The following is a 72,089-nucleotide window of genomic DNA, read 5'->3' as shown; positions in this document are numbered from 1 at the left end:
ATCAAATGTGTAAGTAGTGGGGCAGAAACTAAGGGATGCTCCCAATTGTTATACTTTTTCACTTTTGTGAAATGTAATTGATATTTATTATAAATGATATTAGGGAGATATTAACTGGAAATTGGTGTTGATAGAAGAAATACATCAAATGTTCCAGTATCTCAGAGTACTTTGAATCCAGCCTACTACTCCAAGTTCAAATAAGAATAGTAAATTCAGAGACTGTGTTACATGTAATTATTGATATTACAATAGCATTGTTTTCTATTATTTTTCTATTCTATATTTATTCTGGTCTAGGCCTAGCTCAGTCCAATCCAATAATTCAGTTTTAGGATTAAAATACAATGAAGCCCAGGTGAACTATAAAATTCAATTAAAACATAATAATAATGATAATAATGATAATAATATCATAATAATGATAAGATTAAAAAGGAAAAAGTCCTTAATTTTTTTTTTTTTTTGTTAAGTGACTTGCCCAGGGTCACACAGCTAGGAAGTGTTAAGTGTCTGAGATCAGATTTGAACTTGGGTCCTCCTGAATTCAGGGCTGGTGCTCCATCTACTGCGCCACCTAGCTGCCCCTAACGTCCTTAATTAAAATCAAATAAAAGGCTACTTCCCTCTGCTTCTTCCTTTTTACCATAGTTCTGTGAAGCAGACCTTCCAGCAGGGCAATAAGACATCTTCCAGAGCATTAATTAATCTTAGTTAGAGCCTTTAACTATTCAGGGAGTGCAGAAGCCAAGCCAATAATTCAAGTTCTAGTTCCTTCAGCCAATCAACCTCTAGGACAGCCCCTCTTTAAAGAGAAATTAGCTCAACAGACATAAATCTGGTGCCATTTCTATCTTCAGGAAGCTTACATTCTAATTGGACATATAACACATGTAAGGAAGTGTTTGTCTTTAATTGTAGCAGAGGGCGATGTCTTAACTTGCAAGTAAATTGGATTCGAATGAGGCAAAGCTATGTAAAGTCATCAGCCACTTTTTCCTCCAGAGTCAATAGAGTGCAGTGAAAAAACATGGGTCAGAACGATGGTTCTGGCCTTAATGCAGTGGGAGACCTTGGCATTTTCAAGCTAAGGTCTTTTCCAGGTCCCAGCTTATCTGAGGCAACACCCAATCAGCAATTAAAGACTAGATAAGAATGGAGGCAAAAGATGACCTAGTTTGTTTTTATGAAAGAATCATTCTGGGAGGGGAAAACCCTCAGAGTTTATATAGGAACAGAAAAAAAAGAAAAGAAAAAAAGCTACTTTATACTCACTTAGAGCAATCAAAAGCAAACAATATGCAAGTGAGTTTTGGGCTTCCATCTATTATTGGCTAATCATTTAGAGCCAGAGTGATTTGTATTCACAGACAGGTAGTAGGGAAGAGATGGGGGGGGGGGGGGAACTTTTGTTCTTGGCAGTCTCAGGGATTGTGTAAAGGTTGACATGCTATTTTTAGCAATGGTAGTACTGACATAAATTTTGTCCCTAGAGCAAAAACAAGAGGAAAAGGTAAGGTGCACAGGGCAGATAGCACAGTGCTTGTGTCAGGTAAATCCTGGTGCTGAACTGGGGATGGTTAATCTGAGGAGAGAAGATTTGATGAGACTATGATAACTATCTTTATATATTTTCAGGATTGTAATACGGAAGCCAGAAAATACCAATCATGACAGGTATTATTCTAGATTCTGGGAATACAAATTCAAAAATAAAATAATCTGTGTCCTCGGGGTGTTTACATTCTATTAGAGAGATGGGTATGATATTCACAGATGAGCAAATACAAGACACACAGAGGGTCAAAACAGTGGATGACTGGAGATGGAGGGGGGAGATGATCAGGAAAGTTTTTTTGTTTGTTTATTTGTTTTTAAAGAAAGTGCCATATTAGCTGAACTTGAAGGGAACTGGAGGTTCTAAGAGGGAGGCAAAAAGAATTTCCAGTCATGAACAATAGCTTGGCAAAGTCAGGGATTTGTCAAAGAGGGCTGCCACAAACATTTTTGCACATGTGAGTCCCTTTTCCTACTTTAAGATCTCTTTGGTCTTAAAGAAGGGAAAGAGACCTGTTTGTGCAAGAACGTTTGTGGCAGCCCTCTTTGTAATGGCCAGAAACTGGAAATTGAGTGGATGCTCCTCAATTGGAGAATGGCTGAATAAATTATGGTATATGAATGTTATGGAATCTGTAAGAAATGACCAACAGGATGATTTCAGAAAGGCCTGGAGAGACTTAAATGAACTGATGCTGAGTGAAATAAATAAGCAGGACCAGGAGATCATTATATACTTCAACAACAATACTGTATGATGATCAATTCTGATGGATGTGGCCATGTTCAACAATGAGATGAACCAAATCAGTTCCAATAGAGTGGTAATGAATTGAATCAGCAACATCCAGCAAAAGAACTCTGGGAGATGACTACGAACCTCTACATAGAATTCCCAATCCCTCTGTTTTTGTCCACCTGCATTTTTGATTTCCTTCACAGGCTAATTGTACACTATTTCAAAATCCGATTCTTCTTGTGCAGCAAAATAACTGTTTGGACATGTATGCATATATTGTATTTAACATCTATTTTAACATATTTAACATGTATTGGTCAACCTGCCATCTGGGGAGGGGTTGGGGGAAGGAGGGGAAAAATTGGAACAAAAGATTTTGCAATTGTCAATGCTGAAAATTTACCCATGCATATACATCTTGTAAATAAAAAGCTATATTAAGAAAAAAAAATTCTTTGGGATATAAGACCAGTAGAAAGACTGCTTAGATCAAAGGGTATACGCATTTTGATAACCATTTAGGCATAGCTCCAAATTGCTCTTCAGAATGGTTGAATTGGTTCACAACTCCACCAACAATGTGTCATTGTTCCAGTTTTCCCACATCCCCTCCAAAATTCATCATTATTGTTTCCTGTCTCTTAGCCAATCTGACAGGTGTGTAGTGGTATCTCAGAGTTGTCTTAATTTGCATTTCTCTTATCAGTAGTGATTTAGAGTACCTTTTTATATAACTAGAAATGGTTTCAATTTTGAAAAATCCTTAAGGACTCTGCTGTTGCACTCCTAGATGACTGAAAGAATGATAGGATCCTTGACAGAAACAGGGAAATTAGAAGGAGTGAGAAAACACAGTAGAAATTGAAATGAATTTAGGAAGGAAAGAAGAAAGGAAGAAAGGAAGAAAGGAAAGGGAGGGGAGAAAAGAAGGAGAGAGAAAGAGAAGGAAGAAAAGAAAAAGAAGAGGCAGCTAGGTGGTACAGTGGATAGAGCACCAGTCCTGAAGTTAGGAGGGCCTGAGTTCAAATATAGTCTCAGACACTTAACACTTCCTGGCTGTGTGACCCTGGGCAAGTCACTTAACCCCAATTGTCTCAGAAAAAAAAAAAAAAGGAAAAAAAAAGAAAAAAAAAAAAAGAAGGTAGATAGGAAGAAAGAAAAGAAGTAAGGAAGGAGGAAGGGAAGAAAGAAAACACATAAGTACATATATATATGACACAAATACACAGAAGATGAATATCTGGGTATAAATAAAATATATGATGTCTAATGATTATTTAGGATTTAAAAACATAACTATATTACAATATATTTCACATACAATACATTACAGTTATTGTGTAATATATGGCTATCTAAAAGTGAAATGGCCTGCTTCAAGGGACAGTGAAAGTGAATTCCTTTCATCAAAACTCAGCTAGAATAGGATAGGTGAAGATTTTTAGCCAGTGTTGTAGAGGAGATTTCTGTTCAGATATTACTTCCAAAGTCTCTTCCAACTTTGTGATTCTGTGGACTTTTAGAAAACAGCCATTTAAAAGTTATTTACTTCTAGTAATATGTATATATCTGTGTTTCTACAGATAAATGTATACATATATGTGTTTTATAAATATATGTGTATATCTGTGTTATATATAGATATATTATATATAATTTATACATATGTATGTGTGTGTATATCTGACAGGCACATTATACACGCTTAAACATATATATCGATGTGTATGTACTATATAAAATAACATAGTATAAATATTACATTTACAATATATATCTCTGTGTGTGTGTATATATATATATATATATGTACATATATATATATATATATATATATATATATATATATATATATATATGTAAGCATGTATGTGTAAATCAGTGGTCCTCAAACTTTTTAAATAGGGGGCCAGTTCACTGTCCCTCAGACTGTTAGAGGGCCAGATTATAGTAAAAACAAAAACTCACACTCTGTCTCCGCCCCTCAGCCCATTTGCCATAACCCAGCCGGCCACATAAACGTCCTCAACAGCCGCATATGGCCCGAAGGCTGTAGTTTGAGAACCTCTGGTGTAAATCCTAGACAATCATTAGATATCATATATTTTATTCCTCTACACAGATATCCATTCTCTTTGTAAAGTGTGTGTTATTTATACATGTTTATATCTATATGCTATATTGATAAATAATATATATAGTGTAACTGTATATCTGTTAGGTATAACTCAGAAATATACATTTATCTGTTATATATTTATATAAAATAGTCATATACCCAAATATGTAACATATATACATATACACACATAAACATGTATATATATACTACATAGAAGACAAACATTGTGTGAAGAAATAAAACATATGACACCTAATGTAATATATAACATATTACATATATTTAATGTAATGTAATATAAAATATATTATGTTTTAAAGAAGAATCACATTTTTAAAAAATGTAATGTAATGGCTAGTTTGCAATCAGCCCTTCATTACATTTAAACCATAGCTTTGAAATTCTAAATCTGTCCATAAACACAGCTTTGTGGAAGTATTATTTTATGTTCTGATAAGATATTTCCATTCCCCCATGCTCCCCCTCCCCCTTGTTCTGAATGCTATAATCTTCCAATTCTGTGCTTTTCATAACTTTGTTTGGAAAGTCAATATTAACATACATGAAAAACATAAAGAGAAAAATGACAATAATAAAGTGTTATTCAAACTAATGTAGATGGTGTAATAGGTCAAGATGAGGGAGGGCTGCAATCAGAACAGCTAGGATGGCTTCATAGAGTAGGGTAAGAATAGTACAGATTAACTAGATGCTTATGGACTTTTTCCTCAGCTAATATTTCAGATATATACAAAGGATTTATATAGCAATGCCTTTTGGAGGTAGGTGGCATTGTTTGTTTCTTATTGATTAGTCCTTTTCTACAAAAACAAAGTTTCATGTGAATGAATTTTATTTTAAAAATATAAATGTAGCCAGTAGGGAGATTGTTTCTTCTGAACTAAGGAGTTATGTTCCCTAATGGAATACACACCCTGCTTCTTCCACCTACACTTTCTACCTTAGGCTTGGCTGGTCACAATCTTGGCTGATCTGAATAATCCTACTCAGTTGTCTCAATAAAATTCCTTGGAATTTAAGGAAAATAATTAGGGGAAAATTGGATTGCTTTGTCAAACCCTAAAAAAAAAAATACACAAAATTTGCACATAAAAATAAATATATGAATAAAAATAAAATAAAAATATACACAAAAGCATGCAAAAGTACACAATTCCTATATTTATAAGGGGAGGGAAGGACAAATGAGATTTAAGTTACTGTATTTGAATCTATTCAACAAGCTTTTATTGTTACTGTTGCTGTTCATCTTGGTTTTTGATGAGGACACATTTGGATTTAAGTGAAGCAGATTTGTGCAAGGTCATCATTCTTTCTCTCTTTTTTTTTCCTCAGAGTCATTAAAGTCCCATGGCAAGACAAAAGTTAGAAAAACCGGCAATGTCCTGTGATGCAGTGGGTGACCTTGACATCTTCTATGTCAGATGAAGCTGTAATTGCTTCAGCCTGCTTCAGTTGCCTTCACAACCACTGGAACAAATTGTTTTCATTCATCCATTCTGCTGGGGAAAATCTTCACATACTGAATTTAGATATCCTCCTAATTCACCAATGTTTGAGTTACCCTCAACCTGGCTAAGTCCATTTGTCAAGATGGCTTATTGAGTTGTGGTCACTGTCCATGCTACAGCTTTTTGGAGTCAGAGGGAAACAGAAAAGGGGGTAATATTAACAGCTATTTTCTGCCTGAAGCATGGTAGAGAAGGAAGGCCCTGTGGAAATGAGTTTAGAGAAGAATGAAAACAGATTCTAGAGATTCTAGGAGCAATCAGTCAGAGGGCCAAATTGTGGTGAACTTCATGCTTTATGGGTAAGTTTTTGTATCATCAGGGTTTGGTAGGAAAAGTGGAAGTGAAAAATAGATTGAAAGGAGGTTCCTAGAATTATAAAACTAAAGCTATGATACAGGAGGAAACATAGCTTCTGTCAGATTAGAACATCCTAGAAATCTCCCATTTTGAAGTGGGTGAAAATTGTTCCCATCACATAGGGATAGACTGAATCTTGATTTTATTGATGTAATGAGCTCCCAATGAGTAATTTTCTTTAGCAGTGCAGATCATTATTTTAAAAACAATAACAACAACAACTTAAGAGTTTTAGGAAGTTCCTTAGCGGGGTTGTGATTAGCCCACATCCAAAGGGCCAGTGTGTAGGACAAGTGGAACTTGAAGTTAGTTAGATCTACCTGATTTAGGCCAGTCAGCTTTCTAACAGCTCTGCTAAGCTGGCTTTTATAGCATAGAGTAATATTGTTCAAAGTTTATTCCTACAGAAGTTTTTTGTTTATTTGTTTTTGCTAGGCCTAATAACAATACTGTTGTCATGTGAAACTACAAGAGTCACAATGAAGAAGCATCTGACTCTTGGAGTATACCTGACCCTATTATAACATTTAAGGAACATTAAAAATAATGTCTTTTGGGAATCCTGCCTTAAAGTGACTGAGACCCTATATAGATCTTTGGTAGAGGACAAATGAGTGAAGAGGGTCTTTATTTTCCAAGAACTCATTCAAAGATTTGTTTTTCTTTTCCTGAAGCTAATAAAATTTTATTTTATAATGTGAATCATTTATTTGCAAGTGGGGCCTTGTTTTCAGTATGTGCTGGTAGTAAACAGATAGGGCTTGTACTTTTCCTATTTCCTGAGTTTTTTGGGTAGTGCTACAGAGAGTGATAAACTTCCAAAATATTGCCAGTTAGGTCCTTTGATCACAAGAGTCTCTGACATGAGGGTGAAATTTATATTATGCCTTAGTCTATGTAGATTTCTACTCATTCCGAAACAAAACAATTCTATTTTGTATCTAGAACTTGCCACAGAATACAGAGGGAATACAGTTTCCCATGGCAATACAAAAGGAAATTGTCAAGATCCAGCCACATAAGTCTTGGCAACCTGCTATTCATGAATTCATCCAAAGGACCACTTAAAAATATGACTATAAAAAACAGAGTTTGTATGTGTCTCTGTGTATATTTATGTAAACATTTATCAGCCTCTCCCATACACTCTATGAGAAGGAAAAAACAAATCCCACCCTTAAATCCTAAAAAAATAGTTTGCTAACTAGGCAGAGAAAAGATAAGTCAAGAAAACTAGGATAACTTTATAGGAAAATCAAATTTTGTTGTTTTCTACGTCTTAGATTTAATTTGATTATTAGTTGGGAGAGTTTGCATTTAGTAGTCCAGAATCTTGTCTTTATTACTTTCTTTACCAATCAAGAACCTTAAGTAGGCATGTTTTAGAAATTTTAACTGTTCCTTTTGGAAATAATGAGATTTTGGGGGCCTGAGAAACATGGTGAATTCTATTCATCTATTACTAATTTTTAATGTGTTCTTAAGACCCTCACTTATAAATATCATTAAAGTCTAGGATCATAAGTTGAGATTTGAAAGGGGCTTCAGAGTATTACAGATGTGTAAACTGAGTCTTAGAGATTTTAAAAGACTTATCCCACAACTTAAAGTGTCTGCACCAGTATCTGAACTCAGGTCTTCCTGATTCCAAATCCAGCACTCTTAACAATCTGGGAAAACAAGGGTAATACACACTATGATTTTACAAATTAAATCAATTTGCAGAGTTTCCTCAAAACACAAAGTAATTTGTTTAGTTTAGTTCTGCAATTATTTGTTTAGGAAGCACCAAGGAGATGTGGTCTTCTATTCAAGATCTGGGTCTAAATCCCATTTTTGACATATATGATCCTCATCAAATCACTTAACTTACAGGTATATTGAGCAACTCTCTAATATTGTATAATAAGTTGTAGAAATGGAGCTGACCTGACTGGAGCATCTTCCTTCCTGGGAATTCCATATTCCAATGATATATAGGTAATTTCCCAAAGGAATTAAGAATCTGCTGTATACACAGTTCTGTTTTAGGTGTGAGGAGAGGAAAAAAAGATGAGTCTGTCATTTATCATATAGACTAGTAGGTGGATTTGCAGCATAAATACATAATTATAATATTAAAAAAATCACAGTAAGTTTATTTAGTGATATGCAAAATAATGTTCAATATAAGGTATAAGGCAGAGAAAGGTCACGGGAAAATGTCAAACAGGAAATTTGCTAACTTGAAGCATTCTTATGTCTCATTGAAATTATGTGGTTAATATTTCACACAGAAAGATATTTACCAGGAAATTCTAATTCTGCTAGTATCTAGAAGCAGTTATGTGGCATAGTAAATAGCATTTGAAACCTGGTGTCAGGAGGACCTTAGTTCAAATTCTACTCAAAAATTTACTAGTTGAGTGACCTCAGGCAAGTCATTTAACTACTATTTGTCTGTTTCTTCAACTGTAAAATGGTAATAAATAGCACTTCTACTTCTCAGGGTTGTTGTGAGGATCAAATGAGATATATTTGTAAAGTACTTAACAAATGCTTATTTTCTTCTATCATTTGATTTTCTCTGGGTAAATAGACAGAAATCTTTAAGTGAGATATTCTGGGGCTTGATGCAATTAGTACCAACTCATCTGTAAACAGAAGTATCAGGAAGTCTTCACTATATAAAGGATCAAAAATAAAGTGGAAAAAGTCTCCATCAAAGATATTGGAACCACCAGGTTGGGACTTTAATTTCATAGATCTTGATGGGCTGTCTAAGAAAACAGAAGTGGCACAAAAGAAAATAAAATGTGGAAGAACCACTGGACTAAATATATTTTCAGGATATTTGTATTGGAATATTTTGAAGGTGTTGAGGTATTCAAGATACTTGCAAAAGGAAAAGGTACTAAATATTTAGAAAAAAAAGCATAGATCTTACTGCCATTTTTTAAAAAAGTAATCCCTTTTTCCTTTCTTTGCAGGAGTTATGGATATAGAACACTTCATAATATGTCAGACTTGTTTAATGTGTTGCTTAGTTTTTGTTAAATGGCTTTATTTCCTTTATTTTGTATTCTATTATGAGTATGGCTCTGTGAGGAAAGGAAGGGAAATAAAGGTAACATTTTAAAAGATAATCCAGAAAAATCAATAACTACTAACATATATATATATATCTACTTTTCCCATTGTTGTAAAATTCTTACAAGAATTAGCCATACTCTTATTGAGGACATTCTTGAAGAAAGCTTTTGTTAATGATATTTTATAGCACATTGCATCTTTACTATACACAACTTACTGAAAAGCTGTAGAGAATAGAAGATCCCATTGTACTTATTTTTTGTTGACTAGAAAAAAGAAAAATACCTCCTTAAAAGCTCTCTTCTTAGACAAGGAGTCTCTCCTACATGTTAATATCATATGAGATTACTTGAAAGATGTAACCATGGAGATAAATTTGTTCAGGGATTCTTTGATTATTAATATCAAGTTAGTCATAATACAATAATGATAGCTCATATTTATATAGCACTTTAAAGTGTATAAAATATATATACATATATAATTTCATTTATCACCAAAATTGTTTGCCCCCATCATGGAGGAGATACAGGATAAAATTCAAAAGTAAAAGGTATTCTTTACAAATAGTGAGGTTTTCCAGATGTTGGATTAATAAGAAGAAATATTCTTTAATCTGAAAATTTTCTATCATTGCCTTAATTTCTGCTTTAGAGACTATATTTTTCACCAAGTGCTAGATACCATATCATGGCATATATGTTCTATCTTTTTTTTTTTTTTTTTTTAAGGTAAAGTTTTATTTTAGTCATTTTTTTCCCCAGTCATATCTGATTCTGACCCCATGTGGAGTTTTCTTGGCAAAGATACTAGAATAGTTTGCCATTTTCTTTTCCAGCTCATTTTACACATGAAGGAACTGAAGCAAAGTTAAGTGACTTTCCCAGGGTCACACCACTAATAAGTATCTAAGGTCAGATTTGAACTCAGGAAGATGAGTCTTCCTGACTCCAGACCTAGTACTTTATGCATTGTATCATTTAGCTATCCTGTTGTAATTACTTAGATTTTGTATTTTAATATTCTTTGGTTTTAGAAGAAAACATTTGGTAGATCTATTTTAAGGCAAGTATGACTCAAAAATAAAATTGTAACATCTATCTTCATTCCTTTAAAACAATGTAATCTCCATTTGTGTCCATTGATGTGAGGGGAATTTAGTATGTATGAATACCAAGGAGAAACTTCTAGAGACAGTACATTTACCTTTAGGTGCAATTTATCATAAGAAAAAAAAAAAAAAGGAACCTGCCCAGACACATTTGTACTTAGGAATCATGCATACAGTAAGACTAGGCACATTCATACCTAGAAAGAAAATTTCATGTAGCTTCTTTTGAGTCTGACAAGTCCATTCTGATAAAAAAGAAAGTTGTTTTCTTCTTGGTGATCTGAATTAAACCTGAGGCTTTCAGGGGACTGGAGGAAAGAAACCACATATCCATTTCTTTGTAATTCTTCGGGTAAGAGACATGTTAACCTATAACTTTCCAATCCACCCAAGAATTTGTTGGTGTTTTCTTTATTTTAAAATAAACCTGAACGTTAGAGTATATGGAACGGAAAGGTAACAAAAATAGACTTCCTTCTTAACTAGATGACCATAGCTGTAATTAAGTGCCTAATTAAGGAAGCTAAAGGAAACCAAGGAGATTGAGTGCTAGAATCTGGTTTGTTCTGTAACCTCTAGGAAGGGGTTTCTCCCGCTGAAGAAGAGTGTCAGAAAATAAGCAATCTTGTCTCCTGTGCAGTATCAACTCAATTACTCCAGACAAAAGCTGCCATTCCTTGAACCTCCCACAAACACTGGAAAAAGAAGCTAAATCTAGTTATGATTCCTCCATTGTTTCATTATCCTGTTCTACCGTTGGTTTTGTTTTGTTTTGTAGAAAAACTGTTTTTAATGATGGTCTTTTCAAAGCGAAGTTTCCACATTAAGATCTCTTATGCAGAATTTCTCTTTCAAAAGAATTCTTTTTATCCACATCAACAAAGCAGGTTTAGTATGGGCTGTCAGCCAGGACGTGGAAATGGCCTCATAAAAAAATGGATGTTTTAATGGTATTTGTTAAAACAGGATTCTACCTGCAAGTGCAGTGGTTTCATATTCGAATAATGCCTTTTTAGCTTAAGGAGCACTTCTAACCATGGAGTTCAGAAACTATTTCATTTTCCTATTTTGTCAGAGGAGGAAAACATCATAGACATTGTCTTCAATCTTTTTTTAAAGCACCAGAAATATGCAGTCAGTGGTATTTTAATCTTGTCTTTGGTTAGAAAGTTTACAAAAATCAAATCAAAACAAAAAATTCTGCGGAGGGGCGTAGGAAATTCTATCTTTAACACTTCCCACATACCGTGCCATCAGATTCTAAAGCATGAATGCAGAAACATTAGCAAGGAGAGTGAAAGGCAGGATTTTCATTAAGGGTAAGAAGGCTGAAATGTTATCTTCGGCTCCAAACACGAGTTTGTTTTTCTCTTAAAAAGTGTATGTCACTCGAGAGTCAAAGAGTGGTTAGAGTTCTTAATGGGCGGATCAAATGGATTGCCTGCTCTTACTCCAGCCACATCCACAACCTCACTGCCCTCCACCTGCCACTCCGTTCCACCCCCCCCCCCCCAGCCCTTCTTTATCGCTGAAGCTTGTTTCCCGGCTGGAAGGGTTCACTGTGATCGCTTAAAAAAAGAGAGCACGGTTTTGTCCGAGAACTTGGCACAACTCTCAGGAACTGCCCGCTCACCTCCGCCTTGGGAGGAAGGGAGATTCCATCCCGGAGGATTAGAGATTTGTGTGGGGTTTGTGTTTGAGGTGTGTGTGTATATGTGTGTGTGTGGGGGGGGTGAAGTGCACCCCTCCCTTCACCTCTGGGAAGGAGGATTTGACAGGGCGTGCTCTTAGAAAAGTCACTGCAAACCTCAGGAGTTTAAGACAATTAAAAAAATGCAGTGCAAATTTTCCCTTTTCATCTCAGCAGCTGCAGGTCCGGGCCTGAGGCAACAACTCTTCTCTCACTCCTTCTCTCCTTTTTTCTTCTCCTCCCTCCCCCCTTCCTCTTTTTCAGCAGCAGCGGGAGTCGCCTCGGCAGTGGGTGTGGGAGTGGGAGCTGGAGCTCTTCTCCTCCCAGGGCGTCTCATTCGGTCCTTCCCTTCAGGGGTGCGATAGGTGGTACTCGCTATTCCGGGGAGGGGAGGAGACTGCAAGGGAAAGCCAAGGAGAAATGGTGGGGGGCGGGGAGGGTGGGGGGAAGAGGGCAGCTTCAGCCTCAGCGGCAGCCGCCCCCGCCCCTGCGGCTGCCCACGCCAGGATCTGCGTCACACGGGCCGTGTGTGGGAGGAAGACGGAGCAGCAGCAAATGTAGCAAGAGCGGAATCTCCCAATGTGACAGCTAGAGAGGGGGGTGAAGGAGGAGGAGGCGGAGGGGAGCGAGAGAGCGGGAGGGAGGGAGGGAGCGGGTGGGGGAGGGGGGGAGCGGGGGCGTGGGGGAGGGGGTGGGTTGTGGCTGGCAGGCAGGGAGGGAGGCGCTGCTGCCTCTGCTGCTGCTGCCGCTGCCGCTGCCCTGCCTTCGCTGCTGCCGCCGGCCCCGCTCCGCTCCTTCGCTTACTCCGGCACCAAGCCCAGCGCCGGCGGACTCCTAGAGCCGTCGGGGCGCGCTCGGGGAGCCGGAGAGCCTCCACGCCGGGCACGGAGAAGAGAGCGTGCGCCCCCGGCCCGAGGGACTAGGGGAGGAGGAGGAGGAGGAGATAATGGGGGTGCACTAAAGGGGGGGGAGGAGAGAGGCTCCCACCACCTTCCCCCCCACCCTCGATGGGAGAGGAGGAGTCTCCGCTGCCGCCGCCGCTGCCGCTGCCCGGAGAGCGCTGGGGGGAAAGCGATTGGCACTAACTTCGGAGTTGGGGCAAGCTCGGGGAAAGAGAAAAGAGACAGCTGCATCCTCTTGCAAAGTATGTATCTAACTCTTCTCTGCAGAGCGTGTGTGTGCAAGCCGCGGCTCCCCCTCATCCCCCTAGATAACAGAGTCCCCCTCCCCCAATTCGCTCCGAGCTTCTTGGTTGCAAACGCGTCTGCAGTCGGAGCCACTTGTTCGGCCCGGGAGGGGATCGGGCGCGGAGTTGAGTTTGTGGTTTGGGGCTGCTCTGGGAAGAGAGTGCTTGGGGGATCGGTGGAGAAGGAGAAGAGAAAGTGGACGCTTGAGTTAAGAGGGGCTCCCCAAACTCTCCCCCTTCCAAGTTTGCTGTACGGGCTGAGTTGCTTTCTGCGCCGCTGCTGCTGCTGCAGATTGCCGGAAGGAGAGGGCGGAATCCTGCCCGTGTGGGTGATTCCCAGAAAATCCAGCGCAAAAAGGCACTAGGGGAGAGGCGGCAAGTGCCGAGAGGTCCCCGCATTGTCTGCCTTGCCCTGCGAGAGCCGGGAGTGGAGCTCCGAGCTCCTCGGCCAGTTTTTAGCTGGGGAGAATCCCGTGTAAATTTCTGCATGCCTCAATGTTTGCATCTGCCCCACAGCGCTGCTTAGCTTATGATTTGCAATTCCAAATGTATCCTGACCGTGCTTCTGAAAACCCCTAAACTTTTGCACAAGTGCGAGAAAGCCTCAGCTTTTTCATTTCCAAAACTTGTTTGTTTTTTTTTTTTTCCTCTACTAACTCCTTAAGGAAAATTATAGCTTTGGTTTAAAGCGCCATTAAAAAAAATTGAAAGCTCATCTGCACTTGGAGATGTCAGGACACGAAATCTAGTGTATCGTTTTATGTATCTTTAGGAGCATTCGTGCAGTGTGCTGCTGCACTCAGCATGCAAGTCTTAGGAGGTGAAGCACATTTGATTGCATTTTAATGAACCAGTTTGGAGAAAAGACACCAACAGCCCAACTTTTAGTTATTTTTAAACACTAAACACAGAACAAGTTTAGATGATGATTTTGTTGACTTAGGGACCCTCTTAACACCCTACCAAACCCGAGAGTTTTGGAAAAATTTTGGATTGTTGCCAATTTAATTTTTTATTCCCTAAAACTCGTCTTGGAATAGCCTGAAACCATCAAGAAACTTGCCCAATTTACATTTTTTAAACTTAGGAAGGACAAAGATCGGAGACATTCTCAGGACCTTGTTCTGAAATATTTTGGCAGCCCCTCAAGAGATAGTATTAGATTACATTGGAGTTGAAGAGTGGATTACAAATGGTTGCTGTTAGTAAAGGGTTAATTGCTTTGTTGGTTAGAGAAGTGTACATTTGCAAAATTACCTGAGTAGATATTAAGTCTGCTGACAATTTATAGATTTTTTTTCTTCCTACAACTTACTGATTTAAAAAACTTGCTAATTACCTACAGTCAACTTTCCCCTTTGTGCCCTTGCATTTTAAGTAGATGCATTTGAAGAAAGAGTCTATAGGATTTGCTTCTACTATTTTTGGGTGGAGGCTATTGTCTTCACCCAGACTAAGAGAACTGCCTCTGTTTAGATATAAGGGCTACTAGAAGTGGATTTTGTATTCCTGGGCATTTCCCTTTCTGTACCTCATGGACAGAATTGTGCTTCATCTCTTAGGAGTATATGTGTGTAAGTGTAAAAGCATATTCTTAATTTGCGCCTTTAGGTTCATTACCATAGAAATAGATTGCTTCTATGCTTTTACAGTTTGTCAGCTAGGTCAGCATTCTTTCTCTTTGGATTTGCAGTTAGTACAACATTCTAAAAGGAAATAATTTCAAAGAACTTTGGGAAGATTTCCTGTTTTACATTTTTTTATTCTTTCTACCACCTTTCAGGTAAAGGTAATAGTTATCTTTGTTAAATGTCATTATTCACACTTGGTGACCTTTTGTTGTATGTGACTGTATCAAGAACAATAAATTAAATTCTAAACCAATATTTTTTGAAGCATTGATTTCTCCAACCCTTTTATTTTGCCTGTCTCCTGCAGAAGAGATTCATATACCAAGAAATTCTTTGCAATACTACTACTAAGATAAATGAATATAATGAGCATCCTAATCCAAACACAGTTGTTTTTAGTTTTATTTATTTCAAAATTCTGAAAATTATTAGAATAATTGAGCAATCACCTCCTAAATTAGTTTTCAAGTCTTATCTCCTATGAATGATCAGTAAATAAAAACTATTATCCTTTAGATAAGCCTTCTATTTTTTTTTTTCTTTAAGAAAGGAACCCTCACTAGCTGTTATTCTTGAGATGCTATTTAAAGAATACTAGTGGAGCATTTTTTAAAAACTATGCTTTAGCCACGAACACATTGGTTTATTATTAGAGACTTTCTGGGTTTATACTGTGAATATTTTAGAGGAAGAAGTTATTTATCTGTACTAAGGAAAAGAACAGCTTGAAGAATTTGTTGCATTAACTTTACATATGTAAAGAGAGAATATGGAGGGAGGGAAAAAGAAAGTAGGTCGGATTTTTGTGCCTGCTGACCTAGACAATGTCCTAAGGCATCATACTGCCTTTTATCTTCCATTATAATGATCTTTATAACTACTGTATTTATATATTTAAAATGAAGACTTTTCAAAGATACTTAAATGTTAAGATTTACTATAATATATTCTAGTATTGCGACATACTTGGGATGGGTTATTTTTATGAAAGTTAATTTGCTGAATAAATTTTAGATTTAGGCCTTATGCACATTAAAATATATTTATTGGGGAAATTTATATATGCATACAGATATGCATATATATATATTACATAATTAATACTCAATTAGCACCCACTCAAGCATAAAAGGAATGCTAGTCTATTTGCTTTGGATTTATTTTTATCTTAACTACTTCTTTCATTCTCTTGAGTAGTAGAGTTAGGAATAGTACAAGTATTGTATTAAATGCAAATTCCCTTCTTGATCTGACATATTCAGTTCCTCCTACCCTTAGTGAAGTACTAGAATTTAATATGACTATAATAATGGAGCAAATAGGAAAGTTGAGAAATTGGTGTGTGTAAAAAAAGGGGAGTAGAAAATCTTATTCTTCAGTTCATTTTCACTTAATACTATTCTGTATTCTTTGAATTTTTGTAGCTAATCAGAAACTCCTAAATTGTTTGCTAATTTTTGGTGTAATTTTCTTGTCTTTATTTGGACAAAATTTGCATAATGTTTTCACCAAGTGCTGTGGATTTTTCCTTTAAGTATTTAATTACACAGGGCTCAAGTGAAAATCTGAAGTAGATAGAACACACTATAAAGAGGATGTGTATTTGATACAGTGGAAAAAAGGTTCTTAAGCTATACAGAGGGAGTTTGAGAGAGAAAATGAGAGAGAGAAAGAGAGAGAGAGAGAGAGAGAGAGAGAGAGAGAGAGAGAGAGAGAGAGAGAGAGAGAGAGAGAGAGAGAGAAGAGAGAGAGAGTGAGTGTGTGTGTGTGTGTGTGTATGTATAAAAGCAGACCTGTTATTTCGTTGGTATGAGGCATTTCCATTCAGGGGACTTCCTCTACCAGTGTAAGCTGGCACCTGTTCTGCAGTTTATACTTAAAGAGAATTTCATGTGAGCATTGATATTGATAGGTTAAGTGACTTGACCAGGGACAAACAAGCAGTTGTCCATTGTGGGATTATAATTGGGAGACTGGATCTTCATCCACTATGTTATGCTGTCTATTAGTACGTTATTATGGAAATGATAATTAGCCTATGCAAATTAATTGTGTTAATCTAGTTAAACTAATTGTGTTATTTCCCCTGTTTTAGTTAACAATTTAACATCTTATTTTACACATGAATGTTTTTTTAAAAGGGTCTGGAAGAAGTAATTTTAAAATTCAAGCCTTTATTTTATAACCATCAGAAAATGAGAGTTCCTTCCACAAAATGTTACCATTTGTTTCATTAGAGATGCATGTTTCGTTTTTTTTTCCTGGAATGTTAAACATTGTACTAACTTGCTTGCTTAAACACTAACTAGTGTCAGAACTCCTCCTGATAACTTTATTGCTTAAAATAATAATAATGAACCTTGAAAATTTGAGGGCTACTTTTCTATTTCATAGAAAGATTCCTGTAAAATAATAAATACTGGTAGCTTCTAATTTAGGGTGAATATCAAGTTCAATTATAAATTAGTTGATTGAACCTTGGAACATATTTTTCCTGTAGAAACTGTGTATTAAATTGGTAATGTGGTTGTTTCACTGGTCCACAAAAATTTATCTAACCCATAATATAATAGAACAAATAGTATGCATGGAGACTTGAGAACACAAAATGTAGATTACAGGAATTTCGGCCAAATTTCAAAGTAGATAATGCTTATTGCTTTGTTCCTAAATCCCTTCTTGCACCCAAATGGCTTTTTAGTTTTAGTTTTTAGTTTTTCTAGGTGCCCACAGATCTTATGCTTCCTCTTGAAGAAGTTCATTCACATCTGCCTTACTCCCTCTTCCCACTTCCTCTATATGCTCCAGGCTTCAAAATTAATACTTTTCCTGACCTGCTTTGAAAATGCCCATTCCCTTTGTGAAGAAGTCCATAAAAGCTGGGAGTTGGCAGTAAAACAATTTGATCAAACAAATTCAAACTAGCATGTAAATGAGACCTTGTATAAATGATTAAAATTTTTAAAAAATGCTCATTAACCTGAATTTAATCTATAATTGATGAAATTTCGAACAGTGTCACATGGGAACTTATTTTTGATTGTCAGCTCTATTGCATTTCTTTCTTAAGGGTCTACTCCTGATAATGTTTTTGACTTTTTATGATTTCTCCCCTTCCCCCAACTTTTAGAAAATTCCATCTATTCAGCAAAACCTCCAATTGTATTATGTTTGTTTTTCCAGTCATTAAAGGGACAGCAACCACAGGGGCTCTGACCACAGGATCTGGTTTGTGTATATGGGCCATTTTTGAACTGATTTTTTTGTGAATTGAGAATGTCTGTACTAGATGTCAAATCTATAGTTATGAAATGAAGATACAGAATCACTACTACTTTAGCTCTCTTTTATAATTTGTATGCTGGGTCATTATTAACATCTTAATTTGAGGGTAACATGTTTGTTTTTTTTAATCAGATTTTAGTTCTAGGAAGTTATATTTAGGGGAGCATGATTTGATCTATGGAATGCTGTATTATGAGGATTTATGGAATATTCTTTGGGAGAAGAGAATATGTTGAATATAGAAGGATGCAAAGGGTACAAATAAGAAAAAAGCTTCATCTACTTTAAGCTAATGATTTATTGAAACTACAACAAAGGAAAATACCTTTCTAGAATTTTATTGATTTCTAGCCTGGTCATGGCAGTGAGAGGGGCTCCGGTCATTCAACTTTCTTTCACTCAATAAATATTTTTATCTCTTCCTTTGTTGAATGTACTATGCTAAGGCTTGTGGGGAATACAAATAAAGGTTCATTGGCCTTATGCAGTTTATAAACTAATAGGGAAGATAGGATATGTATACAAATTACCATAATGTCAGGGTATATTACATACCAAAAGAAGAGTACAAAGTGAAGTTGGAAGTTAGAGAGAAATCTTCTTGAGGGGGGAGGAGATAGAGGGAATCAGAGAAGGCATTTTGAAATAAAGGGCATTTAAGCTGGGCTTTGAGAAAGAGAGGTAGGAATTTGATAGATGGAGGTAGACAGGGGTGGCTGACTGTCATAGGTGATGCAGTACCAGGCTTGGAGGTACAAAAGTTGCCTCTGTCTCTAGCTTTGTCACCCCAAGTAAATCACTTAACTCATCTGTAAAATTGGGATAATAGTATCTGAAAGCTCCTACTTTGGATCATAGATTTAGAGGTGGAATGAACCTTACAGTCCATAAGATGCCAGACACCTTATTTTAGACATGGAGATACTGAATCAGAATTTGAATCCAGATCTGCTTTACAGAAGCTCAAATGAGATAATGGATGTAAAAGTACTTTGTCAACTTTTAAATCCCTTATAAATTCCAGCTTATTATTTTTAGATAGAAGGAGCAACTTGAGCAAAGATAAACTGGAAGGAATATGTCATATTTGGGGAATGGCAAACAATTTAGTTTGTAACGTAAGATACCTCTAAAGTTGTAGGAGGTAATAAGGTAAGTTTGTGATCAGGTCATAGAGGATTTCAAATTCCATGATACAGAGTTTGCGGTTTATGTGATCGACTACACATGTGCAACGGACACTGTTGGAGATATTTTGTTGTTGCTTTTAAGTAGTAGAATAGTATGATCAGAGCTTTTCTTTTAGAAGATTCATCTGGTGCGATGTGTTCAATAGGTTAAAGGCTAGAAGTATGGGAGAGCTAGTTAGAAAGCTTTTGCCAAGTAGTGATTTAAGTAGCATTTCAGGGATAGAACAGATAGAACTTAATAATTGGTTGGGTGTGGAGGAGAATGATGAAATAAAAAAATAACCCTCAAGATTTTGAATCTTTATGACTGGGAGAGAGTGGTACGGGTGTTAACAAAAAGGGAAGACATACTTACCCCTTTGAGAGGTTGGTGGATGGCAGAGAAGGAAGATGTTGGGTGTACAAAGAGTTTGAAATGTTGACAAGGTGTCCAGATTGAGATTACTATCAGACAGGTTGAAATGAGAGACTAGCTCTGAAGAGAGATTTAAGTTGAGCCAAGATGACAGATGAAAAGATGTGAGTAGCTTAGAATGCAAAGGGGAAAAGTATATATAGAGAAGATAGTTAGAGATAGAGGGTGGTGGAACAAGGAGCCTGAAAGGAAAAAACAATCAGAAAGAGAGGGGAACAAAATAAGATAATATCATATTTATTACACAGGTCAAAAGAAGGAGTTTCACCAAGAAATTTCATCCTTAAAGAGAAGGGATTGGAAGAATCTTTTAGAGTGGATAGCTTCTGAGTCCAGTCTCAGGTCACCCCAACGCTGAAGAACTACTGGGAGTTTGGTTGATCCTGAACTATATTTATCATCAAACAGGAATTGGCTCCTGGGAGGTTTTATGGACTAAAATGGACTTTTTCTTCCTCTGGGATTTGGCAAATATCTGGCGGTCTCTTCAGTTTCATACTCCAAAAAAGCAAAGTATAATTCCTTAGCATTTAGGAGTCACTCATTAGTGTTTGTAGAGACAAAGGCAGGATTTTAACCAATCCTTAATGAAAAAAGGTTTTAACTCATAATTGAGTCAACAATATTTTTTCTCTAGGAAAGACTAGATTGGAGAGTAATAAAGAGAAAGTAAGAAAAGATTTTGGTTGTATACTTGCCCCAGTAAGGGTCTGGTTTAATTTTTGAATGCACTCTATCTTGGTGAATGACTTCTCTTAAGCTCATAGAATTCATGAAAAGGTTGCACAGCATGCTTGTTCCAGGATACGCTTAGAAAGCAAGGTACAAGGTAGCTGTTAACAGTTATTTACAGTAGAAGCATAGGCTTCAGAGATTGTTTAAAGGGCTTTTGATATTTATTTTATTCAGGAGCAATGCCAAATCTATGCTTTCTCTTGGTCTAATTGCCTCCTCATTAGAGAGTGATTGTACCATAGGCTTCATGAACATGGGAAATATTGCCCATAGAATTTTCTTTTAAATCAACTACAAATTAATATAAAAGTGGCTAGTATATAAGTGATCACAATGGCCTTTGTGAAACTGAAGCATTTCTATAAACTCAAGAGCAGATGGCTGGAGAGGTGGAATAAAGAGGTGAGCGGAGCCTTTTCCTTGCAGTAAACATGGGTGTTGAGTTATTTTATTTTCTTTTGTATGAAATCCATTTACTGGTTTATCGTTCAGTTATTATATTTACCTTGAAGTTGAAAATGTATGAGAATAGTATATTTCCTTCTTTTTCCAACTCAGTTTTTCCTGGGTGAATGCTACTCTTTTTTTGTTTTATTTTGTTTTGTTGTTTTGTTGAGGCAATTGGGGTTAAGTGACTTGCTCCGGATTATTCATCTAGGAAGTGTTAAATTGAGATTTGAACTCAGGTCTTTCTGATTTCAGAGTTGGTGCTCTGTCTACTACACCAACTAGCTGCCCCAATGCTACTTACTCATTTTGAGTAGACATTCCTTACCTTAGAAGGAAGGAAGGAAGTCTTTTGAGTAGCAATAATACAAAAATTTGGAAGCTGTAGAAACTGAGACTTGATCTTTAGTGTTTCCTTTGCCTTCCTGATTATATTAGTTTTAAGTTTATTCATTATTTTCCCTCTTTCCCAAAAATGAAGATTCAGAAGCTGCATTTTGATACGCAATCCAGCATCATTATTTTCTAACTTCTGGTCTCAGGATCTGCTTGGTAGACATGCTCCAATTTCCCCATATAGTATAATCTGTTTTTTAAAAGAGCATTTTAAGTTTTTCTAATTTCATGTAAAAGCAGTTTTCAACATTCTTTTTTTTTTTATATACTTGAAATAATTTTATTAAGCCCTTTTTTTTCACATGGCAACTAAAATTCAAATGATTGCTCCAACATAACAATAGAAGTTAAGTGAGAGAACCAATGTCAGGAATGCATTGGGGTACAAAAGAATCTTTGCTTTTAATGAAACCCACAATGTTTAAATTTTGTGTTGAGTTTATCTCTTATTTTTTTATTTTTAATAATTTTTATTTTCAAAATACATGCAAAGATAGTTTTCAACATTCACCCCTGCAAAACCTTATGTCCCAAATGAACACCTTGTGTTGTCCTTCCTTTCTTTCTATCCCCCTCCCCTAGATCACAAGTAATCCACTATAGGTTAAGCATGTGTAATTCTTCTATACGTATTTCCACATTTATGCTGCACAAAAAATCAGATCAAAAAGGAAAAAAAAAGTGGGAAAGGAAAAAAAAAGAAAAAAGGAAACAAAAAACAATAAAAAAGGTGAAAATACTATGATGGGATCCACATTCAGCCCCGATAGTCCTCTTTCTGGATGCAGATGCTCTTTCCAACACAAGTCTATTGGAATTGGCCTAAATCACCTCATTTCAGCATTCATTTTTTTTTTTGGTAAGATATTGGGTTCCATAATTTTTCTCTTCTTCCCTTCCGTCCTCCCTAAAATAGCAAGCAATATGATATAGGTTACACATGTGCAATCATATAAAACATTTCCACAGTAATCTAATTTTTTAAACCAAATTTCATTTTTAGTAATGTAACAAAGATGATTATTAAGGTAGAATTTTTTTTCTTTATAGACTTAAGATGATAGTTAATTTCAATATTACTTAATGATGTTCAGTTTTCTGGACTTAAAGAAATTTTTTTTTTTTTTATCAAGTTAGGCATTTCTTTTATTCTGAAATACATCTGCTGTATGTGTGTTGGGGGGGAAGGACTATACTTTTTTCCAAGATTAGATTATGTCAGGTCATTGACAGGTGGCAATAAGACCAAGATTGCTTTATCTGATCATAACATTTTATCATTCCATTTTTTCCCAATGCCTTATAATCCCTAATCCATTTCCACTCTGCTCTCCATTTCCACTTTGATTTTTAGTCCTTTCATCTCTCACTTCTTTGATAGGTCATTATCTTGGCCACTGAATACACTCTTCTCTCTGACCCTATCTTGACACCTTGATGAACCAACTCAAAACTTTCTTGAACATTTGAATCCTTTCCCTCCTTGTCCCATTGCCTCTCCTAGCTTTGAATTATTTCTTCCATCTTATTCCTTCCTTCCTATTTACTCGTCCCTGAATAGGAGCTGGAGAAAGACCATAATTATATGGACTGAGCCCTTTATCACTTTATATTACATCATCTCAATTGGGTCCTTCTTGCAACAAGGTAATCCTCTGTAATTATCCCTCTGTAATTATTTCACTACCCCACACAACACAGCCGCTATTCCAAAGCTTTCCATCTCTGCTTGAGCACCTCATTCTCCTCCCCTCTCCCTACTGAACACCTCCTTCATTCACTAAGAATGCCTTTGACTTCCCGCTCCTTATTTTACAGACATCTCCTGCCCCCATGTCCTCCTCCATTATTCCTCCTTGCCAAGCATCCTTCTACTAGCCTGTAACATGGCCAAGTAGTTACAATGCTAGACCTGGAATTGGGAAGACTGAACTCCGAGTTCAGATGTAGTTTTATAGATGCTTACTAGCTGGGAGACTCTGAGCAAGGCACTTAACCTCAGTTTTCCTCAGTTTCCTGGTTTGTAAAATAAAAACATGAATAGTACCTAGTTTCAAAAGTTGTGAGGATCAAATGAAGTAATATTTGTAAAGTTCATAGCACAGTGCTTGGCACAATAAGTGCTATGTCAATGTTAGCTATTGTTTTATTATTACATGCACCTGTCATTCTCTTCCATTTTATCTTTTGCAGGTTGACCTCTTTGCAGTCCCTAATTGATCTGTCTTTTCCTTGTTATCTCCTGCTTTGGTGCTTATAACACCTATGTATTCCCCCCCATCCTTAAAAAAAAAGCCAAACAAACAACCTACTCCCGAGCCTGTCATCCTGTACTAGCCCTTATTTATATCTTTCTTCTATTGGTGTAAATTCCTTGAGAAGGAAGTTTAATGAAAAAGGAAGTTTAATGAGAAACTTTTGTTTTTACTCCTCTCATTTGTTTCTAAGCCCTGGTTTTCAACCTACCATTTAACAAAAAATGCTCTCTCCAAAATTACCAATAGACAGCTTCCAACATCCTTATTTAAATGAAATTGCTTTCTCCCAAATTACCAGTGATCTCTTCATTGCCAAATCTAACAGCCTTCATTCCTTTTTGACCTCTCTGTACAAAGCCTTTGATGCTATTGATGATGTACTTTTCCTGAATAGCGTCTTCATTTAAGGTTTTTATTATGCATTTAATTCCATGATCTCTTTGTCAGTCCTTCTCATTCTTCTACATACCCTTTTTACTAACTGTTGGTTTTTCTCTGCCTACATTGTCTCATTCATTGATCTTGTTAACTTCCATGAATTTAACCATCATCTCTATACAGATGATTCCCAGATTTGTATATCTCTTTATATAAGTTTCTCTTTTTACAAATCCACCATCTTGATGCAGACTCTCATCTCTTGTATATAGTCTGTTGATAGGTTTTATTTCTACCTTCACTTATCTCTTTCTAAATCTCTCCCCTCACAAAACCACTATCTTGATGCAGCCCTTCATCACCTCATACCTGATCTATTTTTTAAAAAAATAAATTCCATTCATTTTTAATGGTTATTTTTTTCAAATAATATGTAAAGGTAGTTTTCAATATTCATTTTCACAAAACCTTGTGTTCCAGATTTTTCTCTCTCTTCTCCCTTCCCAAGGCAGCAAGCAATATGATATAAGTTAAATGTATGCACTTACTGTAAACATATTTCCATATTCATCATGCTGAGCAAAAAAAAAAAAAATCAGATCAAAAGGAAAAAAAAAAAAACATGAGAAGGAAAAAAATCCAAGCAAACAAACAACAACAAAAAAAAAAGGTGAAAATACTATGGTTTTTTTCCTCATTGAGTTTTCATAATTCTTTCTCTGGATGTGGATGGCACTTTCCTTTGAAGTCTGGGTTAGGTCCCTGTTGACCTCAGGATCAGCCAGAGTCAAGATCAGCAAAAGTCCTTGGTCTTTAGGGGGAGAAATAAAGGAGATGGACGAAACTGCCACAAGCTCTCCACAACCTCCTTTCTCATTCTCCTCCAAAGTGACTCTGGCTTGTTTTACTCCACCCCCCAATCCCTCCTACGATTATCTCTATATACCAAAAGATGGAACCAGCATGGAATAGAGAGAAGGGCCATTTTCCAAGGATATGCTAATAGAATATCGTCTAATTGGTAATTAGCTTTAAGTAAGTGCTCGGTTGTCTGATTCTAGTGCACCTATTTAGAGTTTCAGCCCTTTACACCTTCCCATCCTAGGTCTATTGAAATTACCTTGAATTACCTCACTAAAAATAGCCAAGTCCATCACAGTTGATCTATCACATGATCTTGTTACTGTGTACAATGTTATTTTGGTTGTTCGTGTAAGTCTTTCCAAATTTTTTGAAATCATCCTGCTCATCATTTCTTATAGAACAATAATATTCCATAATATTCATATATATATATGTATATATATATGTGTATATATACATATATATATATATATATATATCATAACTTACTCAGCCATTCCCCAACTGAGGGGCATCCCCTCAACAATTTGCAGTTCTTTGCCACTACAGAAAGGGCTGCCATAAACATTTTTGCACAGTTGGATCCACTCTTTTATGATCTCTTTAGGATATATACCCAGTAAAGACACTGCTGAATCAAAGGATTTACAGAATTTTACAGCCCTTTGGGCATAGTTCAAAATTATTCTTCAGAGTGGTTGGATCAGTTCACAACTCCACCAACAGTGTATTAGTGGCCCAGTTTTTCCACACCCCCTCCAACATTGATCATTATTTTTTTCTGTCATCTTAGCCAATCTGACAGGTGTGAATGCTTATCTCTGAGTTGTCTTAATTTGTATTTCTCTAATCAATAGTAATTGAAAGCATTTTTACATTATCACTATAAATATCATGCCTGAACTAAGATAAGTCAGCCTGCTTTAAATCTCTTCTCACTCCAGTCTGTCCTCCACTCTCTGCTGCCAACGTGATCTTCCTAAATTTCAGCTTTTACAGTCATTCTTCCACTCAATAAATGCTCCCTGATCCCTCCAAAATCAAATATAATATCCTTGACACTTAAAATCCTTCCTAACCAGCCCCACCTTTCTCACATTCTAATTTTATACTGCTATTTTCATCCATGTAGCCATGATGGGGCTCAGTGGATAAAGCCTTGGGCCTGGAGTCAAGAAAGACTGAGTTCAGATTTAGCCTCAAACAATTTTTAGATGTGTGACCTTTAGTTACTTACTTAATCTCTATTTGCCTCAGCTTCTTCATCTTTGAAATGGAAACAATAATAATCCCACTTACTTCCCCACTACTGAGATAATAATTTTAAAGTGTTTAGCATAATGTCTGGCACATAGATCCTTCTATATATATGTAGGTATACAAAAACATGTGTATGAATATGGATGTGTGTGTGTATGTACACTATACATAACACACATTTTACAGTAAAGCCATACAGATTTCCTTGCTGTTTCTTACACACAATGTTCTATCACTGAATTCTATACCTTTTGACTGTCTGCCCCTCCACCTGAAGTGTTCTTCTTCCTCACTCTGACTTCTTTCAAAACCCGGCTCAAATTTCACCTTCTGCAGGAGATTTTTCCCACTCTCTGCCACTACTAGTTCCTTTCTTCTGAGATTATCCTTCACCTGATAATCTTGCCACTGGACCAGACAGTCCACTCTCACTTAAAGCTAAATCACTTGCATGTCATGGCTGCTCCTCCTGATGTTGTGGCCCTCTTGGAGAGCTAAGGACAAATAACAGCAGCAACTTTTTGTCTACGCTGCATTTTCTTTTTTGACTCTGTACCTAGTTGATTTTATGTTAGTCTTTCCTCAGTAGAATGTCAGCTTCCTGAGAACAAGAGCTTTTTTGCTTTTTTTTGTCCTCCCAGAACTTAATACAATATTTGGTGCATAGTAAGTACTTAATAATTGTTTGTTGACTGACTGAGTGATGGACTGCCAGGTACTGCGTTAGGAGATGCAAATACAAAATTGAAAAAAAACACAAAAAAACAATCCTTGTTCTGAAAGTACTTACAATCTAACAATGAAGTCCAGCTTTTTATAGCTCTTTATAGAAAGTACTATCTATACTATCACTCCTTTTGTCAATAGGTAAAGTTAACAGTTTCAAAGAAATGCTCTTTTAGGTCTTCCTCATCCAATCTTGATGCTCTTTTCAGTACTCAAACTAGCTCTCAGGGCTGGCACCAACGAGTAGTAGCAGAAAAGGTGCATTTTCACCAAAGTTCATTGTTCTGTCAGTGTCAGGGCCGGAGCAAAGACCTTGAGATCAAGTTGCTCCATAGTAAGCCATGGGATCTGCCCAGTCCCTCTCCCTAAATCTTTGTGGGAAGTCTGGCTAGACAGGAATTTAGCAGATATACCGTACTCCCAATCTGACAAGAAGTCAGGTTTTTGGAAGTCAACTGAGGTAGGGAAGGAGAGAGTGTCAGCTTATTTATTGGTGGAAGGGCAGGTCAGATCCAGAATCTAGGAATCCCTAGTTGATCAGTTGACACCAGAAGTAAGCTAATCATGACAAGAGACAGGGCATCTTCTGGCCTGTTTTATATCATCTATAATTACTGGTTACTTTGGCCCTCCAATGTTATTTGTAACTGAAAGGAATTTAGATGACTGCTAGTGAGATGGGTGGGAGATATTTAAAAAAAAAAATATATATATATATATATATGTGTATATATATGTGTGTGTATATATATATATATATATATATATATAGTTTTATGTATAAAATATGTGACATTATACATATACACACTCATATATATATATATCATATCATATAAACAAATTCTAGAAGAGATCATTCATATTGTCTGTATGTCTTTGGGTAAAATTAGAACAAAAATCTCAAAAGAATTTTTTAAAAATAGCTTTTATTTTTCAAAATACATGCAAAGATAGTTTTCAACATTTACTCTTGCAAAAAACATTATGTTCCATATTTTTCTCACTCCCTCTCCATTTCCCCTATCCCCTAGAGAGCAAGCAATATAGGTTAAACATATTTCCACATTTATCATGCTGTACAAGAAAAATCAGGTCAAAAAATGGGGAAAAATGAGAGGGGGAAAAAAAAAAAGCAAACAATAACAAAAAAGGTGAAAATACTATGTTGTGATCCACATTCCATCCTCATAGTTCTTTCTCTGAATGCAGATGGCTTTCTCTATCACAAGTTTATTGGAATCAGCCTGAATCATGTCATTGTTGAAAAGTACAAAGTCCATTACAGTTGATCAACATAATCTTGTTGTACAGTATTCTTTTGGTTCTACTCAATTCACTTAACATCAGTTCATGTAAGTCTCAGAATAAATTTTTTTTAAAACCCTAAAATTTTATGCAGAGTTCTAGTTTACTCTTTTACATATTGGAATTTTCTTGTGAATTGTATACTTGATTTCCAATGACCCTTTAGTCAGCCACTCTTCAAACAAGCTTTTATTAAGTTATTGCTTCATGCTAAGCACTGGGTTTAATACTTGAGATACCAAAAAAACCCAAAATATTGTCTTCCACCCTCAAAGAGCTCCAATTCTAATAAGGGTAACTATAGTATTTTGATTAATGTTGGTATTGTCAAAGTCTGTAAATGGTGATTTTGATGTCTAAGGCATATGCTGCCTTCTTTTGGCATGCACATTTTCAGAAGCTAGATATTTAATTTTTTTTCTCTCCTAAGATTTGTCTTAATAGTTTAAGATTTTATAGAATTAAATTATTTCCTAAAATAAAATTTCTCAAGTGTAGGTTCATAGACAATTTTTAGTGATCCATACAATTTTTTAATGAATTTTTTTAAATTAAAAATTTAACACTGAACATCTATACAGCCAACTAAATTTATTTAATAATTATTTAACTTAATTGTACTATATAAGTTGTTATAAAAATGTTTTCAGTCACACTATCTATTAGGAATCTGTTCATTTATTCTTGTTCATTTTTTCCTCTTGCACAGTTATAGCATATATGCCATTCTTCTAGTTCTGTCTTTTAGTTTATTTTAATTTTTGCTTAGGACTATTTCATACAAATCTTTTTTAAAAGCTTCTCTAATTCATAACCTTACAATTTCATTGCAGTATTTTGTTATATTAATGAATTTCCTTGTTAGATATTTAGGTTGTTTCCAATTTTTTGTACACAAGACTGCTATATAAATCTTTGAAAAAATAAGTTTTTTCAAGTTATGTTCCCAACAATGAAAATTTCAAATCAAAGAGTATGATTATTTTTGTAACTTTTACTGAATAATGCCAGATTGCTTTACAGAAAGATTTTGCAAATTTTTTATTTTACTGGCAATGTGTACATGCTTCTTTACCACTTTGTTATTTAGGTTTCCTTGTTTTTGATTATTTTTGCCAGTTTCACATGTGGGTTGGGACTTCAAAGTAGTTTTAGATTCCTTCTCTTTGGTTATTGTTGAAATTATTGATTTTTTTCAAATGAATATTAGTCATTTATGTTTTATAATTTTTCTATTTACCCATTAGTCATTATCCATTGAAGCTAGGAAATGTCCATATACTTAAATTTTTTTTTTTTACATATTTTAATTTTAAATAGCAAGTTTTTGTCTCACTTTTGACATAAAGATTTTTTCACAATATGTGGTTCATAAAACTTGGTTACCAAATATCTTTGCTGCTTCATTCATAAACATTTAGATAACTAACACTTCATTCTTGTATTTTGCTTTTCCCAACCTCAATCTCTTGTCTGACTCCAGTGGATCCCTCTGAGCATTGGGTGAACAGAATTAGAGAATCAATTAAAGTTAACTAGTTAGTAGTCTGTTGTACAGTTTGGGATAAGAAACTTCCTTGTAGTATTTAAGTCCTTAGCATTTTGACTATAAGATTTCATTGAGCTGTTGAAAAAAAAATTGTTAATGGTTTTTTCTGTTAAATATAGCAGTCACAAATCATAGCATTTTTGAGCAATGAAAATTGCTACAGTTTACCTAAGTAGGATGTAAATTTGAAAGCAGGTATATTTTTTATTTTTGCCTTTATATTCTGAGCATGTAGAACAGTTCTTGGCACATAATTGATGCTTAATAAATGTTTGTTGACTTGCCTTTTATTTTACAGATAAGAGAAGATTAAATGCAAAGATGAGGATTGTATTTCCCTTCCAACTCGGCCATTTACCAATTCTTATCTAAATTACAGTGTACTATTAAAGGCAGCTAATTTTAATTGAAGTTTGGCATAACCACAAAATTGATCAAGATCCAATGCATGTTCCTACCTTTCAACTAAAACAGTTCCTTTGAAAAATTACTGGTGGCCTTTTCTCTGTCCTATTCCTAGTCCATTCTGTAACTTTTGACCTTGGCCATGTATTCTTGAGACTACAATTTTTTTTTCTCTTACAGATCCTGGATGATTGATCTTTGCTATTCTGCCCCTTAATTAGATGCTTCTCTCCTAGTTCTGGCTTCAGCCCCCTGCTTTGTTCTCTACATACTCTTAGGGTTCACCTATCACATCTGTCCACATGATGTCTGAATGTGTCTTCGGTTCTAACTTATAACCTGCGCTACAGACAGTATTTCCAATTATTTCCTTGACATTTCCATTTTAGGTGTCCCACTGTCTTCTCAAATTGCTGGTGTTTGAAACAGAAATCTGACTGCATTAAATCTGGCATTCATTTGCATATCATTTACATGTGGTTGATTTAACATGACATGACAGAGAATTCCTCTTTTTTCTCCTTCCTTTTCCCCTTCCCTTCATAATCTCTGAGGCTCATTCTGTTTTCTAAGATTCCTTCCAGCTTTTATGTTCTATGTAGGGATTTCCTATGTTCTGGGAGTGCCTTTGTTTTAACTTCTGTGATTAATTTTAGTTGAATTGGTATTTACTGTAAAACTAGCAGAGTACTTTACTTACCTGAAGAGACTTTGAGAGACATGAAGCTGGAGTGGTAAATGTTTAATAAACAACTCTGGAAAAAATGCAGGACACACTTTAAAGTTAAATTTGCATTATTAACATTTTCTCCCTCATTTTCTTAAGTCTAGACAATCAACAAAACAATAAATCACGCTCTGATTTGTAATGTTTGCCAATTTCTTGGATGTAAATGCTGTGATAGTAAATTTGACAATGAGCTCTTGGTGGTAGATGAGTCCAGCATACCCCTGAAAGAAGGAGAAAGTGGGGAGTAGGATTTGTGGGGAAAGAGGTTAAAGGATGCAAACAGAGCTGGAATGGAACTTGGGCATCATCTGGTTATTGTGGTCCATTCTATTCTGGCTCTTTTGCCTTATGTTACAAACTAGGAAACTTAAGATTAAAACAGTGAGTGTCTTCATGACTAGGACACTTGTACAAATCATTATGTCTCTCAAATGTGTAGATTTGTGTATATGTGTATGTCAGTGTACTTGTGTATATATTTATAGAAAAGTCAGTAACACTATTTCTCTTGGCCAGATGGGAACTTAAATGGTTGAGGGAAGGAGCAGGATAGGCTAGGCTAGGTCTGTTTGTCCCCTTCTGTCCTTCCTCTTCCTCAGTTTCAGGACTGATCCTGCACTGGAGATCAAATAAAGGAGAAAGGGAGCTGCTGCTGAGCCAGAAGGCCCAGGAGGCTAGCCTGCAGCATACTTGGGAACCAATCTCAGTGACCACTCTGGTTCATGGATCATGGCAAAGCCTTACCCTTCCAAGATGAGCTAGCTCAAGACAGAGAGCCCCAAGGAAAAGGCAGGGAAATGAGAACTGAATTCACTTTTCTAGTCCTCATACCTAATAGCAGAAAAGCCAGTCTAGCTTTTTTCTCACTGTGCTTTAGGACAGATTCTAGTCTCTATTTCACTTTCTTAATCTGTAGAAAGAAAAGAATCTGTCCATTCTTTTCCCTCAATGTTTCTTCCTAGGCCAAAAACTAAAAAGTGCATGCTATCATGTTTTCCCATTATACCCCCTTCAGTATCCCCAGCTTTTTCTAGGAATAGTCAGTGCTGTTGGTTTTGGTCATTAACCAGTCTCTGGTGCTTCTTGGAATGAACTGCTCCCTTCTCAGTTCAGATGCCACACAGACCTTCCTTGATCTTCCCTATTATTGGTGTTCATCTTCCTACTCCATGCTTTGTATAGACCTTATAATTGCTCCTCTCTGTACCAGTAGAAGACAAACTCTTTGCAGGCAAGGATTATTTTGTTTTTCTCTTATCCCAAGTAGTTCCTTCCATCTTAAACACTTGTTGGATGGCTCTTACTGCATCAAGGACAAAATTTCAAGTTCCCAAGTAATGTGAGCATTACTACTCAGAACTCTTTTCTTAATATAAATTTTCTCTGTCCATCTCATATTCTCATTTTCCACCACACAAGCATACTTGGCTTGATGAGCTTGAACAAAAATTTCAGGTCTGTGCTAATACTGTCTATTCATAAGATCTGGCCTTAGTAACTGGGTGACCCTGGACATTAAATCACTCTCTGCTTCCATCTGAAAATGGGAATAATAATAGCACCCAACTTACTTTTAGCGTTTGTGTAAGAATTATATGAGATAATAATCACAAAGCACTTAGTACAGTGCCTGGCACATAAGTGCTCTATAAATATTAGTTATTATCTGAATTAAAGTCACTATTACCTTGAACTTCATTTTCTTTACTTATGAAATAATTAGACTAGTTGAGCTTCCAAGACTAGACTTTGGAGGCTCTTACCTCCAGATCTTAATGATCATGTTTAATTTGTAGTTCTATGTGCAGAGCTACTGACAAAGAACTAAAAAATAAATCATATTTTCTACAGCATTTAATGGAATTCAGTGAATTTTGGCATGTGCCTATATAGATGAATGTCTTAGGAGGGAAAAAAATGGCTTACTCCATATAAAAATTACCATCTGGACATATCTGTTATAATATATTTATTAGGAAAAAATAATCCACTTATCTGTTCTGACGAGTAATGTGTATCACTTTATTTTGTACTGAGGGAGGTCTACAGATCTCAGAAGCACTGGTTGAATGATTTTTGAAGGCAGCTTTTTAAAAAATTAAATTTTAAAATGTTCAGGTTTTCATTTTCTTCCTTCTACTTTTTTCTAACACTATCACTTCAACATTTAGAAAGCAAGAAAAACAAAATCCACTACAAATATGTCTAATCAAGCAAAACAAATTTGTATATAGGCTAGGTCAAATATAGAATCCGTCACCTTTGTGTCTGGGATTGGATAACATGTTTCATTAAAGAGTTCTTTGAAATTGTGGTTGGTCATTGTGCAGGTTGGAATATCTTAAGTTTTGTGAAGTTGTTTGTCTTAACAATATTTTATTATTGTTTAACCTTCACTCTAACTTCACTCTGCATTAATTCCTCAGGTTTCTATAATTTCTGTCATCATTTTTTGTAGCACAAAATAATCCTTCTCATGTAGATACCATAACCCTCAAATGATAGATTAGTTTCTAATTCTTTGTCACTACAAAAAGAACTACTATAATTATTTTTATACATGTGGATCCTTTTCCTCTTTCATCTCTTTGGGCTATGATCCTAGCAGCAATATTGCTGGGTGAAAAATTATATATAGTATAATATCAGAAGCTTCAAATTGCTTTCCAGAATGGCTGGACTAGTTCATAATTTCACCCATAATGTTAAGATAGGCATAAAAATGCCTTTAATATTTGACTTTCTTTTTAGCCAACTTTGCCAATATCATCAGTGGAAAGTCTGCAGAGTTCTTTAATTTCAGTTTCTTTAATTACTAGTGATTTGGACCCTATTTTCTGTCATTTGGACTGAATTGACATCTAATCTGGGGATGGCTGGAGCTGAACAGAGAAGACTAGAGTCAGGAGAGTCAGGAATCAAATAGAAGTTTAAATTTTTTTATTTTTTATTTTTTTTGCTGAGGCAATTGGGGTTAAGTGACTTGCCCAGGGTCATACAGTTAAGAAGTAATAAGTGTCTGGGGCCAGAATTGAACTCAGGTCCTCCTGACTTCAGGGCTGGTGCTCTATCCATTGCACCCACCTAGCTGCCCCCTCTAAGTTTAATTTCAAAGTGAGGTAAATGGCTTGCAAGCAAGGAGGGAAATTGACACTCTACTAGTAGAGGAACCCACATTAGGATGGGCAAATCTCAATAATTATGTCAGTGGCTAATGGAGAGTAACAGCAAAAAAGGGACAAGTTTGCTTCATAGCAGGGTTTATGACCATTACGTGTCATTATGTTGGAGAACAACTGTTGCTTCAAAACAATAAATAATTATATGATATAATTTTGAGATTTTGCTGTGGCTGAGATCATCTAAAGAGTAAGTGCAAAGGATTATTGTTTTGTCAAGCCCAGGACACAGTTTGCTTGCTAGACTTTAGCTCTGAAAAATAGCATGTCTCCTAATGGTACCCTGACATTTCATATGACTGTGAACAGCTTAGCTTTTATCCTCTGGCTTGTTCATATCCTTTGACCATTTATTAATTGAGGAGTGGCTCTTGTTCTTATAAATCTGAAACAGTGCTTTATATATCTTAGAAATGATAGCTTTAAGCACCAGCCCTGCATTCAGGAGGACCTGAGTTCAAATCTGGTCTCAGACACTTAACACTTCCTGGCTGTGTGACCCTGGGCAAGTCACTTGACCCCAGACTCAGGAAAAAAAAAAAGAAATGATAGCCTTATTAACAAAGCTGACTGCAAAGACTTTTTTTTTTTTCTGGTTTCTTATGAAGGAAGCTTTTAAAAAGACATTTTTGTTAATTAAAAAAAAAAAACCTTGAATTTAAAATTTTTTGTATAATATTTTCATACCAAGGTTTGTAAAAAAAATTAGTGATATCTATCACAACATCTTATTTTTACCTTTAGATTACTCCCTTCTTTGTTATTACAATATTTGATTCTTTTACAACCTTTGATGTCTAGTTTATTGAAGGAATAAAGGGAAGGTGAGTTGAAGTCTATAAATTACATTGAAACCTTAACGTGCTATATAAATGAGTAGTTATTTTTAAATAATAATGAATAACCTGATGAATTATTCCTCTGCTTTGCTCTTTGCAGTTTGGACTTCTCAGTAATGGCATCAGCTCTACCTAGGACCCTGGGGGAGTTGCAGCTGTACCGAATATTACAGAAAGCCAACCTTCTTTCTTATTTTGATGCCTTCATCCAACAAGGTGGTGATGATGTCCAGCAGCTCTGTGAAGCTGGTGAAGAGGAGTTTTTGGAAATCATGGCCCTGGTGGGCATGGCTAGTAAGCCCCTTCATGTCAGAAGGTTGCAGAAGGCTTTAAGGGACTGGGTTACAAACCCTGGTCTTTTTAATCAGCCCCTCACTTCATTGCCTGTCAGTAGCATCCCCATTTATAAATTGCCAGAGGGTTCTCCTACGTGGTTGGGAATGTCTTGTAGTTCTTATGAGAGGAGCAGCAATGCTCGGGAACCTCATTTGAAGATTCCAAAGTGTGCTGCTACCACGTGTGTACAGAGCCTGGGGCCAGCTAAGTCAGATGTTGTGGGGACCTTAGCTCTACAAAGTGCCGGCGACTCCAGGCTCTGGCAAGGTCACCATACAACGGAAAGCGAGCACAGCCTCTCCCCTGCAGACCTCGGCTCCCCAGCATCACCAAAAGAAAGCACGGAGGCTCTAGATGCAGCTGCCGCTCTGTCCGTGGCTGAGTGTGTGGAACGAATGGTCCCCACACTGCCCAAAAGTGACTTGAATGAAGTGAAAGAATTGCTGAAAACTAATAAGAAGTTGGCTAAAATGATTGGCCACATCTTTGAAATGAATGATGATGATCCACATAAAGAGGAGGAGATTCGGAAATATAGTGCAATATATGGGAGATTTGACTCAAAAAGGAAAGATGGCAAACATCTCACACTTCATGAGGTAAAAACAGAACAAAAGTGAATTAGGCGTTTTCCTTCCTTCTTTTCTACTCTTCTATATTCAAGAAATGCTACCTTTCCTAGGCAGTAAGTTTAGAAACATTTTATTTTATTTTATAATAACTTTTTATTTTTCAAAATACATGCAAAGTTCAACATTCACCCATGCAAAATTTTGTGTTCCATAATTTTCTTCCTTTCTCTCTCCCTCCCCCCTCCCCTAATCCAATAATCCAATATAGGTTAAACATGTGCAGTTTTAGAAACATTTTAGAGCAAAATATATTTATGACATTTAAAATGCATTCTAGAAATTCCCTCAAAGGATATATTCCTTAAGTTTAGACTTTGAGTGATAAGACAGGGAGGAAGTTGTTTAGTCATTTTTTTTAGTCATATCTGATTCTACAGGAATTTGCGGTTTTCTTGGCAATTTGTCAGTTTATCATTTTCTTCTCTGCTTCATTTGACAGATGAGGAAACTGAGGCAAACAGGCTAAGTGACTTGCCTGGGTCACACAGCCAGTATGTGTCTGAAGCCCTTTTGAACTTCCTTACTCTGGCTCACTCACACATTATCTTCCAGGGTCAAATGAAATCAATATCTCACATATTATCTTCCAAGATCAAATGAAGTAATTGTAAAAGTACATAACAGTGCCTGAAATGTAGAAAGTGCTATAGAAATATTATCTATTTTTATTGGTATTAATTGTTATTTGGGGGAAAGGAGTTGGCAGAATATAAAAGATACCTAGTATGTTAAAGTACTTAACACACTCATTATTTTTCTATTGTACTCAAAGATGACAGCTTTTGATGTATAATGTTATTTTTTAAAAGAAATCGAAGGACTCAAAGCTCATGAAAACATAAAACTATTGTATTTATAATACAGTTTGTATGTGATTATTTTGGATAGATAAAAATTTTTAAATGACTTTTATAACTAACCATTTAAAAAATTATGGGAAAATAAACAGAACATAAAGCAGTTTCATATTGTACCAATAAAAATTCATTTTAGATCAGTGATCCAAAGATTTTAATGTTTTTTTAAAAAATGGTTTTAGATTGACTTTGGCAGGAAAAAAAAAATCTTAACTTTATCCATGCAGTCCACATATCCAAAATTATTCAGATTGAGTACAAAGAGTGCCAATAAATTTTTTATGGCTTGCATTTATATGTATTTTTCAGAAGTTAAAATAAATGTTCATTCTTTTAGGAGTAAGAAACAAATATGAATTCAACACATATAAATTGAACACTTGTGTATTTAAATTGGTTTTTAAGTTTTTAACAAAACTTAATGCCACTTTGGTAACAATTTAAAGTACAGTATTCTGAACTTTTAAATTTGTCTTAGTGATGAGTTCTGTCAAGTCATCACACATAAAAATTGTGCCTTTCTCTCTTTTTTTTCCTGGGAGGTATGTTCTATTATTAGCACTTTTTTATTATTATTATAGCTTTTTATTGACAAAACATATGCATGGGTAATTTTTCAACATTGACCTTTGCAAAAACTTCTGTTCCAACTTTTCCTCCTTTTTTCCTCTACTCCCTCCCCTAGATGGCAGATAATCCCATACATGTTAAATATGTTAAAGTATATGTTAAATCTAATATATGTATACATATTTATACAGTTGTCTTGCTACACAAGAAAAATCGGATTTAGAAAGAAGGTAAAAAAATAACCTGGGAAGAAAAACAAAAAAGCAAGCAAACAATAACAGAAAGAGTGGAAATGCTATATTGTGGTCCACACTCATTTCCCAGTATTCTTTTGCTGGGTGTAGCTGGTTCTGTTCATCATTGATCAAATAGAACTGATTTGGATCCTCTCATTGTTGAAAAAGCCACTTCCATCAGAACTGATCATCATACAGTATTGTTATTGAAGTATATAATGATCTCCTGGTTCTGCTCACTTCACTCAGCATCAGTTCATGTAACTCTCCAAACCTCTCTGTATTCATCTTGCTGGTCGTTTCTTACAGAACAATAATATTCTATAATATTCATATACCACAATTTATTCAGCCATTCTCCAGTTGATGGGCATCCATTCAATTTCCACTTTTTAGCCACTACAAAAAGGGCTGCCACAAACATTTTTTTGTGCCTTTCTCTTGTAATGAATCCAATTACATTGCACATCTCATGAACTTGTGGTGGTTTTGGTTATCCACACTGTGAACTTCTTTGTATTTATTCACAATCTAGGGATGAGAAGGAGCTTTCTATGATTTTGGAAAGCATAATTAGCAGCAGAGTAGCTCTTTAATATTTTTAAATTGTGTATAGAAATCTCCTTAAGAACAGTTACACTTTTTTTTTCCCCCTCCCTGAGACAATGGGGTTAAATGACTTGCCCAGGGTCACACAGCCAGGAAGTGTTAAGTGTCTGAGATTAGATTTCAACTCAGGTCCTCCTGACTTCAAAGCTGGTGCTCTATCCACTCTTTCAAGAACAAGCATACTTTTAACAAAAGACAACTACATTTCCAGTAAGATCTAAAGTCTGCCATGCTTTATCTCTGTTTAAATCTATTTTTAAAATGTAAGTAGAACACAAAATCAAGACTAAAAGGCCTGTTTTGGGGAAATGTCAGAGGGTGTCAGGAGTGGAAATTAATTCTTTTTGTAAATCCACTCTACTTAAGTCAAGAAAGATTAGAGAGGTGTCTCTTGACTGCTGAAAGGGGGATTTTCCTTTGAGATCCCTTTGAGATCTTTTGAGAAACTGATGCCCAAATAGCTGCTGACTTTCTCCAGACTATATAAGAATATTAACAAACTAATGAATAAATGGCTGTAAGGAATTCTTGAAAAAAATTTCACATAGAATTCTGTAAGTTTATACTCTTACGACTGAATAGTTTTGACTTGAGCTCTGAAGCCATGAGCTATTAATCTACCAATTCTGTTTAAAATTTATTGCTAGCAAAATTTCTTCAACTGTTAATCATCAGAGCTACTTAAAATTAGGGAATTAGGAAATTGTTACATCCTGGGCAAATTAGAGGGGAGGAAAAGTGATTTGCAATTTGCTTAGTATTCTTATTTCTTGTTTGGCAGTGGTTTAGATTTTATATTTCAAAATAATTGGATTTATCCAATAGGCCAAGGACCAAGAATATTGTAGGTTTACCTCTTAAATAAGGAAACTTTGAGTTAGGATGGAAGTATTTCTGAGTGATTTCAGAATGCCTCTTTATATTTCAAGACAGAGATATGACAGGCTGGATGAAAAAAACCCTATGATTTCTAGAGGCTTGCAAAAGCTTTCTTCCCGTAAATTCTCCCCACATGGGAAACTGGATTTTGTGGCACATAGAAAACCAAGTAAATAATTATAGAATAAGTCATGATTATAAAACCTTTTAGCTAAAGTACCAGTGACAGTTTTAATTTTTTTATTAGCAGAGACATGTTTTTCTGAGTTTTCTGCTGTAGCCAAGGAGCATTTCCAAAAGTTATGACAAGTTAGAAGAGACATTGGATGCTAACAATTATTACTGATGACTGCTTTATATATATATTTTTTTGAGGGGGCAGTGGAAATACTCCTTCATATTATTTCAAATGGTATTCTTGGATCAAATATTTGAGGAAATTTGGAGAAGTAAACAAAAATACTAAATTAGTTAAAATCAGCTTTTATTATTAATACAATAAAGATTAATGAGATTTGCTATGTGCAAAGCAATGTAAGGTAATAAAATAAATAGAAAGACATACTCCTTTCTTCAAAGGAGTTTATAATCTAATATAGAGAAGAAAAACCATTACCATGTAAAATAAATATTAACATAACTCTCAAATGCTTTAAAGCCTTAATTCTCACATTTGTGGCAATTGTTATTGTCATTTCAAAAATTCAAATGGGAATCTACTTGCAGGTCATGTATTAACATGACTGGATTGTGTAAGTATATATGCATACTAAATGATCATTGATAGTCCAAATCTTAAACATTATGATTTTCACTGCCCATAAGGGAGTTTTCTTAGTAGAATTAGTCTCTGTCCTCAGATTTAATATTGCTGAGGAAAAAAAGAAAGCTGATTTGCCTGGAAATATGGATGAAATATTGGCATTTTGGTCAATAAAGACCAAGAAGAGAATACAATAAAGACCAGTAAAGAGAAGGTAGGAGGGACATGAGGTTGAGGGTAGCTAGGAAATTTTGTTTCCTTAATTATAAAAACAAAATTAAATATTTTGAAAATTAGGAAAAAAAAAGGAATGAGAGACTGGATCCATGAATTCATTCATATAAAGAGTATGGGAAAACTCTCTGCCAATAGAGTGCACTACTATTTCTAGTTTATAATCTTAGAGATTATTCTCTAGAGCACTAGTCAGCCTAAATTATGTGAATTGCCCAAGAACCACAAAGCCAGGATATATGTGTCAGAGGAAGGACTTGAACTCAGGTCGCCATATATTCCAGTAATTTCTATTTATTGTAACATACTACTACTCGTAGAGATTTACAATCATAAATTCTACTTTCAGTGAAGGAAGTGTTTGCTTTAAAGGATGTTTATTCATTAAGTATATTCCAATGAGTCAACTGGGTGGCTTTGAGGATAGAGTTCTGGACCAGGAGTCAGGAAGTCTCATCTTCCCAAGTTCAAATCTTGTCTCAAACACTTACTAGCTGTGTGACCCTGGGTAAGTCACTTAACACTGTCAGTTTCCTCATCTGTCAAATGAGCTGGAGAAGGAAATGCCCCAAACTACTCCAGTATCTTTGCCAAGAAAACTCCAAATGGGGTCATAGAGAATGAGACATAATTAAAAGCAACTGAACAACAACAAAATTTTAAATGTATGCATTTCTATTGGGATGTATTGCATTAATTTCATTTTGGTGGTTTGGGGCATGGTAGACCACCATACTGGTGTCAGAAGACCTGCATTCAAATGCCAGCTTTGCTACTTAGTAACCTGTATAACCTTAACTTCTCTGGACCTCAATTTCTTTATTTGTAACATGAGGAGATTGGTCTACCAGATGGCTAGAGCTAGCTGTCCTTCCTATCTCTGTATATCTATGATGGAATATTTTGGTTTTATTTAACGAAAATTCATTCATTAAAAATCTTCAGAGCTGTAGTTTGAGTACCATTCATGGATCTTTCCTCCTTTAAGAATTTTAGAATTTAGGAAGCTTTAAAGAAATAATAATAATTATAGTTTTTTATTTTTCAAAATACATGCAAAGATAGTTTTCAACATTCACCCATGCAAAACCTTATGTTCCAAAATTTTTTTTCCTCTTTCCTTCCCTTTGTCCCCTGGATAGCAAGTAATGTAATATAGGTTAAACATGCAATGCTTAGGAAGCTTTTTCTGGTCTTTTGGAGCCTAAATTCAAAATCATAGAATCTGTGACATGTTTTGTTTGGTTTTTGTTGTTTGTTTTGCAGTATGACGATAGAAGTTATATACTGTTTTCAGTTTATATGAGTTATTTTTCTGTGGCACTATAGCAAACTAATTTTTATTTTTTTAAATTTTTAATTGGTCAATCAGACTTTATCACAGCAATTTAGGTTTGTGAGCTCATTTAAGGAATAACTAGATAAAATGCAAAAGGTAATATTGGAAAGGTTAATAATTAATATGATAGCCTAGTTGAAGTTAACAAACTATTTAGAAAATACTTTTTAAAAATTAGTCTTTTGCTGTAGGTCCAAAGGATATAATCATGTACCCTCAAAAATACTTGAGAAAACATTTTCCACCAGTGTCTTTTTAGGGAAAGGAAATAAATATGTAGACCAATTTCCCCACCTACATTTATGAATGAAACTAGCTTTTGGTAGAAGAATTAGGCTTTATTATTGCAAAAGTCAGTAGCTGGTTAATTGGCATTAAAAAAAAGTCCATTTGACAATTGGGAGGTCTCCACAATACTCTTGAATAAAAAGACTTACCAACTTGCCTAATGGATTGTTGACTCTTGAATTTATGATGATGACTTTTTAAATCCTGTGTGGATTCCTATTATTGGTTTTCTAGCAGTAATACTGCAAAATTTTATTGTGGTTCAATAAACAATCTGTATGTTTCTGGCTTAGAATGCCACTTTGACACACTTTATTTCATAATGAAGTCTTTTGGCCAATCTGCCACACTTTTGATGTCAAAACTAATTTAACATACAATTTACAGGATCTGTGAAGTTTAAAATCAAGAAACCTCTGAGGAGATCATCATCCTTTTCATATATAAAAGTCCATTTATTTCCTGTCCACATATTTTTTGCTGTTCTTATGTTCTCAAAATAAGATAATAAGATAATAAAAATTATGATTATGGTTTTGCTTGGTTCATTTGAGGAGGATTCTAAGAGAATGTCACGATTATGGTCAGCTAGGTGGCTCAGTGGAAAGAATGCTGTGTTTGAACTCCAGAATACTCACCTTCCTGAATTCGAATGTGGTTTCAGATATTTATTAGCTGTGTAACCCTGGGTAAGGCACCTACCTCTGCCTTAGTTTTCTTTAAAATGAATGGAGAAGGAAATTACAAACCACTCCAAAATCTTTTCTAAGAAAACCCCAAACACGTTCACAAAGAATTGCACACAATTGAACAACAACATGGCAGGACTGGAAACATCACAATATAGTAAAAAGATTACCAGTTCAGTAGTAAGAGAGCTTAAGTTCTAATCCAAGCTCTCTCACATATTTTGATTTTGATCTTAATTTGTATCCTTTTGGCTTCAGTTTTCTCATCTATTACATGAGAAGATTGGATTATACAATGCTAAGGTAAGGTCCTTTCCAACTCTAAATCTGTGACCTGACTAGGTTTTCTTGTTAATTTGGACATTAGGAGTATATACATATTCAGAGCCACATAAAAACCACAGCATAAGATCATTGTTTTTAAGTGAAATGCCATTTAAATTTATTGACTAAATGAAGCATCTTCTGTGATTGAATGGAAAAGTTTGAAAATCATTTTTGTGTTTTAATTTTCAGCTGACTGTTAATGAAGCAGCCGCTCAGCTTTGTGTCAAAGATAATGCCCTTTTGACAAGAAGAGATGAACTCTTTGCCCTTTCTCGGCAGATTTCTCGAGAGGTCACCTACAAGTACACTTATAGAACAACCAAGTAAGCTTTAAAGAGAACTGAATGGTGAAACTAGGATGTTTAGCACAATCTCCAGATCCTGCTGCATGCCTTCCTTCCCCCTTTTAATTCAGTGATTCAGATGGAGTAAATGGAAGACTATGTCGTAAACAAGACATAAAAAAAGCATTGAGTTTTCAAAGCATTATTAACATGAATTCTGATATTGAATGCAGCTCTTCAAAATATTATGATTATCCTTTTAGCAATATAAATAATTTCAGGGAGTATCTCAAAGGATTTTTCTCCTTTTTCAGAAGCTTTTGTTGCAAGTATAATCATTGAATTTAATAGATATTCTTAAATATCTAGAGAGGGAGCTCGATATAATAGAGAAAGCTAGCCCCGGTCCAGGAAAAGGTTCAAATTCTGCCTTTGATACATATTGTGAGTTGTATTTCCTTTTTTAAAAATTGCAGCTTAGTCCTTTGTTTCTATCTTATTTTGGAGTGCCTACTATATATAGTGAGAAGACTTAGTTAACATTTATTGAGCACTGACTAACTGTAAGAAACTGTACTAAGTACCCATGGAGTTTGAAAAGATGTGTTACCTGTTGACAAAGAATTTATAAGCAAATATTTTAGATATTTACAAAGATCTTATTCTCTTGCATTTGAGGGAAAAGGTAGCTCTAGTATTAATAAGGAAAGTGTATGACACTTCTTTTGAGAAATCAAAGCTCATAATAATGAAAAAAAACCTCAGTAAGGGTGGTTTCATAGTTTTACCTATAAAGATATCACATTTTGAAATATTTGCAGAGGCTATGTGGTATAATAGGAGTCCTAGCTTTGCAGACAGGAAACCTGTCTTTGAGTCCCTACTCTAACATTTAATAACTGTGTCACTGAGCAAATCATTTCAGCTTTTTCCTCATTTTTAAAGTGGGGACAATAATAATTGTGCTAAAATAACCTCAAGGTTAGAATTTTAGAAAATGCTGTTAGAGAATATTAGAAAGTGGGCCATAAAACTGCATATCCTTTGATCTAGCAATTTCATGACTATATCTGTGTCCCAAAGAGATCATAAAAAAGAGGAAAGGACCTACATGTACAAAAATATTTTTAACAGTTCTTTTTGCTGTGGCAAAGAATTGGAAATTGAGGAGATACCCATCAGTTGGGGAATTTGCTGAATAAGTTGTGTTGAATGTAATGGAATACTACTGTTCTATAAGAAATAATGAGCAGATGGATTTCATAAAACCCTGGAAAGATTTTTTGTGAACTGATGCTGAGTGAAGTGAGCAGAACCCAGGAGCACATTGTACCTAGTATCAAGATTATATGATAATCAACTCTGATAGACTTAGTTCTTCTCAGTAGTTAGTGCAGTGACCTAAAACAATTCCAAGGGATTTGTGATAGAAAATTCTGACTAAGAACTATAGAATCTGAATGCAGATCAAAGCATACTATTTTCACTTTGGGTTTGTGTGTGTGTGTGTGTGTGTGTGTGTGTGTGTGTGTGTGTGTGTGTGTGTGTGTATGTGTGATGGTTTTTCTCTTTTGTTGTAAGTCTTTTTTCACAACATGACTGATGTGGAAATATGTTTAACATGAATGTACATGTTTAAGTTATATCAGATTGCTAGCAGTCTTAGAAAGAGGAGGGAAGTAAAGGAAGTAGAAAAATTTGGAGCTCTTATCTTACAAAGATGAATATTGAAAACTATCTTTATGTGTAATTGGAAAAAATACTCTTATTAAGTAAGATCTTTAAAAAAGAAGAAAAATGCTGTTTAAATCTTTTTATAAAGGTGAACAGTTATTATTATTTTCATAAATGGGAAGGATCCCATTAGATCCCTAATCCAGTTCCGAAGGTCTAGGTTCACTTTGCTTTTATTCACTAGTAGACCCTCATTTATCCACTAGACCTTCATTTCTTTACCCACTACTTTGGGTTTCTAACCATCACTCATGCAATTACAATTATAGTGTTTTTTTCCATTCAGTAGCGAAAGGTAATTAAATAGTAGCTACGGGGGGAAAGACCCTACATTTAATGGGTAAGAACTTAGACTTCTGGGCTGGTAGATTTTCTTGCATTTGGTATTGTATAGACTGTCCTTTCTGCGCATGGATAGTCAGAAGGAACTGTTCCTACTGAGATTCCATTTTCTCTACAGTTCTCTATGTTAAACTAAAAAGTTTAACCTAAGGTAGTTTCTGTTGCTTTATATATTTCTTTAGAGTCCTTAGAACTCGTGTGAAAATGCTAGTTTGGCCTTCCATCACAAATTAGTCTTAATCTGCTACTTATTTTTATTTTAATATTTCATTTTCTTCCAGTTACACATAAAAACAGTTTTCAACATGTTTTAAAAATTGAGTTCCAAAATCTTTCCCTCCCTTCCTGCTGCCTTCATTGAGAAGGCAAGCAATTTGATGTAAGTTATACATGTGTAGTCATGCAAAACCTGTTTTCATATTAGTCATCTTGTAAAAGAAAATATAGACCAAAAAAAAAAATTCAAGAAAAATAAAGTTTAAAAAAATAAGCTTCAGGCTATAGAGTCCACTCTTTTTCTGGGGATGGATAACATTTTTCATCATAAGTCCTTCAAAATTGTCTTGAATGTTTGTATTACTGAGAATAGCTAAGTTTTTTACATTTGATCATCTTACAATATTGCTGTTACTGTGCACAGTTTTTTCTTGTTCTTTTCATTTCATTTTGTATCAGTTCATGTGTTTCCAGGTTTTTCTGAGAGCATCTACTCCATCATTTCTTACAGCAAAAAAGTATTCCATCATAATCATATACAATTTGTTCAGCCATTCCCCAATTGATGGGCATCCCCTCAAATTCCAATTCTTTGCCACCATTGATCTGCTTTTAAAGAGAAGAATTGAAGCTCAATTTGACTTCTTATTCTTTTTGTGATAAGATATGAATCAACCAGTCAATAAATATCATTGAATGCTTTCTATTTGGGGACTACAAATAAGGAATGATCATTTCCTTTCTGCATAAGTAAATGGTAGCTACTTTTTACTTGTTTCTTGGTAGAATTAGGCCCTTGCATGTAAACTTGAAAATGATGGGGTGATAGTTTTTGTTATCCTAATGTTTATCAGTTGTAAGTTTTTAAACAACCTCAGGAATATAAATGTTTTAATAACACATATTTATAAGTTTTAATAAAATAATACAGAGTGAGATGTATTTAAGAAAAAAAATTGTAATATTAATTTATTTATTGTTTCCCTAGGTCTAAATGTGGAGAAAGAGATGAATTATCCCCAAGAGAATTAAAATAGAGGTATTATTATATTTTTATATATTTTCTTAAGTCAAAAATCATCTGTTTAAAATATATATATATAAGTAAGGAAATATGAGAAAGGTTATAGAATGTGAATTTTGTTTGTAAAATAGATTTTTAATATATTATCCTAAAAAAAAAAAAGATACAGTAAGGTTTGATTAGATTATAAGAATTTTAGAACTAAAAGAAACTTGATTGCCCAACTTTTTCTTTTTTTTTTTTTTTAAATAGATGAAACTAAAGGACAGAGAGATGAAATGGTCAATAACGTTGTTATATATTAGTTAGGTGATGCAGTGGATGAAGCAGTAGGAAGACTCAGCTTCCTAAATTCAAATCTGACCTCAGATACTTAATTTTTTGTAACCCTTGGCAAGTCACTTAACCTTGTTTGCTTTAGTTTTCTCATCTGTCAAATGAGCTGGAGAAAGAAATGGTAAATCTTTTCAGGATCTTTGACAAGAAAACCTCAAATGGGGTCATGAAGACATGACTTAAAATGATTAAATAACAAATTGTTATTTGGAAGATACAGTTGGAAGATACAGTTGGAAGATACATTAGTGAGAATCAGAATTGTAGACAACTTTTTAAAAATTGTATTACTTTTGAGCATATAGATAACCAACAAGTGTTAAAAAAAATCATCTGCCAGCAATACATAAAGATTGGTAATTTGCAGATAAATGATTGTTTGCTTCAGTGAAAATCCATTTAGTTTTACTCTTCCTAAATTTTACTTATATGATTAATCAGTTTAGTACATATTTGATATGTAGTACAATGATAAATAAATGCAGCCTTTGTTTAAGTGCTCAAATTCCAATTCTTCGACCACATAAGTGAGACTGAGAATTATGTTGGGGGGAAGTATCATTGAAAAACCCGAATATACTTCTCATTTTGTTCTGCAGGTGATCAGGTTGGGGTTTATAAGGAGGAATGTACTTTCCTCTCTCTTAGGGGCCCTCAGAACTAAAGAATGGTTTCTAGATCTCTGTATTTTAAAAAAAAAAAATTATGTAATGAATAAGCTGCTTGTTTTAAGGCTAACCAACCTACTATACAAAGAAGTTAGTGTCAGCACCTGGCCAGAGATGCTATTTTTTGAGGTCTTCCCTATGTAGTCACATGTAGATGCTAAGATATGGTAGAATGTTTTAATTGAAGGTCAAATCAACACCTTTTGGATGCAGAGATCTGTGGTAGCTATTGGATTAGATGCAAATTTTAGCTATGACATTCATTGTTCTTCATAGTGGAATCTATTGTATAGTAGGAAAGATATCACACATAACCAAAACCTCATCCAAAGTTTATTTACTAAAGTGTAAGAGGTCTTCTTAGACAGTTGGTCCTAATGCATGAGCCACCTGTGTTGTCTTGTGTATTAATTGTATTAAATTGCATTCTTATAGTACAAAGAGAATTCTGATGTCGCAGAAAGGGGAGATTAAACAAAGTGGAGGAACTAAGGAACAGAATAATATAGGTAACAATGTTACAGTGCTCTGCCATGCTGTTGTCAGTTTCACTTACCTGGTTTAGAAGCAGAGCTGGAGGTGCAAGGAGGAGATCAGCCAGCTCTCTGGGAGTCCAAGAATGCCCTCTGATGTTGGAGAATGTGCATGACAGCCAAGAGTGACCACTGGATTAGTGAAACCAGACTAGGTCTAAAGTCAGATAGTGCTCATGGGCTCCTTTAACTGCTACTTGTTTAAGTATCTTAAAAAGTTGCAAACAAAAATGCCTTGGGAGATCCAGAGCAGAGGATAGGAAGCCCTTTGCAGTGAGGAGTTGGGGCAGAAAAGGCCTCCCTAAGTAGATTGCGTTTTAGTTGGTTTTTTTTAAGGATGAGTAGGAATTATACAGGCCCTGAGGTGCAAGATAGACACTCCTATAGATTATAAGCTCCTTGAGGGAATAGACTTTTACTTTTGATGTTTCCCTGGGATCTAGTACTGCGCCTTGCATATTAGAAATGCATAATAAGTATTAGTTGAATTGAATTGAATAGGCTTTGGGAATAGCTGGAACAAAACCCTGGAGACAGGAAAGTTTGAATTTTGTATAGTAAGAAAAGTAGACTATTAAGGTTGAAGTCTAGAATGAGATTGATTGATAAATTTAAATTAAATGTGAAATTTAGGGTAAATTAACCCTAAATTATGGAGGGTTTGAATGCCAGGCTAAGAAAATTGAACTTTGCTAGTAGCAGATGGCTATTGAAAGGTGACATGGCCAGATTTCTACATAAGGATATTCTTATATTGGTGTAAAGAATGGTTTGGAGAAGGGAAGAGAATTGATGTGGTGAGAAGATTAAGGAGGAAGTAAAAAAGAATGATTTGGAGAGTCTGTACTATGGAAGTGGTGATAAGATCCAAGATGCACAAGCTATCAAAGAGATAAAATTAGCAGGACTTTGTTATTGATGAAATTCAAGATGAAGTGGAGAAAACAGTCAAAATTTAGTGCTACTGACAGAAATAGTGAAGTCAGAAGGAAGTGCAAATTCTTTGGAGAAATGTAAATCACTTGTGGAGATGCTAAGTTTGTGGCATTGGCAGGATAACCAGGTGACTGATGTTCCCACAGTCATTTGTGGGTGAGAGGTTATTTAGGAGTGCTCTGCACACACACACACACACACACACACACACACACACACACACAAATGATAGTTGAGATCTATCTCAGCAAATGGAGTTACCAAGGGAGAGAGTATAGAGAAACAAAGATGATGGAGGATAAAAGACACAGAAATTAGAGAAGTAGGGGAAAAACCAAATTAAAGCTATTTGAGGCGAAGATAGAAGGAGTATGCAGGAGAGGAGATATTGTTCAACCATTTCAGATAGTGCAGAGAAGTAAAGGAGGATAAGTACTGAATAAAGTCCATTAGATTTAATAAGATGTGATTGTAGCTTTTGAGCAGTTTTAGAAGATTACAAAGGAGGAGAGAGTGAGTGATAAGAAAGGTTCAGATAGGGATGGAGAGACCTTAGTATATTTAAAAATAAATGGTAAAGAGCCAGCAGAGCGAGAAAGATTGAAGTCAATTGATTGTTGATTCAAGGTCCTGAAGAAGTTTGTGGGAATCAGAGGTTGAGTAAAAGTAAGGTTGCCTCTTGTATAAGAATGAAAGGAAGAAGGTAAGTGATTAAGCTATGAAATATGTGAGAATTGTCATTTGACCTTCATTTATTGATTTTTAAGGTTAAATTATCTTTTTTTAAGTGTGGAAGGGTGGGAGCTCCAGGGAGAATAGGTTTGGAACACTCCATAAGGATAGTAATATAAGGAAATAGTGAGTATGAAGATTGCCAAGAGGCATTGAGGACTCTGCTGAAGTTATGGAAGGGACCTTAGAGTTCATCTGTTTAGTTCAAATACTTCATTTTACATATGAAGAAACTGAGATTAAGAAAGATAGATCAAGAGAACATTGTATACAGCAACAATAAGATTATGTGATGATCAACTGTGATGGACTTGGGTCTTTTCAACAATGAGGTGATTCAAGGCAATTCGAATAGATTTGTGATGGAAAGAACTATCCGCATTCCACAGAGAGAAATATGGAGACAGAATGATTAAAACATCGTATTTTCATCTTTTTGTTATTTTTGTTTGTTTGCTTGTTTTTTCGTTCTCTCCTAATTTTTTCCCCCTTTTAATCTGATTTTTTTCATGTGGCATGATGAATGTAGACATGTATTTAGGAGAATTGCACATGTTAACCAAAAAGGAAGGAAGGAAGGAAGGAAGGGAGGGAGGAAGGAAGAAAAGAAAGAGGGAAGGAAGGAAAGAAGAAAGAAAGGAAGGAAGGAGGGAAAGAAGGGAAGGAAGGAAGGAAGGAAAGAGGATTGATGCAGTAAGTCACTAAATTAGTTTGCAAGTGAGTAAGCAGAGCTATGATTAGAATCTTTCTTTTTTCCTGGTTCAGTGTTTTTTGTGCAATGCCACTTGTCTGTTGATTTGTTGTTAAATGCTCTGTTACTTCTCTAATGACTAATGGACATTGAAAATCAAGCACTTAGGGAATATTTTAGTCAAGGGAACATCAATATGAATATATCAACAAAATATATCACTGTGATTCTGTCTTTTCTTTGTCTCTCTCTATTCTCTCTGTCTCTCTTTTTGTTTGTCTCTGTGTCTCTCTCATTTTTATTGGTTTAGGGAGCTTCTAGTGAGGAACTTCTTATACCAGGGCAGATTCTTCTGAAATGTATAAGTCTTAGAGAATGTTTCATCATTAAGAGATGAAATGATTCATAGCTACTATGTATGTGGGGCTTGAACCCAAGTCTTTTTTTATACTGAGACCAACTCTCTTTGAACCATGTCAGTCTGCCTCCCATCTTATTAATTGTTGATGGAAATTCATATGACTTTGTCTTTTGTGGTCATTTCCTACTAAGAACTTGCTTTAAAGCATACAGACAAAATTTTAGGGAAATGACTAACACAGACGCAGGATGTGGAAAAGTTTGTTTACTTATTTTTACTTTGATGTTCTTGGTTCTATATTGGGATTTTAACACACTTAGTTCTACAGTGTATTTGGGTCAAATCTTAGGTGCCATCCAAAGATATACTTAGTTGGCACTCTGACCCAAAGGACTGTTTATAGAGCTGTTTCTCACTAGAAAGTCCACTATGGCAAAATTGGAAACTAGTGGTATAGAAGGAAAGTCAACAAATAGAAGAAAACTAGGAAGGAATCCATTTGGTGAGTTTGAAGATGAAAAGGAACACTCTGAGGTTCAAGTGATCAAAAATATAAGTCAGACAGCAGGAAAACAGAGTTCTAATCTTATTCATCATTGGCACTAATACTGACAGCCATTACTTACTATTCAAATTACTTTCTGATTTGGCATAAGACCCATATCATTATTTTTTTATTGACATTGCTTTAGTGCTTAGTCTTGATGAAAATCTTTGATGAATCACATGAATGTTTACCATGTTGAAACCTATTTTATTGCCTCAATATAAAAAGAATTCAAAATTCACACCCCACAAAAGTTTTGGAAATAAAGAATGGGTGAATATGTATGGATAGAATAACATATTTTAACACATTGGCTTTCCCCCAAAAAATCATTTTTATTTCCTTTAATGAATTGTATAATTTTCCTGGAAAATGAGAGCTATTGAACCATTTCATTAATCTAGGAGCTGACATTGAGATGGCTTTTAAAAGTAGGATTTTTCTTTCTACTTAGTTTTGAGGGATTAAAACTTTAAGAGGTCCTACATAGATGGATGAATAGATAGATAGTTGACCTTACAGTCTAGATGGGGGCTTTTTGACTGGGGTCCATAGATCCCCTCCCCCAAGGAGTTCATGTATAGATTTAATGGGACCCATAAACTTGAATGAGAAAAAAAATTTGTTTTCACTAGATTCTAATTGAAATTGAACATTTCCTTCAATTATGAATTTAATCAAATTACTCTGAAAAGGTATCTATAGGCTTTACCAAACTGCCAGAGGTGTTAATGACACAAAAGTTAAGAACTTTTAGTGTAGAAATTTGATGATGAGCATTTTTTCTTATTGATGTTAAATTTTAAAATTTTCATTTCTGAATACAGCTGGTAGCTGATATTGACAATTGACAGTATTTTTGCAAATAAACATTAATAGAAATTTTCTCGAATAAAATGGCAAAATAGAATGTCATTATGGAATAGAAATAATAAATGTGGAAAGAGAGAAGTATTTTAAATGATTAAAACATGCTTGGTAGTAATGTTTCTTGGTAAATGGATGATATATTTTCCTAATACTTGAGGCTGAATTTAAAGTACCTGTTGAGCTAAGGTAGCCGTGAGTTTAATATGTTGAATCCACTTTTCCCTGTAAATGTACTTAGATGTTAGTCTGAATTTTCCTCTTTATAACTAGGCATGTTTTTAATTGCTACTGGTTAGTTTTTTCAACATATATTTGCATATTGAGCTCAGTATAAAAACACAGTGATTAAAATCTACTATAGTTGTATTCAAATCCATTGTGCAAGTCATGGTAGTCATTAAAATTCACAATAACATTTTAAACTTATGTTTCTAATCAAGACCAAGAATTTGAGGAGGTTGACATAAAAATACGTAGTCAACAGGCTTGGAGTGGGGACTACAATGTTCTTTCTTCCCTTTCTTTATAATCTATTATATAGACTTTTTAGTGAGGCCCCAAATCAGGTTAATCATGTTTTTGAGTTTAGCTCCTTTCTAAAAATGTGCTTTAGTAAGTAAGGCACGATTGCTCTGTCCTGTCTAACTAGTCCAGACATCATCCCTAATATATTTGGCTATACTGAAAGCCCAGACTTCAATCAAGTTTCAGGAATTATGCTCTTTTCCATTTTCATTGGACACTCAGAATCCAGTTTTTGTGATAACTGAAAATAGATGTTATAACTTGCTTTTTAATGAGAATTTTTTAAGTAGTGAAATTAACTTTTTTCTCTGTATTTTATTTTTCCAATTACATATAAAGATAGTTTTCAGCATTCATTTTTTTGTAATTCTGCTCCCCAACACAGAAAACAAGCTAATGTAGATTATACATGTACAATCATTTCAAACCTATTTCCCAGTTAATCATATCATGAAAGAAAAATCAGAACAAAAAGGAAAAATCATGAGAAAGAAAAAAACAAAAAAGAAAAAAATGAAAGTAGGATGCTTTGTTTTGCATTCAGTCTTCATAGTTCTCTGTCTCTGGATATAGATAACATTTTCCATCTCAAAATTTTTGGAATTGTCTTGGATCATTATATTGCTGAGAAGAGCTAAGTCTGTCCTAGTTTAATTTGATGTAATAGTATTGTAAATTTTGCAGTTTATAATGTTCTCTTTCTTGTTAGGTCATAAATTCCTCCAGTCTCCAAAGATCTGACAGGTAAACTATCCCTTGGTCCTAGAATCTTTGGGTTTTATCAAACAATAGATTACTATAGTCATTGACTGCTATATCTTTTGTAATTAACCTTTTCTCAAAACCTCCAGCTTCTGGGATAAGAACCCACTATTTGACAAAATTGCTGGGGAAATTGGAAAATAGGATGGCAGAAACTAGGCATAGAGCAACATCTCTCACCTTGAATGGTTGAAATGGGTTCACGATTTAAATATAAAGGATGATACTGTAAGCAAATTAAGAAATCAAGGGATAATTTACCTGTCAGATCTTTGGAGAAGGTAGGAAATTAAATAGCAGTTTATTATCTGGGAAATCTTACCTCCCAGTTGACTGGAAGCCCTTCCATTTATGAACATAAAGTGAAAATAAATTATAAAATGTTGCTAAGTTTAGCAGGTTACTTTTTGAAATTCAAATACCTATTGTATCCCTTTGTCTGGAATGAGTAAGTATGCAGTCTTAGAGAAAAATGTATGTGAAACAAATCCACAAAATAAATTAAAGGAGAAGAAAAATTGAGAAGTAAAGCATTCAGGTCTTGTTTGTCTTTTTGTTTCTTATTTTTCTTTTCTTTTTTTTTTTTTAACGTAGTAGGTAGAAATAAATGATATCTGGTCATTTTACTCAGAAATCACCTTGTTTCATGGAAGAAACCTTGCTATTTACTCCATTTTTGTTTCTTAGACTAAAAAAAGAAATAGATCGTTGAATGAGAATATGACTACTAATTCCAGGATTGGAAAAAGTGGCTTTTTTGTTCATGTTTAGATTTCATATTGTAAGTTTTCTTCTTTTTCATAAATTACTGGCAACTGGGATGAGAGAGTTGGGAGGTGCTAATTCCCTTACTTCCATGTGGGCTAGTAATGGAAAGCAATCAGAGATAAGTGGATAAAAAGAAATCATATTAGTTCATAGAGACTAGGGAGTCAGAGAATCAGAGACAAAGAAGTTTTAAAAGAACTTCAGTGGGTGCAGGGAGTGGGGGGGCACCCCCTGGGGAAATTGGGGCCTGAAGAAGAAAGACTCAGAGGAAACATCTGCAAGCAGTTCCAGTTGTGTGGGGGGAGGGAAGAGGGTACAGTGCATCCACCTACGCTGTTACTAAGCTGGTTGAAAAAGAAAGCCAGTATAATTTGATATGGATTTTTCCCCTCAGGATCAGAAGAACAGAAGCAGTACAATCTGCTATTCATATAGAAAGTGTGAGTAGAAAAAAGGATTGAGCACATGTGGGACTGAGAACATCTGCTCTGAGAAGCCATTTTAAAGACAACTGAGCAGCAGCCTAGAAGGAATGTAGGGTTTCTGCTGGTGTTTTGGGAAAGATCTGGAGGAGGAATGGGGTTGGAAACCAGTGGGATAGGAGTAATTAGGTCATGAACAAGCGTCCCACCCCATAGCTTTTATTTTCCCAGGATTTAAGTCTAAAGTCTTTTTTAGCAAGGGAGCAGTATGATTAATTGCAGGATCCATGAATATGGCACCAAAACAAATTGCTTGCAGCTTGATATAGATGCTGATTGGAACCCAGTGGTAGAAGAGGGGGACGGGGTTTGGGGGAGAAGCCTTAAAAAAACCTGATAAATAAAAGATATGCTCAGTATTGGAAATGCAAACTAGGAAAAAAGTCTTGATTCTTGTGCCATCTTCATCCCTTCGTTTCTAAACCCATGTTAGTTTGGTTATTTTAATCCTTTTGTGTTTCAGAGTGACAGCTGCCCAACCCACGTAGCTTTCCTACCAATGGAGTCTTGAATAATATAGAAACTGGAAAAAACAGTGAACAGAAAATATGTGATGGTGGTCTTGGCAAACAAACCCATTACTATGTGTTTATCATTTGCTGAGTAGTTTTTTTTTTCTCTTTAGAGGCACTACTATTCATAAACTCTTCTAAAACATTTCACATGTGTGTGTTATAGTGGCATTCCTATTTCCTTTTGAAATGGTCCTCTCTTCTAAGAATAATGTAAAAAATGTTAATTGCTTATTATATAGGTATGATAGGTATTGGAAATACAGAGACAAATACAGAAGAGTCCCTGCCCTCGAAGAGCTTACATTTTATCCAGGAAGCAATGTACACATATGTAAATACAAAATATATACAAGATACTTGTGACATTTACCTTTGAAAGCAGTGTAATATAGTATGGGATATAGAACTTTGGACTAGAGTCAGGAAGACCTTATTTCAAATCCTATCTTAGATACTTAGACCCTAAGCAGGTCATTCAATCTGTTTGAGCCTCAAGTTTCCTCATTTATGAAAAAAAAAAAAAAATTTGAAAGGGGGGATGGAATAGAATTACCAAAAGTTAGCACTTTGAATGAAGCTGAAAAAAATGAAATGTGGAATAACAAGAAAGCTAGTTTGGCTAAAATATACAGAGTATGTGGCAGAAATGGAGCCAGATGATGATGGATTTTGAATGTCAAAGAAAAGTTTTATTCAACTGGTAATAGAGATCAACAGGACCTTTTTTTAATGGAGTGATTAGATTTGTGCTTTGAAAATACTACTTTGGTGGCTTAAGTTGAAAAGGAGAAAAGCTTTAGGCAAAGAGACCACTTAAGAAACTAGTGCAAGTAATCTAGCCAAGAGGGGATGAGGGCTGAAGTAAGGTATAGACTATTGGAGTGGAGAGAAGAGGACAGATGTAAGAAATATAAAGATAGAACCTACAGTATTTGACAACTGCTTGAATATAGGAGAAAGAATAAGGAGTCAGGAGTAACTCTAAAGTAATTAGAAGAAAGGGGCTATGTCCAAGAAAAATAAGGAACCAAGGAAGAGGAGTGGTTCTGGGGACAAATTTTGAGTTCTCTTTTTGACATGATGAATTTGAGAGAAGAATTAGACATCTAGATGGAAATCCATTAGGCATTTGGAGATGTGAGACCAGAGTTCATAAGAGACATTTGGACATAGAGATTTTGGAGTCTTCTGCATAGAGATGATAATTGAATCCATAGACACTGATGAGATCACTAAGTTAAAGAGTACAGAGAGAGAAGAGAGGAAGCCTCCAAAACAAAGCCTTGGGATATACTCATAGTTTAGAACATGGGATATAGAGGATGATCTAGTAAAGGGGACTGAGCAATGGACAGATTATAGGTAGGAGGAGAACCAAGAGAGTAGAGTATTCATGAAGAGAACATAGTGTATCAGATGTATCATAAAGATCAATAAAGATGAGATCTAAAAAGAGAATATTGAATTTGTCATTTAAAGAAGATGATTAGTAATTTTGAAGAGAGTGATTTCAGTTAAGCTGTAAGGTCAGGGAGCAAGATTCTAAAGGATTGAGAAGGAAGTGGAGAGTGATTGTATACAACATTTTCTAAGTTTGGCTGTGAAAGAGAGGAATAATATAAACCAATGGTTTGACCATAGGATCAAATGAAAGTTTTAAAAGTGAAGGGAAGCTTGCATATGCTGGATAGGGAACAGGGAAAGAACCAGAAAAAAAGAAAAGACCTAAAATAAGAGGGAATTTTGAAAGGCCAAATTGTCAAAGGGAATGGAAGAAAAAGTGATAAAAAAGGTAAATGTAGAAGGGTTGGCCTTGATAAAGAGAAAAGCCGCCTCTTTATAAAAGACAAGAATAAAGGAAGAGAAAAGAAATGATGTGATGTTGGGAGGTTTTGAGCTTTAGTAGGAGGAAAAAGACATAATGGGAAATATTTTCTCCATAAACCGAGATGAGGTTCTTATAAGCAGGAATAAGGTTTGTGTGGTGTGAGAAGCTTGAGGAAAGAAGAACAACACTTAGATTTATTAGAAGATTTAGAACAACAATTAAAAACAATTAATTAAACTTAAAAAAATCTATGTGAAGATGAGAGAAAAATGAAAGGATTGCTGCAGGAGAAGGGGGACAGTTATGATTAAGTAACCCTGTAGATACTGGAGCCAATTTGACATTGTTCACTAGCATGAATAAAAAGAAGAGGCAATAGAGAAAGTTAATCTAGAATTTGGATTTGGTATGGTGTGAGGAAAGGGGGACAAAGGACTCAAGAATAGAAAATAATTTTAAGTTTAAATGTTTAACTATGGGGTCTAGATGTAAAAGGAAGGAAATTGAGTCTCTAGTAGGAATAATGATCTGGATTGTCCTGAGGGTGACAACAATGGAAGGCACAGTGTGGATGAAGAAGGGGTTTGGAAGAAGTGTAGCATAGGGAGAAATGAAATGATAACACATTATAAATGAATTTCAGAATTCTTATTTATAAAAAGTGGAAAGCACATAGGAATAATGAGAAGAATATGATAATTCCTGGGTGGCTGAGGTAGAATGAAGGTATGAGTCATGAGTAGAATGAGGAACTGAGAGGTAGTATCAGTGTGTTTATATAAGTGTCATACAAGTTGTATAAATGTCATATAAGTCTTTCCATTGAGTGCCAACATTTTTTGGAAATTTTCTTCATTGCTTCCTTTTTCTTAGAATACTTAATATGACTGAGTTACTTTAGATCTTGTTTTTCACCTAGAAGGTATCATAGAGGTCATGTAGCCCAGTCTCTTCACTTTACAGATAACAAATCTTAGTATTTGAGAGCTTAACTGAATTAGCCAAGGTTCTTCGGATAGTAAGTGATAGAAGTGAGATTTGAACCCAAATCTTCTATTCCAAATCTAGCAGTCCTTCTTCTATACCAGATGTCTCTCTACTATTCATTTATTTACTATGATTATCTCAAGTGATTTCTTTTTCTTTCTTTTATTTATTTATTTATTTGTTTGTTTGTTTATTTTGCATCAACTATCCATTATATGTCATTCATATATTATAGCCAGATTCCACTGTAATACCAAGAAGGCCAAGGCAATTAATTATTTTTATAGAACTATCTTTCAGAGATGTTGTTTCATTTAACATGGTGTCTCCATGAGGTCACCATGTTAATGGGTGGTTGATGACTAAGGCTGTTAGACAAAATATACCTGGGATGAAATCTGGTCATTAAAAGAGTTAAAAAATACCTTATTAATACTTTAAACTCTGTTGTTATTTTATTTTTATTCTGTTTCTTCCAAGTTACTGCTGCAACTTTAAAACCTTAAAAAATTTACTTAAGCTCTCTATTGTCCCATACATAGTTCAATTGGTGAACTAAAATAAAAAAACCAAAAGGTTAATAGAAGAATTTCTGTGAACAGCCCTTAGATATTTTAAAGTAAAAGATGAAGCATGCTGTTAACTTTGTTTGTTTTTTGGTTAATAGGATGGATTCCCAGATTTCCAGGATCCTGTACAGACCCTTTTCCAGCAGGATGCTGTAAAAGTTCAATTAGCATTGGCCAAAGCTAAAGGTGAAGAATTTGCAGCACTTAATTCGCAGGTAATGGAAACCACCAGTGTAGTATCCATAGACTTTTTATTCCCCAGAAGTGATAGTAAAAACTAAGCATTAATTTTGGCTTAAAAGTTTTGATGACTGAAATGATTTCTAGTTGCCTCTAAAGTTTATCCCGATCCACAGCTGTATAAACAAGATAGCCATCACATCCTTTTTAGTTTGGCTAAATTTATGAATTGAATCTAATCTGGTTCTACTTAAACATTCTTTGTAGTTTTGAAGATTTGAGGCTGAAGATTCCAAAAGAGTCAAGCTACTGTTAGCTGTGTAAAGGCAAAATAGTCACTTGCTTTCAAGATTTTTGCACTACATGCACTAAAACTTTGAAAAACAAGAACAATAATATAATAGTATTATTTAAAATAATGTAAACTATTTAGTAAATACTATGACTGTACTTGTAAATTTTAAACTGATGCTCATTGATGAGCAAGTACTATAACATATACAACATACATATATACATATACATATAACATATATACAATAAACATATAAGTTTTTGGACTATGAGGCAAAGTGGATGAAGTGTTGGGCTTCTTTCACTCTTACTAGCCATGTGACCTAGAGAAATTTTTAACTGCTTTTGCCGCAGACCATTTCCTAGGATTATAGGATAATGATTTGGAACTGGCAGAGATCTTAGAAGTAATTTAGTCAAACCATTTATTTTATTTTCTCAATAATATTTTATTTTTCCAAATACATATAAAGATAGTTTTCAACATTCATTTTTGTGAGATTTCATGTTCCAAATTTTTCTCCCTTCCTTTATTTATTTCCCTCGTCCCCAAGACAGCAGTCAATCTGATATAGGTTAAATATGTGCAGTCCTTTTTAACATATTTCCATATTAGACATGTTGTATAAGAAAGATCAGACCAAAAGGGAAAAAAACCATAAGAAAGAAAAAGCAGACAAACAAAAATGGTGAAAATAGTATGTTTTGATCCACATTTAGTTTCCATGCTTTTCTCTCTGGATTTGGATGGCACATTCCATCCCAAGTCTTACAATTGTCTTCATTGTTGAAAAGACCTAAGTCCACCATAATTGATCATCTTGTTATTATTGTGTACAATGTTCTCTTGTTTCTGTTCATTTCGCATCAATTCATGCAAGGCTTTCTAGGCTTTTCTGAAATCTTCCTGCTCATCATTTCTTGTAGAATAATACTATTCCATTTCATTCATGTACTATAACTTATTCAATTATTGCTCAACTGATGGGCATCCACTAACCTCATTTTGTGAATGAGGAAACTGGGACCCAGAGAGGTAAAAATCACTTGCGGAGGAACACCTAGATGCTAAATGACAGAGGTAGGATATGAACCGAGGGCCTCTGATTCCAAATCCAAAGCTTCTTCCTTCCCTTATACCACACTGTCTCATTATCATTGATAGGTTGAAATTTGCATGGTGAATAGAGTTTCTATACTAAAAGTCCCTCAAGTGGATGAAATCATAGATTCTTTTTATATTTATCATACTGATGTTTGTTTATTGATACTTTTTGTTTTGATATCACATTCATTTGCATATGTGTCTTCCCCTTTCCCTGCCAAGAATCTTTCCTTGAAAAAAAAATTTAAAAAAAGAAAAATACTTTATTACTAATACATTGGCCACTTCTGACAATATATAAAGTGTTTTCACATGCATAGTCCTCTGCTTCTCCAGTGAAAGAAAGGACCTGTATTTTATAAACTCTTCTCTGGGGTCAATCTTGGTCATTTTAATTATATTTATTGTATTCAATTTTGTTTATTGTTCTGTTTACATTGTTATAGGCACTGTATATTTGATTTGCTGAGTTTGTTTTCTTTTTTTCAATAGTTTTTCAGTGTTGTCTGACTCAGGATGTCATTTAGGATTTTCTTGGCAAAGATAATGGAGTGGTTTCCCATTTCCTTCTCTAATTTGTTAGATGAGAAAATCGATTAAGTGACTTGCTCAGAAACACACAGGTAGTAAGAGCCTGAGACCAGATTTGAACTCAGGAAGATGAGTCTTCCAGACTCAGACCTGGCACTCTCTCTGTTGAGCCATCTAGCTATCCTGGGTTTTTTTGTTTTGTTTTGTTTTGTTTTTTACTCTTTCACATTTTATATAAATCTTCCATGTTTCTTAGAATTCATCAGATTAATCATTTCTTATGGCTCAGTAATATTTAAAGTCTTGGATAGTTGCCTAGACTAAACAAGTTGTTGTATACTATTATAATGGAATACTGTTGTGCTGTAACAAATGAAAAATAGGCTGATTTCAGAAAAACCTAGAAAGGCTTACATGAAGAGATACAAAATGAAGTGAACAGAACCAAGGGAACTTTGTATATAATAACAGCAATATTGTATGATCATCAATTGTGAATTACTTAGTTATTCTCAGCAATAGAGTGATCCAAGACAATCCCTCCCTCCCTTCCTTCCTTCCTTCCTTCCTTCCTTCCTTCCTTCCTTCCTTCCTTCCTTCCTGCCTTCCTTCCTTCCTTCCTTCCTTCCTTCCTTCCTTCCTTCCTTCCTTCCTGCCTGCCTTCCTTCCTTCCTTCCTTCCTTCCTTCCTTCCTTCCTTCCTTCCTTCTTTCTTTCCTTCCTTCCTCCCTCCCTCCCTCCCTCCTTCCTTCCTTCCTTCCTTCCTTCCTTCCTTTCTTCCTTCTTCTTTCTTTTTCTCTTTTTCTGCCTCACTCTCTCCCTCTTTTCCTTCCTTCATCCCTTCCTTCCTCCCTCACTTCTTCCTTCCCTCTCTCCTTCTCTCCCTTCCTTTCTTTTTCTCTTTTTTTTTTTTTTTGTTTTCTTCCACAAAAATTATGGATATTGAAATGTTTTACATGATTGCACATGTAGATCCTACATAAAATTGTGTAATATCTTAGGGAAAGGGAAGAAGAGGGAGGGAAGGAGGGATAGAATTCTGAATTTAAACCTCTTTTAAAAGTATTAAAAATTGTTTTTACATGTGGTTGAGGGGAAATAAAATATTATTTAAAAAAACAAAAATTTTCCTAAAGCATTGAGAAGTAATGATTTCACTATGATCACAGAGCCATTATGTATCATCACTTGATCCCAGGTCTTCCTGATTCAAAGGCCAGCTTTTTACCTATTGTAGCCACACTGCCTCCAGGTATATAAATATGAAATATGTGTTTTACCTTTTTAATTACTCTGTTAGTTTTGTATATTTATAGCTTAACACAGTTAGAAAGTGATACAGGCACCCCAAGAAAAATTATTGCTTTCCATTTCTGAAGTTTTCTTAGTGGCTTATATAAAGGCATTCAGTAATTTCCAGAGAACAAATCTAAGACATTAACCTTTGTATTTTCTATATTGAAAACCAAGACTTTTATTTCCTTACACAGTTTTACAAATTGTTCTATTTAATTTCAGTTTCTTAGGTAAATTCATATTAGGTTGATTTTAATTGGTTCCTCCCCAGCAAAACATCAGAGATAAACCTTTTAGAACAAAATTCATGAAGCTTCAGACTTTTTATTTAATACAGTGCAGAAAGAAGGGTTGAAGAAGTGTTTGGGAAAATGGTTGTATATTCTAGCAAAATAACTACACATTTTACCTTGACATAGGAAGCAGGCTGTTTTAGTAGGATTTGAAATCAGAAATTTTATGTTTGGGCCCCAGATCTGCCATTTCAAATTGTTTGACTTTGGGCAAGTAATTCAGCCTCTCTGAACAATTTAATTCAATAAACAGTTATCAAGTGCCTACTGTGTGTATTCTTCACCTGCAGAAATTATTTGCCACCTATTTACCAGGTTGTGAGGGTCTCGTAAAAGTGCTCTTAATATTGGAATTGAAGTGATAATAAATGACCAGGAGTAGTAATATGAAATAGAAATATGAAGAGCTTAATTGTATAAAAATAATATAATAGCAATTCAGTTTGTGACATGGAGCAAACCATTTACAGATAACAGAAATTTTGCTATTTTATTATGTAAATAGCACAAGGATCAAGCAAATATAACTAAGCAAGGCAGATCATACTGAATGAACAATTTGTTTTTGAAACTTTATAGCTCTGGGGAGATGGAGGAGTCAGAGGGCAGGATCTAGGAGCAAGGGGAGGAACTAGGAAAGATTTTGGTAGCTCAGAGAGAGGAGGGGGATGGGATCCAAGGAATAACAAGGATGTGTATTGAAGATGTTGAGAAAAGCAGAGTTTCCATCTAGGTTCTCTCAGAGTTTTTGTGACTGTCTTTAAAAATGCTAGCTGGACAGTTTACCGAAGATTAGAGACAGGATGGATGAATGAAAGATAGACTCCAAGCTTCACATCATTCTATTCAAACAGGACAGTCTGACCTGATCATAGTTGACAAAGGAGTAAGATTTTAGCAATTCCTGAGAATATTAGTTTAGAGTTCACATCAGAACTATTATTAGTTTTTAGGGAAATACTTCAGTCCTATTCTGCTCCATAAAGAAGACGATTATCCCTTTGCAGTATGGAGGTTGTTCAGTGACATTCTGTATTGTTTAATTCTTTGAGAGGTAAATTGGGCTGATTTTTGTAGATGGAAGTTTTACACCTTTTCTCTCTACAGCCATAATGTCCTCTATTTTCAGAATCCGTGTAGTATCCCAAAATAAAGATGCTAGGATATCGTCCTCTATGTTGGAAGAAGCTCCTAACAGATGCTGCTATTTCATTTAGATTTCTTAGGAAAAGAATCTTTAAAGGGGGCTAAATAGCTTGTACCACAATCCCCAAGACCTTTTGCTTTTCAGTTGAAAGAAGAATCCTTTTTATAGACTTTATAAGACAGCTTGATTGCCAAAAATCCATTTGGTGTTGTAGCATGATAATATAGGCATGCATGCATATTTATGGAGTGTGTGTATGATATATGAAAGTGTGAACTTATTTTAATGAATGCAAAATATATTTGCTTTGGAGTCTTAAATTGGCACCTTCAAACCTTTCAAGAGTCTGATGTAGACAGTTTTAGTCACTGATTTTATTTTTGCTTTATTAGCAGCCTGAAAAGGTGATGGCAAAACAGATGGAGTTCCTTTGCACTCAAGCTGGTTATGAGAGACTACAACATGCAGAAAGACGATTGTCTGCAGGGCTTTACCGGCAGAGCTCGGAAGAGCACAGTCCAAATGGCTTAATAGCAGATAATTCCGACGGACAAGGTAAAGGTTCTATGCTGTCATGATATTACAGCCAGGATCAATTCTGAATTTCAAAGACAAGCAAGCAAGAATATTATTTATGTTTCCATTTATTTTCCAAATGGTGTCTTAGAGGTTTTACTTAAAATTATTTTTCATAAATTATTTGATTTTTACAAAGACAAAGAAAAAGCTACTAAATAAAGAATTGTCATTTAGGTTTTTTAGGATTCATTTATCTATTGATATGAAATTTTTCTTTGTTTCCTTTGATATTCTCTGGTTTATCTGACATATATGGCACATGGATCTTGTAAAATGTGTGGGTGAAAATGGGAGACTTAATTAATGAAAGAAGAATAAATGAGATGGCTTCTTTCCCCCAAAGAGTTGTTGACCAGAGGGAATGCCCATTCTTCTTTTTTTTTTTTTTTTTTTTTTGCCCATTTTTCTAAGAAGAACCAAAGAACAGTATTACTTGGACTTCTAAAAACAAAACAAAACAAAACAAAAAACTCAAAAAACAAACCCTGTAACTTAATGAGTGTTTCTATTTAGTTTCTCAGGAAACATGGTGGCTGTTTCCAAAGCAGTATGACTTGTCCATTAGAATGAATATATGTAAATGACAAGTTAGGTTTTATTTAGTGATACATAAAATTACTAGTCCTCTGAAAATATGATCTGTATATGATATGATTGATGTAGGCACCAAATGTTGGTTTAGTTATGTGAAGAATTCACAGTAGCCATTCTCTTTAGCAAAAGATAATTTTATTTAAGAGAAGAAGTTACAGACAAAGAGATACAATAGACATCAGGAATGATAAATATAAAGTAGAGTTGGGAGAGAATCTAGTTAGCAAGCAAAGGGATTTTTAACAATTAATGATGGAAAAGATAAGTTCTCTAATGTACCTCACAATTAACCAGGAGAAATAAGTTTGGAATATGCTCTTAGCTGGCAGACTAAATAGTAAAAAAGAAATTTAACACCTTAAAAGAGTTAGTTAGCTATAAGAAGGAGAAGAATAGAGGCATAATGGGGGATGAGAGAAGAGATGGTACAGGGCATAGACAGAAACAAAAGGGAAAGACTGCATGAGGCAGGGTGCCATGGAGGGCTATAACCCAAAAGAAATTCAGCAAAAATGGCAAGAACCATGGACAGATTTATAGGGGAAATATAACTTCAGGGATTTGATGTTAACTTGAATTTCTTACTGGACATAGTAAGGCAGGTCTATTAAGATTAAACTGATCCCTTCCCTGCTTGCCTCTGGGAATAATTCCATTACTACTTTAGTCTTTCTCTGCTAACCCACCTACTTACCTCATCATTTAGTATACTATTTCATATTCTAAAGATAAATGATTTCATCTCAGTGGATACCCCCTTCAGTGATAGGATCATAATCCCAGTAGACCTGATGAATGGTATGGTAATCAGCAATGTCTAGGAAAAATTATCACCCTGTGACCAGGCTTGCCTTTAAGCATCTAGAGTCAATACACACTTAAACATAAGGTCTCAGAGTAGAACTTGGACATTTTTTTCTTTTCTCAAAAAGAAACTAAAGTGTGGGATTTGGGGGATGGAATATAAAATAGGGAAGTTTGGAGAAATGGATTCCTAAGGGAGAAGTATCTCATTTCTATATATGCTTTTTGTATTTCTTTATCCTTTTCCCATAAAGCTCTGGAGCCAGTCATCTTTTTCAAGTCTCAGTGTGATACTTCCATCTACCATAGTTGTTGTTTTATTCCAATAAAAAGCAAGTTTCTTCTCTAAGACCATGCTTTTTTAATTGCATTTCCAAACTAAGAAACAAAGCACTACATAATTATAAAAGGGTTTTAGCATTAGAGATGTAGGAAAAGAAATTCTTTTCTTTTGTATATTACAAAATGGTTTTCACTAAAGTTTCACTATGCCTCTTTTTTTCTTGTCGGGTTTATTATTAACACATATGTCATGAAAGCAGATTTATGAAGAATTGTAAATTTAGGAATTGGTATGAAGTCAGAGACCTGAGTATTTCAGTGGCCATAATGTTATTTTCCTTCAGAACTGTTAATTTTAGACCTAACAAGTTTGTTTTTAAAATAAATGAGAAAACTTAAATTAACCACACTTATATAGCTTGCAACTTAGTATATTCATAGAGAGAATCCCAGAAGAAAGGATAGCAGAATGTGGAGATCGTGTGTAGCCAAATGAAAAGAATCCCTTTTATAATGAGATTAAAGAATAATGTGGGAAAGGACTTCCACTGCTGATGTAAAGCATCTATTCAGAAGCTTTAAAAAACAAACAAACAAAAAAAACTTAAGTTTTCATGGCACCTCTGGAAGAAAAAAAAAACAGTAATGAAAAAATGTAGTATTATGTATTGCAAATGTGTTTTGATTTATGGGAGTATATAATTTGGAATGTATCATTTTTCAATCATATCTCTGGATTCTCATTCTCTTAATGTACATTCTTGTGGTCTCTGTAACATACTGGTATTTTTTTAAAACTCCATTTGGCTTGAAGCCACTTGCAGTATTTTGCAGTACGCTGAAAATTAGGATACTTTTCTAAGAAGATCTGTAGTAAGAAAATGCTATTAAGTAGGAGATTTATTTTTTTTTAATATGAAGTGGGAATAAGGATTGAGAATCATAATTTTTATCTCATTTATGTTGAATTTTGTTAAATATTTAATAATTTGTAGCACATGGAATAAAATCATACTTCTAAAAATTTTAGTAAAAATCATACAGAAGAGACATTTTGGTCAAGTGAAAAGAATCCTAGGCCTTGAGATTCTGCTACTTATATAAAAGATAAAGTCACTTAATTTCTGCAGGCCCTTTTCCCTCACTTTTACGTGGTAGTGGTGATAATGATCATTATGATGTTAGATTATTGTATATTTGTCTCAGTAGTGTCCAACTCTGTGACTTCATTTGGGCTCTTTATCAGAGTTGGCGAATTTGCTGCCTACTGGCTCCAGCAGATGACAAAATTCTATGTGCAGCCAGAACCAGATCAAAATGTAATTGGAAAGTATTTAACAAATTAAAAAGAAAGATAATATAGCAGAGGTAATGCTAATTTATGCTTTTGTAAGTCACTATGAAGCTGCAGAGTTCTATTGGAATCTGACCCAGCTGCCTAGAAATTACCCAAGAATATATGAAAGTTAGAGAAACAATCTTCACTGTGTTTTGTTTAAAAAAAAAAAAAAAGTTTCCTTATCCTCTAAATGTTCATATCAATGAAATAACACGTTTTCATCTTCTTACCTCTTCAAATTCAAAAGTGGAATAGATTGCTTCAGCAGGTAGTCAGTTGTATCTTTTCACATGAAAGCTGACTGACTGATCACTTCTTGTACAGATAGTAAAAGGGATTCTGTTTCAGATACTTCTTGGCTAAGATAACTTTTAAGGCTTTTTCCAACACTGATTATCTAGATTTCTTTCATTCATCTAACTCTGGCTCTTTAAATAAAGGGAATGTGCCCTTCAACTCTTCCTCCCAGATTGACACTGTATTGATTAAATTATTTATATTACATTTTAGGCATTTTGGACATGGAAACCTCTTGGCACCAACATCCTAGACATAAACTCTGTTTTTTGAAGCTGATTTTGTCTTTATTCTCTATATTTCTTTATCTAGAAAGCAAACACACATGAACTCAGGATTGAACCATCTCTCGATGGAGAATGTCTTTTAACTTTTTCTAAAATCTATTTAAATTTAGAGTTGCTATAAACAAAATCTGTTTACCTTATTATGGACCAGAGAGTTGAGAAAATTTTAGAGAAATTCCAATTGATTTATAATTTATAGGACAAATTAAAACACATATTCAATAAATTATTTTTTATTGAATTTGTGTTTTAATTAAAAATTCCTCTGTTATTTTAAGTGGGAGTTTTTTTGGGAGGAAAACTGCTGTAGCTCTAAATATTTCTTCTCACCTTAAAAAATTTTTTTTTAATGCAAAGAATCCTGGTTTTGCCTAATATAATTTTAAATTTATTTTGTTTTCTTTTTTTCAGTAGCAGAAAGACCCTTGAATCTCCGAATGTCCAGTTTACAAAATAGACAGCCTCCACATTTTGTGATGGATGGGGAGCTGAGCAGACTTTATTCTAGTAATGAGGCCAAGTCTCAGTCATCAGGTAAGAACACAGTGTATGATGAGGAAGAACTTGACTTATTTGCTTCAAAGGCAGAATTGTGCCTCAAAAATACCACGTGATTTTTTTTTTTTTTGCTTTCCCCCTCCCCCCAAGTATGTCCAATATAATAAAATGTATCATTGCATATTGGCAATTCTAAATTTTAATTACATTTTTAATTACATAATTAATTTAAATTACATATACATATATATATGTATATATATATAAAGCAGTGACAAGATTCTAGACATGACAATGTTTACAATTTTTATATGTTGGTGCAGCTGCTCTCTGTTTATACATACACACACACACGCACACACACACACACACACACAGATAAGCTAACCATTGATTTCATTATTTTTAATGTTATATCTTTAGAGGCAATAGTAGCTAGAGAGCTGATCTTGAAGTCAGAAAACCTAGGTTAAAGGCCTGTCTTGAAGAGCTGCTGCATGTGAGACTCTGGGCAGATCACTTAAACTCCCAGAGCCTCTGGTATTACTCTCTGATACATTAAATTGCTGAAATTGTTCAGACTTGCATGGAGAGGGAATTGTTAACCTGGAACTTCCTATACTGATGACATCACAGAGCCAGTCAAAAATAAATTATTCTGATTAAGCGGATCATAACTTTAATAATATAGAATTGACTATATTTACATATGTGTCTGTATGTTAAGAAAACGTAGGGTACAAAAATTTAAACTCCCAAGCATATTTATGAAAAGGAGATATACTAGTAACAAAATTCATTTAATTAGCAATTGTTAATTAATGTTAGTACACTTAAGTGTTTATTTATATAAAAATATATTTACATATATATATTTGTGAGGAAAAACAGATACTTAAAATGGCTTTTGAAATCACTGCTATCTGAAGATCAATCAGAAAAAGAAAAATTGTAATATTAAATTACATATCAAATTAAATTGCAATTAATCAACTCAGTCTACTCTAGTTTTCTAATATCACAAATGTGGAAACAGACCTCAAAAGTCATAATATAGCAATTATAATTTGACTTAATGAGGGCATAGAAATATACTTATGATGGAAAAAATTAAGTTAGGTATAAGTTAGTTTAAGTTATACCTAACTTGTGAGGAATACACTTTTTTTTTTCTTAAAGTAAGTACACTTGCATGGTGTACTGTTGGTAATATATGTTGAGCGAGCATTGCCATTCACTTTCAGTCCACCCTACTATAAGTAGATTTTGAGAAGGCCAGAAAAACCTAATTAATTCCGCATGCTGTGATTTCTGGTTATAAATTTTTGAATTTTTTTTTTTGAGGGGAAGGAAAGTTGCTAATTAATAATTTTTGTTACTTCTCCTTCCTCTCCTTTTTCTCCTCTTCCTCCTTCTCCCCTTCCTCTTCTTCCCTTTCTTTCTTCCTCTCCTCCTCTTCTTCTCCTTTTCATTTTTCTCCTCCTTTTAAAAATTTTTTTTTGGTTTAATTCCCATTCTGTGGAAAGTTTTCTAAACAGGAACAGTGGATATAGGCTTCTGTATTTGTTGCATAGACATAATTGTACTAAGGGATTGCTGTAGAATAAAAGCAAAGGAGTTACTGACCAGTCAGTGAGTACCTGTATATTCCAAAAAAACTCTATAAAATTAGTTCTTTAACGTTAGGGTAGCTACTAGTTTCTTCTAAGATCTCTAGAATTCATGGTAAGCCAAAACAAAAATAGCATTAAGTACTAAATTAAAGATCTCATTTTATCTTTGTGCAAAAAAGTAAAGTGCATTATATATATCTATGTCAATCCATAGAATGCTTCATTATTTTACTTTTTAATTAGTAAAAGAAATAGGGGCCTTCTTCCTTTCTTCCAGATCACTCACCTTCATTTTACTTATTTAGGAAAATATTTTAAATATTCTTGCATTTAATTGTACATATACATGTTCTCTCTCTCTCTCTCTCTCTCTCTCTCTCTCTCTCTCTCTCTCTCTCTCTCTCTCTCTCTCTCTCTCTCTTCATATTTATATATATATATTTATTTATTTATTTAGCTAAGTTAATTGGGATTAAGTGATTTGCCCAGGGTCAAACAGGAAGTGTTAAGTGTCTGAGGCCTGATTTGAACTTAGATGCTTTTGACTTCAGGGCTGATGCTCTATCCACTGTGCTACCCAGCTTTCTCCCCCCCCCCCCCCTTCTTTCTCTCTCTCTCTCTCTCTCTCTCTCTCTCTCTCTCTCTCTTATTCTCTCTCTCTTTCTCTCTCTCTTACTCTCTCTCTTACTCTCTCTCTCTTACTCTCTCTCTCTCACTCTCTCTCTCTTTCTCTCTCTCTCTCTCTCTCTCTCTCTCTCTCTCTCTCTCTCTCTCTCTCTCTCTCTTACACTCTCTCTCTCTCTCACTCTCTCTCTCTCTCTTATATATATAAAATTCATTTAAAGAAAATAGCCTCTTAAATAAGCCAATGAGACTATGTATTTAGAGACACCATGATGGATTAAAAAGTGAGAATACTTGCCTCTGGGGGTGATGGTGGTGGTGATGCTCCCATGGGATAGTGGAGATAAAATGTGAGACATGAATGTGGTTTGTGGGGAGAGTAAGGCTGAATTGGAGATTAGTGGATTTGGATTGAAATTCTGCCTCTTCTTTATACCTTGATGCGCTTGGGCAAAATCATTTAATCTTTGTGATCTTCATTTTCCACATTTGAGAATGACACTGTTAGGTTTGACCTAAATCAATGATCTGGTAAACTTTAAAATGTCATATAGACAACTTTTATTAAATTGTATTTTTTTAAGACAATCATACTATAAACATTAGTGATTTTTTTTCCTAAATTTTGTGTAAAGAGTTGCTGTATAATTCTTTGATCCTAATACTTATAATATTTTTCTTTGTTTTCATTTTGATGCAGAAAGCCTTGGGATTTTAAAAGATTTTCCTCACTCAGCTTTTAACTTAGAAAGGAAAGTCATAAAAACAGAGCCTGAAGATACAAGATAGCCATGATTCTCCCACTGTACGTTGGAAATGGCGCCAGATCTGAGGATAAAGCTACAATACAAAATTAAGCCTTAATAACCAATGTTGCCTCATTCAAGTCAAACAGATTTCATAGCCAAAGCTTAAGGACTGGTACATTAGTCTGTGGAAACTGAGTGGGGAGGGTGGGGGGAGAAGGGATAGGAAAAAACATCACAATCTAGAACAGTTATATCGGTAAATACACATTCCTGTATAAGTTGTTTCATTATGTGGGGAAGCTTACAAATTAATATTGTAGGCATCCATTATTTAAGAATGTAAAATGTATTTGTATAACTTATAAAAGTAAAATCTAGGTGTTGAGACATGTATTCAGTCCAGTAGATGTGGATACAATTTATTTTACTTGAAATTTCAATGTCTACTTTAAATGTATCTAGCATAAATATGAGTGTTATACATCAGAATTTAGAAATCTATGGGATTATAGGAAAGAAAGCTAATTAAAGTGACAGGTAAACAGCAAGTTTACTTTTTTGGGGAAAATAAACAAGTACTTCATATTTTAATGAAGGAAGTTTGAGTAGCTATTACCTTTGATAAAGCCAAGCTTGTTTTAGAGGAGATAAATATGTATATATATATATGACATTTATTAATGTAATGTCATTTTACCAGTTTCATCAGTGTAACTTTTAAATATTAATCAAGTACTAGGGAAAAGCCAGAAACATCAATCTAGTAGCTGCCATATGGACGTGACCTGCAGCATTGGCCTTTGCATAGCATAACCATTAAGGCATTAACAAAACAAAACAAAAAAAGATTGGAATATCTTCCTTGGACAGAAAACTTGAGACAAGTAGACTGATTTGCAGATGGCCTAGTTTTGGATGTTTCAGATCACTAATGTGGATCACAGAAGGACTGCATCCAGAAGGTGATAAAGGTGTGAGATCCATAGCCCATTATTGAAACAACTTTCCTCTATGTCTTGAAATTTTCTCTGCCTGCAGAGGTGGATGTGAGCAACTAGATGCTGAAAGGAGGTGCCCTCTTGTCCAAATGATGCTATGTTTTTACCAATCACTGGAGACACTGTGCAGACATTCTTTTCTACATGTGC

General features: G+C 34.8%; 1 protein-coding gene across 1 annotated transcript; it reads left to right on the top strand.

Moving 5' to 3' along the window:
- Nucleotides 1–13,188: 13,188 nt before the first annotated feature.
- On the top strand, nucleotides 13,189–71,109 carry NAB1 (NGFI-A binding protein 1). The gene is made up of 9 exons (XM_074302842.1): nucleotides 13,189–13,324; nucleotides 35,062–35,896; nucleotides 42,910–43,043; nucleotides 46,285–46,323; nucleotides 48,430–48,442; nucleotides 58,529–58,645; nucleotides 63,668–63,830; nucleotides 67,872–67,991; nucleotides 70,893–71,109. The coding sequence occupies exons 2-9, from the start codon at nucleotides 35,078–35,080 to the stop codon at nucleotides 70,979–70,981; spliced, it is 1,494 nt and encodes a 497-aa protein (XP_074158943.1). The 5' UTR covers nucleotides 13,189–13,324; nucleotides 35,062–35,077; the 3' UTR covers nucleotides 70,982–71,109.
- The last annotated feature ends 980 nt before the right edge of the window (nucleotides 71,110–72,089 follow it).

This window comes from Sminthopsis crassicaudata, chromosome 3 (assembly GCF_048593235.1).
Source record: "Sminthopsis crassicaudata isolate SCR6 chromosome 3, ASM4859323v1, whole genome shotgun sequence".
Classification (NCBI taxonomy): domain Eukaryota; kingdom Metazoa; phylum Chordata; class Mammalia; order Dasyuromorphia; family Dasyuridae; genus Sminthopsis; species Sminthopsis crassicaudata.
Note: the sequence above shows the minus strand (reverse complement) of the source record. Positions and strands in the feature narration are given on the sequence as shown.

Bases quoted from the DNA above. Each gene is read 5' to 3' on its own strand.
- NAB1 (XM_074302842.1), top strand. From the start codon at position 35,078: ATGGCATCAGCTCTACCTAGGACCCTGGGGGAGTTGCAGCTGTACCGA. The intron at 35,897-42,909 runs GTAAAAACAGAA...TTTAATTTTCAG, and splicing joins AACATCTCACACTTCATGAG to CTGACTGTTAATGAAGCAGC. The intron at 67,992-70,892 runs GTAAGAACACAG...ATTTTGATGCAG, and splicing joins GGCCAAGTCTCAGTCATCAG to AAAGCCTTGGGATTTTAAAA.